This window comes from Pelobates fuscus, chromosome 5 (genome assembly GCF_036172605.1).
Source record: "Pelobates fuscus isolate aPelFus1 chromosome 5, aPelFus1.pri, whole genome shotgun sequence".
Taxonomy (NCBI): domain Eukaryota; kingdom Metazoa; phylum Chordata; class Amphibia; order Anura; family Pelobatidae; genus Pelobates; species Pelobates fuscus.
The window spans coordinates 50,942,316-51,014,404 of NC_086321.1; the positions used below are offsets into that span (position 1 = coordinate 50,942,316).

At 39.1% G+C, this 72,089-nt stretch overlaps 1 protein-coding gene across 1 annotated transcript; it reads left to right on the forward strand.

The window, feature by feature from the left end:
• Nucleotides 1–38,171: 38,171 nt before the first annotated feature.
• On the forward strand, nucleotides 38,172–48,734 carry LOC134612004 (uncharacterized). Its single transcript, XM_063456388.1, has 5 exons — nucleotides 38,172–40,067; nucleotides 40,817–40,907; nucleotides 41,191–41,477; nucleotides 41,747–41,908; nucleotides 48,723–48,734. The coding sequence occupies exons 1-5, from the start codon at nucleotides 38,604–38,606 to the stop codon at nucleotides 48,732–48,734; spliced, it is 2,016 nt and encodes a 671-aa protein (XP_063312458.1). The 5' UTR covers nucleotides 38,172–38,603.
• The last annotated feature ends 23,355 nt before the right edge of the window (nucleotides 48,735–72,089 follow it).

Consider the following 72,089-nt stretch of genomic DNA (forward strand, 5'->3'; position numbering starts at 1 on the left):
AGATAACCCAATACGGAACTGGTTACGTAGAGTTATGTCATTCCACTGAGTTTCAGGTGCCCATCGTTTAAATTCAGCAATGTAATCTTCAACAGGCCGGTTTCTTTGCTGCAGTGTTCTAATGGTTAAATCTGCAGTCGCTTGTTTGTTTGGGTCTTCGTAAAGGAGAGACATGGCTTCAAAGAATTCATCCAGAGAATCCAATATGGGATCATCATTCTCAAGAAAGGAATGGGCCCAGGCCATGGGTTCACCTCTCAAAAATGAAATAACAGAACAGACTTTAGATCTTTCTGTGGGATATGATCGGGGTTTTAATGCAATCAACAACTTGCAAGAATTGATGAACTCTCGGTATTGGGACCTGTCTCCAGAGAATTTTTCGGGGTTGGAGACAGCAGGGTCACTAGCCGAGTGTGTAACTGTGTGAGGAGTATGGGTTTGCAAGTCCCTTACATAAGTAAGGATTCTTTCATTGGTGATCTGTAGATCTTGCATGCCTTGAGTGAGAGTATCCACCCTTTGGTTTAATCTGGTGATTTCAGAAGTGAGATCTGCTGTATCCATTAATTAGGCTGGATCAATCTGTAACGCTCAATTGTTGATAAGATGGAAACAACTGCAGATTTCTGAGTTTGATAATGTTTATTACTTTAAATAAAAAAGATGATCAATTTGAACTGTCTCTTTAATTCCTGGCAGGTTATAACCAGCAGCGGTGTTTGAAGTTGTTTTTAGGATAAGGTAAATTTAACACAACCAGCGAGAAGTTCCAAATTAGGATGCAGATAATTAATACGTAGGTGTTGGAAACAAGATTATGAGTTGATGTGGAGCAGATAGCGAACCACTTAGATTTAGGATGGTTATATATTAAGTTGAGCCAATCTGGTTTACTTAACTTATGAAGGCGTGATAATCCAAATTGGTGATAGAGATTCCACAGAGAATCGAGGTTGCAGCAGGCAAGAGAATATCCAAAAACAGTCCGAGGTCGTAGGAGAGGAGAAGGAGGGTAAATGATTAAACAGTCCGGGTCCGATACACAGTAGAAGTAAATATTCAGTTTGAAGTTCGCGGGAGCTTTCGAGTTGATCCAGCACTGTGGTGTTGACGCGGACTCTCTATGAACCCTGGGAACGACCACGTCATAGGAGGGGGAGTGGCCGCGCTCCGAGAACCCGGAAGTCCACGGTTAGCGAATGCCGGAAGGTCTGACAGTTATCAGCCCCTATGTTTAGCAAGTGTGACCTGGATATCACTCAGGGACAAACCTAATTACCGCTATCATTTTGTAGTTTTTCTCTCCAAAAAGTGCTATAATCTTTGGCTTTCAAGTCTTTGCCATGAAACTTATCTAGTTGGGATTCCATCCCCAGTTGGAACTTTACTTGAGATAGAAGTTTATCTACAGAGAAGGGAAGTGAGTTTTTCCAATTCCTAGCTATTATAATTTTTACAGCTATCATAAAATGAATGTAGACAGTAGAATCTTTCTGAGATAGAGAATCAATATTTAAGTGTAGAATAGCATTTTCTGGACATTTGGGTATAGGCTTAAGAATCAATTTTTCAATAATAACAAAAGTTTCCTGCCAAAAGTTTCTTACATTCTCACAGTCCCACCAAATATGTAAGTAAGAGCCCACTTGTCGGTTACATCTCCAACATAGGGGTGAGGTCGAGCTATACATATTAGCTAATCTGGTGGGGACAAAATACCATCTGTTTATTACTTTATATAGTGTTTCCAGTAAATTTAAGCAATGAATATTTTTGGCTGTTTTAGATATAATCGTACACCAATCTTCCCTTTTAATTCTTATTTTTAGTTCTTTCTCCCATTTTTGAACTGAGGTAATAACAGGAGGTGCATCAAGTTTTAGAATAGCTTTCATTGCTAAAGCAGAGACTCTATTAACTCTTTTGTTGTTTAAAAATAGACATATCATCTTAGCCCCAGCTTGTAAATTATGTTCAATTCTTTGATTTAAAAAATGTTTTAATCTCAAGTATGTAAATAGTTCTTTATTAGGGAGCTTGAATTCCTGCTTCAATTGTGGGAAAGGTTTAATTTTATCATTTACAAACAACTGATCTGTCTGGGCAATACCACTCATAACCCAGCACTTTAAATTCAGATCTGTTACATAATATGGAATTAATTCAATTTTAAGAGTTATGGGAATTTTGATTTCCAAATTGCATTTCCTTTTTATAATATGCCAAATTTCTAATATTGAGTCTATACATATATTTAATTTTCTTATAGATCGAACTTTGGGATCAACAGAGCTATACCATAACAAAGAACTTAGATCTTGGACCTGGCAGATCTCTCTTTCTAAATTATACCAACCCTCATTCTTAACACATTCCAGCTGGGTTCGGTATACATGAAAAAACCCGTTTGCCAGATATATATCATTAATGGTTGGGAAGCCCAGGCCTCCTTCTTTGATTTTTTGTGCCAAAAGTAACTTGTTTAGTCTGGGTCTCTTATTTTTCCATATAAAATTGGTGACCGAATTCTGCACCAGTTCAAGCCATGGTCTAGGTATCTTTATGGGAAGCATTCGAAACATATATGCCCATTTAGGGAAAAGATATGCCTTTATTAAGTTCATTCTACCCCACCAAGAAATTTCTATTTTTTTCCATCTATTTAGGGCTTTTGTCATGTCTCTAAAATTACTCAAGAAATTAATCTGCATTAAATCTATAAGATCTCTTGTCAAAAGTATCCCTAAATATGGGATATTATTTTTAGCCCATTTGAAGTTGTATAAATCTTGTAGGTGGTTCCTGGTGGCTATATTTAAATTAATATCTAATATAATAGTTTTGTCTTCGTTTAGTTTATAGTTTGAAATTTCGCTATACTCCTTTGCTATCTCCATAAAGGTCCTGATAGAATTAATAGGATCGGTCAAGGTCAAAATTAGGTCATCCGCATAGAGTTTCAGTTTCCATTCTCTTTGTTTTATGGTTATCCCACTTATATGTTTATTGGATCTTATTTTATTGGCCAAAATTTCCATAGTGATTATATAAAGAATGGGGGATAGTGGGCAGCCTTGTCTCGTTCCATTATACAAATTGAACCAGTCCGCGCAGATATTAGAGCCCACTGTCCTCGCAGAAGGACCACTATATAGGGACATTATGGCTCGGTGTATCCAACCTTGGATTCCAAATTTTTCCAAGGTTTTACTCATAAAAACCCATTCCACTCTATCAAACGCTTTCTCAGCGTCCACCGTTATTATAGCAAGATTTTTGCCTGTTCTATTAGCCAGGTCTATAATGTCAATAATACATCTTGTGTTATCAGAAGAGACTCTATTTGGTACAAAGCCTATTTGGTCTGGATCTATTATATCAGGTAGTATGGTTTTCATCCTATTTGCTAATATTGTGGCAAAGATCTTAACGTCAGTATTTATGAGGGAAATAGGTCTGTAGTTGTCCACCAGAGTTGGATCTTTATTCTGCTTCAATATTGGTGTTATATTAGCTCTTAGCATTTCTTTGGGGAATTGCCCTGTTTCTACTATATTGTTAAATAAAAATGCTAAAGGTTGTTTGAGAAGATCACAAAAAGACTTATAGAATATATTAGAAAATCCATCAGGACCTGGGGTTTTGTTGTTCATCAATTTTCTAATAGCCTCCTCAACCTCTTGGGACGTAATCTGAACGTTAAGAGATGTTCTTTGAGAATCTGATATTATTGGAAGATCCATGTCCTCTAGGTATTTGTCTATGTCTTTTTCTTTTTTTGAGAGAGAATATAAGTTACTATAATATGTATTAAAGCATTGCCCTATGGACGTAGGGGTAATATGAATCTTATCGTTCATATTTATCTTAGTTATTTTACTTGATACCCTTTTGTCTCTAAGTTTCTTAGTTAATAGTTTATCAGCTCTATTCCCTGTGCTATATTCTTTAAGCTTTAGCTTTGCCAGGATTTTTGCATTCTTTTCTATATTAATTTGATTGATTTGGTCTTTAATCACCTTGATCCCCTCTGATTTAAGTCTAGAGGGATTCGTCTTGTTTTTTTTCACTTGTTCAGCCAAATTATTGTAGAGAGGAATTAAATCCATACTTTTATTTCTATTTAAATGTGCTTCTAAACTTATTAAATTACCCCTCATTGTAGCTTTAAAAGAGCACCAGTTGTTAGCATGTGAGGTATCATTAGGCCTATTAGTTTCAAAAAAGCATTCCATCTGTGTTCTAAGCAAGTCTAGATTTAATTTGTTATAAAGTAAATGATCTTTTAATCTCCATGTAGCTTTATTGGTTTTATTCCACTGGTCTCTCATTGTCCAGATATTAATGCTGTGATCGGACCAGGTATTGTCCCTAATTTCAATCTTCTCTAGATTTTCTAAGGCTATTGCATTACCCCATACCATATCGATCCGCGAATATGAATAGTGTACTCTAGAAAAAAAAGTATAATCTTGTCTCTCTGGAAAAGTAGATCTCCATAGATCAAAATAATCAAATTCATTCATTACTCTATTTAACGATTTGGCCATTTTTGTTACGGAACCATTCACTTTTAAATCGTTAGCTAGCTTCTTATCCAAGCTTGGGTCCAAAACGCAATTAAAGTCTCCTGCGATAATACACACCCCAGTTTTTATAGATTCAACTTGTTCTAATATATCTCTTAGTGTAGTAACTGGAAGGGCATTAGGCAGGTATATATTGACTAACGTATATTTAATTTCGTTTAGCTTACAGACAAGAATCAAAAATCTAGCTTCGATGTCAACATATTGATAAATTAATTCGAATTTCACGGAGCTTGCCACTATTATGGCCACCCCCCTTTTCTTCCTGTCGTTAAGGGAAGCTTGGAATACATATGGAAATTTAGTCCCTCCCCATTTTACCTTGTCTATCAGCCTCCAGTGTGTCTCTTGTAAGAACCCTACCTCTACGTTTTGATTCTTAAAAAAGTCATATACCAGAGTTTTTTTCACTCGTAAGTTTAAGCCCTGAGTGTTTACTGAAATCATTTTAACCATATTCTTTACCAGAATCTCCCAGTGCTCTCATCGGCATGCTTACATACTTCTCAACATTTACCCTAACAATAATTATACAGTCATACTCTTCTGTTCTGGTAATGAACCAGAAAAAACAGATTGGCCTCGCAACCCGCCCAAGAACCTTGGTGGGTGGAGCCATTCTCTCGAAAGTGGGTTAGAGACGAAAAAACCCTCCTAACGGTATTAGTGTCTCAACATGGACACATGGCCGGGGTGAGGAACCCTGGCCTGAGGGGAAAAACTGCTTCCTCTTTTCTCCCTCTCCCTTATATTCTCTGAAAAACCATGTATTTTGACGTTAGAGAGAAGAGAGAGGGAGGGGAGAGGGAGACGGAGAGAAGAGAGAAAAAAAAAAAAAAAAAACAAACAAAAAAAAAAAAAACATATATGTATATTAATCCCTATTCTTTCTTTTTAAATTATGAGTTGTGCTTGTGTCTACTGTTACACATAATAGTTTAAGAATCCTTCACTATCCTATACCATCAAAAAGTATTAATCCCTGTTCTTTCTTTTTCAAATCGTGAGTTGTGCTTGTATCTATTGTTACACATAATATTTTAGAAAATCCTTCCTTATCCTATATTTCTTAATACCCCAAAAAAAAAAAAAAAAAAAAACAAACCATATGTATTAATCCCTTATCTTTCTTGTCCGAATTGTGAGCTATACTTGTGTCTACTAATACCCAAAATGTTACAAAGATCCTTCCTTATCCTGAGTTTATTAACCCTGTCATAAGTTTATTACGATGGATCCCCTTCTCCCCCCCTCCTACCCTCCTCTTAGCTTACTATTACCAGTCAAGTGATGCTATAGGCATTGAGTGATACAAACAAAGGAAAAATATATATATTTATATATATATTAATCCCGGTGCTTTCATTTTCCGATTGTGAGTTATTCCAGTGTCTACTACTACACCTAATGTTTCAGAAATCCTTCCTTATTCTATGTGTCTTAATATCATCGAAAATATTTACATACATAATTCCCCAATCCCGCCCCTCCCCCCAACCCTCCTCTTGGCCTTTCTATTACCAATCAAGTAATACTATAGGCTTTAGATGGTACAGGAGTCTATGAAGGAGAAGAAAGAGAAAAAAAAAAAAAAAAAAAGGGAAAAAGTCCTTGTTTTATTATGGGCTTCTTTCCAAACCTCTTCATGGGTTAGTTATGGGTATTTCAAGTATATTTAGTTGTTCCATCCAGACCTTCAGTGCTTCTTTTGAGGCAAAATTAACCATTTTTCCATTCCAAGACACTCTTAATAGAGAGGGAAATCCCCATCTGTAGCCTATGTTCTTCTGTCTTAAAATAGGCAGCAATTCTTGGAAGCTTTTCCTCCACATTCTTGTTGGGTATGATAAGTCTTGGAATATCGATAAATTCTTGAATTTGTCTTCTAATATAGGATTATTCCTCATCGCCATCATAACTTTTTCTTTTGTTTGGTATGAATGAAATTTAACCAATACATCTCTTATAAATGTCTCCGGAGCATTATGGGGTCTAGGTAGTCGATGTCGGCGATCCATTAAATAATCGTGTGAAATTACGCCTGGAATTAAATTTTGAAAAAATTCCATCAGGAAGTTGTCCAAATTCTCATTGGAGATTTCTTCTGGGATGTGTCGGATTCTAATATTTGATCTTCTGGATCTGTCTTCCATGTCGCTAACTTTAGCTTCCAATGTTCCTATTTTATTTTTCATCATAATAATCTCTTCTTGACAGAGTTTATATTTGTTGTCTAACTTAGTAAAGTTATCCTCCATAGTTACTAATTTAGCTTGTATCGTTTTAAATTCTTGTTTTAGTTCTTTCGTATTTGCGGCCATATCATCAGCTAATGTTCTGGAGAATTTTTCCAAGTTTTTGGTGAGAATATCTTCCGTCATAGTGGTAGACGTTTGTGTCTCTTTAATTAGACTAAAATTCATTTCTGCATTTTCATCTGTATTTTCTTGTGTAATTTTTGTCTTATGTTGAGATGGGGAAAAGTACCCTGATAGTCTTTTGTCAGGTGGTAAGTCTCTTTTATCTTTTTTCCTCCGCTCATCCTGAGCTTTTTTAGAAGCCATGCTGGAGAGAAAAAAAAAAAAAAAAAAAAAACAACCTTTGCTTTCTTCTTAATTTTCTCCCTCTGATTCCTTGATTTCTGTTTCCTTGATTTCTGTTTCTGTAACTGTAAATCTTCCTTTGGAACAGAATCAATCCTTATTGTATAGAGTAAACCATACATATATTGCATATATTGTTCTCTGGGATTCCTCAAGGCTTTCTCTAAATCATGATCTTAGGGCCTCAGTTTATATATTGCTTTCTTTGGACTGTATCCTTGTCAACCCCATTAAAGTTCTTTGGATTATGTTGTCTTCTGCCCCTTTAACAAATCCGTCCACCCATCCGCTGTGTCTGGGCTTTCTCCGGGCATTATCTGAATTGTACCCTATCTGCCCCTTTAACGTTTTTCAATTATTTGGCGTTTTCCGCCGTTTATTGTTTTCTGGGGAGTCTAGGGAGTCTCTGAATGCCCACACATCCCTCCATTAATCTCCTCTTCCGCCGTTTATTGTTTTCTGGGGAGTCTAGGGAGTCTCTGAATGCCCACACATCCCTCCATTAATCTCCTCTGCACTCGCAGGGTCTTCACAATCCTAGTATCTCCCTTTCTTGCCCTTTTCCCCTTCTGTCTCCTTCCTCCACCTTCCTCCCGTCTCTCTCCTCTCCCCCTCTGGTCTCCCTCCTCTTCCTTCTGTTCTCCAGTCCCACGTTCAATTTTTCTTTAGTACATAAATTATATAAATTTTTCTTTGCTGTTGTTCCTACCTTCGCCCCCGGAGTCAAGCTCTGAACCCAGACCTCGTCCAGCCCCTCTTCACTGCTTTGGCTTCGCGCCAAAAATCTCCCGCTTTTCAATATCTGGCCGGCCTTCCGAGCGGTCCGAGACACCCGGAGGGGAAAAAAGGTAAGGAGTCTGCTTGTATTGCGGAATAGGGTGGACGTGGAGTAGATGGTGGGTATGCTGGAGGGCAGAGAGCAGGGAGTATGGAGTAGGGAGAAGGCTGCTTCCGTCGTGGCTGCTACTGCTTCAGACGCTTCCGAAGCTCCCCTCGGTCAGGCATTCCGACCCCGCCTCCTGACGTCAACGTATTACGTCATACGTCTCCCCTAGAAACATCTATTATCCATGTTTTGCTCTTTTTAATATACATTGTTGCTGTGTATCCACCATAAAGGAACACTGTCATCACATTTGTGTTAACAATTTAATGTAATATCTACGTTTTCATATACGGTATCATTATGTTCTCTAATTCATGTATGTGCTTTACGCAATTTCAATTAGATTGTCAGTGATCTTATCCGTAGCTTTTCATGATCGTCGTCTCTTCCTGCCTGCAGCAGGTTCAGCCAGGTAATTTCAAAAATCATCAGACTCTTGGAAAATAGTGAGCATATCATTTATTAACCGGCAATCTGAAAGACTCTGATAACGTGTGTTATTTTTTTTTTCACCATGAGATGCTCCACAGTCCAGTTTAGTGAAGGCAGAGTCAGGGCACACAATGTAAATGAGGAGGAGAAATAGAAACTGCTTTATTTCTACTGTTTGTGTATGTTTTCCCTATGCTGACTGTCAGATGGAAAGAACAGAGCTTATAAGAATGACAGACAGATTTCTAAGAAGGAGGGGAACCGTTGCTTGATAAAAAGTGTGTATTTCTACATTTATTTTTTATTTTTTTACATATTCATTTATTTATTTATAAAATATTTTACCAGGAAAGATACATTGAGATTTCTCCTGTTTTCAAGTATGTCCTGGGTAACCAGTTGTAGCGGACCCCCTGGTAATCCGTCTGGTTTCCTCCGCTAATTCCCTTCTTTCAGCCGTTCAGGAACCCTTACAACAAGCAGGCTTCCATTCACCCCCCCCCCCCCTCCCCAGTAACTGGGTGCCACACAGTTCTGGACATAAAACCACTGATAACACATATCACAAATACACATTTGTTAAACATAGCAATAAGGAACAAAAGTAATACAGAATTGGTGGTTCAGACTTGTAGTAGTAAGATAGCACTAGATTATATCACCTCCTGCTTGCATTACAATGTAGCATGACCTTAATGGTGGAACGAAAGAAAACAGACCCCTGGTGCAAGAATTTTTTGAGCCCCTTTATCGCAAGAATGGCCAAAAGGTAGATTCCTATCTGTTGTACAACTCTCAAAATGCTTTGTCTGCTGGAGATTTGCCATTTGCCCATCCTTGCAGGGTTGTATTTAGCACTGGGCAGTTGTTTGTGTGTTTGAATGTAAGCATGTGTTTGTATGGAGTATGTGTGTGTGTGAATGTAGGCATGAATTTGTGTGTAGTGTTGTGTGTTTTTATGTACTGTTGTACAAATGTAATAAAAGATATACAGATGCACAGATTCCCACACTAATGCCCATGCAAATACACAGATATACACACTAACACACATACAGATATACACATACAGATACACAAACACACAGATACACACATTGACACACCTGCAGATACACACTGACACACATGCAGATACATACTAACACACATACAGATACACAGACGCACAGATACACACAAATGACAATGCAAATATATGGTCACTACTGCCACCCAGGAGTAGTGGGAGTTTCAGCTCAGAGCTTAATTTTGTATGTTTGTATTTGCTTTTGTATTACACAGCCATGTAACAGTTAGTTATATCTAATACTGCGTAGGTGTACTCTATTATACAGTGTTACATTATTATTTGCTCCATATTTTTTTGTAGATCCACAGCTGTATCCTCATTTTTTTGTATACCTATTCTATATTGGAGGGATTATTGCTGGGATATCCCTGGAGGAAGCTGTAACCAGGGCCGGCCTTAGGCATTTAGACGCCCTGTGCGAAAAATCTTAACAGCGCCCCCCCCCGTCATCCATGTATGCTGTTATGTTTGTGTTGTCTGTGTATGTAATAGTACGTGTGATGACTGTGTGTGATATGTATGCTATGTGTGATATTTGTAATGGGTATATTAACAGTGTGTGATATGCGTGTATTGGTTGTATGTGACACACACACACACACACAGAGTCAGACGGCCATACACACACAGGAAGACATCCACACACACACAAGCAGACAGTCATACACACAGACACACAAAGGCAGACAGTCATACACACAGACACACACAGGCAGACAGTCAGTCATACACACAGACACACACAGACAGTAATACACACAGACACACACAGAGGCAGACAGTAATACACACAGACACACACACACAGTCATACACACAGAGGCAGACAGTCATACACACACACACGCAGACAGTCATACACACAGACACACACAGGCAGACAGTCATACACACAGACACACAGAGGCAGACAGTCATACACACAGAGGCAGACAGTCATACACACAGAGGCAGTCATACACAGTCACACACACAGAGGCAGACAGTAATACACACAGACAAACACACAGAGGCAGACAGTAATACACACAGACACACAGTGGCAGACAGTCATATACACACACACACACGCAGACAGTCATACACACACACACACGCAGACAGTCATACACACACACAAACACACAGGCAGATAGTCACACACACAGAGGCAGACAGTAATACACACAGACAAACACACAGAGGCAGACAGTAATACACACAGACACACAGTGGCAGACAGTCATATACACACACACACACACACGCAGACAGTCATACACACACACACACACACACAGACACACACAGGCAGATAGTCATACACACAGACACACACACAGAGGCAGACAGTCATACACACAGACACACAGAGGCAGACAGTCATACACACACACACACACAGACAGTAACACACACACACACACACACACACACACACAGAGGCAGACAGTCATACACACACACACAGACACACACAGGCAGACAGTCATAAACACACACACAGAGGCAGACAGTCATACACACACAGACAGTAATACACACAGGCAGAGAGTCACACTCACATGACAAGCACACAGTTACCTGTGGAGTTCATTGTGGAGGCAGTGCAGCTCCTGGTGACTGTTTGGTGGGGAAGCAGGGACTCCTTCCTGCTTCCCCTGCAGCAGTTTTCCGGCGCTTTTAGCTCCGCCCCGCCGCACGGTAAGCTCCGCCCCCGCTGCAAATTTAAAAAATTTTTTTTTTTTTTAAATCGGCTGTGCGGCCGCACGGCGCCCCCTGCTCCATGGCGCCCTGTGCGGCCGCACAGCTCGCACACCCCTAAGGCCGGCCCTGGCTGTAACCACTGTCTAATAAGATAAGTGTTTTTCACCTCTTTGTTTTATGTGCAAGCTCTATATATATGTAACAGTGCTGCCTGCCACTCCATGTTTAAGGGTTAATAGAAGTGTAGGGCTTTAGAAAAATACCCATCTCTCATTAGAGATTGTACCTTTCTCCTTAAAAAAGCAAGGTCAATTGTTAGTGTAGGACTCACCTAAGAGATTTTGCCCTGACGTCGCAAATTAGCTTACCCTTTAATGGCCATTGGAGTGATATTAAAAAAAAAATATTAAAATTTGGGATCTGTTGTGATGGAGTGATGGAGTGTCATAGATATGTATATGTATTGATTAGCAATTTACTCTATCTATTAATTATGATTTGTTGTAATTAAATGATCTCATGACTATTTGGGAGGTTTATGACTCTAGACGTACCTGTCTAGTGTATATAAATAAATGCATTAAGTAGATAGACAGACAGATGAACAGATGGACGGACAGATAAAAAAATAGCCATAAAGAGCCTTGTTTACTAAAAATAAAGCGTAATTCCAATTGTTATTGTGAAGATTTAAGTTCTAAGACCTAATTACATTTTATAGAAGATGATTTTCAATTTTAGGTTGTAATGCCAGGAGGGGGTTACTGCTCATCACAAAGAACCACCTGGCACAAATTTTAAAGAAAATTGAAAATGCTGGGTATATGAAACATTGGCTAGTGTCCATCATGCTGGATGTGACAGCTCCTTACTTTGAAGGCATTTTAAGGTAAGTAATTCCTACTTTCTTCTTTTTTTTCCCTTTTGGGCTTTTTACGTGAGAAGGACCAAGCAAACACTGGCTAAGGTAATTTATCTAGTGACCTTTTAGTTCTTTCAAAGCAAAGTGATTTAATAGCACTTAATCTGTCAAGGGCCTGAAGCTTTGCAGTAACGTTTTATTAAGACGTTTTTCATTGAGCATTAGTAGATCTCTTCAATACCAAAAAAAATTTTTACACAATGACTCTCAAGTCGTTTTCCCTCTCTTCAGACAGAAATAATGTGGATAACAGCAGTTATTTACTGTAACTAGGTGTCACTTGTTTAATTACCTTGGTACAGGAAGTTAATGGACATAGGCAAATTATCTTGCAGGGAAAGGTATTTGCTAGATACGTGTAAATTATGAGGAGTCTTGGCAGCTATTGATTAGATTCACATGTGTACGCACTTTTCATGCAGATAGGATACTAATGGATGCTTTAGAGATCATGTGAGTTTACTTATTTTTATTAGAAATAGAAGAGAGAAATATATTGGATTTGCCTCAAAATATGTTAACATGTGAAAAGTGTAAACAACATTGATAATTATACTGATAAAATTACAAATTTCTGTCAAGTTTTACCAAACTGTAGCCCATGAAGCAGCGCAGCTAAGGGGAATGGGCCTTGACATTGCTAGGAGACAGGCATAGAAGGGGTGCATTGTGGAGGATTGGCTAGAGGAATTGGAGGTGGGGGGCTTTCTACATGAGTATAAATAGTGGCCATTTTAGATCAGGGGCCATCGTAATTAATCCTCACTTACCTGTTTTTGTACTACCCTCCCCCCTTTTTGTTTTGGCTCCCGTTTGGTCATGGCAGCGGGGGCTGGATAGACAAGCTTTGGTATAGGTAGTTTGTCCTAATATAAGATAGTTTAGTTCACTAAGAACAGATAGTTTTGGAAGGGCATTGGTAGGTTCGAGTTCATTGGTACCTCCGAACCTGGTGTGTGTAGGGTGTATCTTGGTATACCCAGGGGCGTATTAGCCACGAGGCAAACAAGGCATTTGCCTTGGGCGGCATTTTCCAGGGGGCGGCAAAAAAAGCCGCCCCCCAAATGCCCAAGGCAAATGTCTTGTTAGCCTTGCGGCTAACAGATATGCTGGGCTGCTGCTGGGCGGTCGGGCGGCGCTGCTGGGCGGGCGGCGAGGGAGCCCTTCCCCTGAGCTGTCTGCTCAGCTCCCTCGCGCACCGCAGAGTGAGGCTGGGAGCCGGAATATGACGTCATATTCCGGCTCCGCCTCCCAGCCTCACTGTGCGGTGCGCGAGGGAGCTGAGCAGACAGCTCAGAGGAAGTGCTCCCTCGCCGCCCGCACAGCAGCGCCGGCCGACCGCCCAGCAGCCACTGGACCACCAGGGAGAAAGATGACCCCCCCCCCCCCCCAGCATTCCCAAAGGTAAGGAGGCTGGGGGGGGTTAAAGTGAAAAAAAAAGTGTTAATGTGAGTGTGAGTGTCTGTTAGTGAGTGTGAGTGAGTGTGTGTGTGTCTGCTAGTGAGTGTGAGTGTGTCTGTTAGTGAGTGTGAGTGTGTGTGTGTGTCTGTTAGTGAGTGTGTGTATGTCTGTTAGTGAGTGTGAGTGAGTGTATGTCTGTTAGTGAGTGTGTGTCTGTTAGTGAGTGTGTGTCTGTTAGTGAGTGTGTGAGTGTGTGTCTGTTAGTGAGTGTGTGTGTGTCTGTTAGTGTGTGTGTGTCTGTTAGTGGGTGTGTGTGTCTGTTAGAGTGTGTGTGTGTGTGTGTATGTTAGTGTGTGTGTGTCTGTTAGTGTGTGTGTGTGTGTGTGTGTGTGTCTGTTAGTGTGTCTGTTAGTGTGTCTGTTAGTGTGGATGTCTGTTAGAGTGGGTGTCTGTTAGTGTGGGTGTCTGTTAGTGTGTGTGTGTCTGTTAGTGTGTTTCTGTTAGTGTGTTTGCCTGTGAGTGTGTGTGTGTGTGTCTGACTGTGTGTGTCTTTTAGTGTGTGTCTGACTGTGTGTGTCTGTTAGTGTGTGTGTTTGCCTGTGAGTGTGTGTGTGTGTATGTTAGTGAGTGTGTGTGTCTGCTAGTTTGTGTCTGCTAGTGAGTGAGTGTGTGTCTGTTAGTGTGTCTGTTAGTGTGTCTGTTAGTGTGTCTGTTAGTGTGTGTCTGTTAGTGTGTGTCTGTTAGTGTGTGTGTTTGTCTGTTACTGAGTGTGAGTTTGTCTGTTAGTGTGTGTGTTTCTGTTAGCGAGTGTGTGTTTCTGTTAGCTAGTGTATGCGTTTCTGTCAGTGAATGTGTGTGTGTATTTAGAATGCGGGGCGGGGTAAAGGTTGGGTGGGGGTGGCGCGCGGGGGGGGGGGTGGCGCCTGAGTTTTGTGCTGCTGAGTTTTGTGCTGCCTAGGGCTACACCACTGGGTATAGGATACACCACTGGGTATACCCCCACATGGTAAAAACCTGGAAAATCATGCCCTCGTGGCAATGGTTTATGTTTATAGGTTAAAATGCAGTATTATTTATTGTGATGTGGGTCATTGTCTGGGGTAGTGTTGTAAAAGGAGTTGGGGTTGATATGTTATGTTTAATATGTTGACAATGACCTTAAATATTTTTTGTGTTTAAGTGTTTATTTATATTATTAAAGCTAAGATAATTTTTAAAGATATGTATTCCTGACACCATAGTTCTAAAAACATATTTTAGGTACCTCCATGTAAAAGTTATTAAAGTTATATTTTAAGCTTAACTACATTAAGCTGTAGTTGTTCTGGTGTCTATAGGGTTCATTTAAATAACTTTGTTTATTGAGCCTTTGTCACACTTCCTCTGGCTATGATTCACACACTCTCCATGAAAAAAAGTTTCCATTCTCAACATAGTATGTTTACTTTAGAAAGTCTTATTTTATTCTATGTAAATTGAAATTTAAAGGAAAACTATAGTCACCCAAACCACTTCATCTCAATGAAGTGGTTCAGGTGCAGTGGTTCTTTACTTTTAACAATGCAATGTTTTTTGTTTTTATTTTTTGTTTTTTGCCGTTTACAGCACTTGCACCTGCAAAGCAAGTAAAAATTGGTCTGGGGATCTATGAAAACAAGCACTGGATTGGATGAGATCACGAGTAATGTCAGCATGCTTGTTGACATCATTGGATTCAAAGCTGGCGTAATACAATGTGCATAATATTTATTTATTTTACTTAATCTTTACAATGCAAAGTGGGACGGACAAAGGGGTAAACGATAGTCCCTAAATAATGATTGTTAGCTTTTACCTTTAATTACCTTTTATTACAAACAGTAGTAGGTAATTAAAGGTAAACAATAACAATCTAGCAGGTAATTAGGAGAACAGGAGATAAGAGATTCTAAATTAAACACACTGTGTAAAAAGGGAAGCTAAAAAATATAAGCTCTTTTTCAGGAAGTGTGTTGAGATGCTGTGAAAGTCACAGCAAAGGGAGATGTACACAGGGCTGCAAAAAACAAAACAATATAACTACTAACTGGCAGAGAATTGTGAAGTGAGACTTCAGTTGCATAATCTGTACACCAAAAGCACTGCATTAAAGAAACACTAAAATAACTATAACACCTACAATTTGCTGTAGTGGTAATTTTAGAATTGTTTGACTTCCTTCCTTGGGTCCGCCGGGCATCACTCCCCATCTTCACTACTATGCAATGCAAGGCTCAGTGAGTTTAAGATGGAGTGGCATCAGGAAGGGCCATAATATGAATAATAAAGAGAGACCTATTTTCCTCTCCCCCAGCCCCACCCTTGGGTGGAGGGTAGGTGCACTAATTAAAAATAAAAAAGGAGTGTGGATATGCCATTTTCCACCCTCCAATAACATGCAAATCTCCCAGTTGGCTAGTGGTCCAAAATCCACTAGCCACCTTCTTGAAATAAACTTACTACCCCTCCCCCTCACCCTAATAAAAGGGAGGAGGGTACCTATAAATTTAAAACCTTAAAAAAAACCTTCTTTTAAGCATTCCTACACTATGATAGCTATCACAAAGCGTGGAAAAATGCCCTATTCTTTGCAACATGACTAAGACCTGTCAGGGCACCGCGGGCGGCTGTAAGGGGAGGCTGCAATCCACTTGCAGCACTCACCCTCAGTCCCTCACCGCCCGTGGTCTCCCCTTCCCCTACCTGTCAGCGAGTGGTGTCCTCTCAGCTCCAGGCGCCGCTCGCGTCCTCCTCCACGCCTCCCAGCAGCAGCATGTATAACGCTGCACGCTGGGAGCCCGCACGTTTTTACGAACGTCAGGGTCGGTCACGTGACCCGGCGTTAAAGTCACAGTACCATAATCACAGTAGGAGGTGTAAATATCTCCCACGTGTGATTGTTAATTCTGATTGGAAGTTATCCAATCAGAATTAACCATAGGATTTATATACTTACCTTTCCTGTCTCTAAGTGCCCTGTTGTGGTCTTGTGATACCTGTATTGCAGTCTGTTCGTGCGTCTCTCTGGTTACCGATTATTTGGCTTGTTATTCCGATTTTCCTGTATTCTCCATTCCTTTGACCTCGGCTTGTTTCTCGTTCTCCTGTTTTCTGGCTCCCTTTACTTGGCTTGTCTCCTGACTATTCTTAGTGTGCTTAACCCGGCCATTCTAAGGAGCGGTATTGCACCCTTTACTTTCTGTGACCTGTTAGCGTGACAAGACCTCTCTAAGAGTCAAAGTGCTCTGACAGCCAAGTCTCAAGATAAGTTAGATTTTAGTGAATAACCCTGTAAATAAATTATTCTAACCTTATTAATTAATAACTGCTGATTTGATTACTTATATACCATAGATAAATGCAAAATGTTGAATAATTGACCTGCAATAACTGTCCAATCTTCCAGTAGTTTAGTTAAGTAAATAAGTCCCTAACTTGGTATCCTTTTGTGGCATTGTCATATTTAAGGGTACCAAATTAAGTAGCAAGCTATGTTTAGTAGATAGATAAATGTTGTGTATGTTATTTATCTAAACATGCCAATAATGACAGTGCAGCAATAATACTTCTAATACAATTACCAAACAACTATAGACAATCCAAGAGAGTCATATCACTACCAGAAGATAATTTGTGACTTTAACAACTCACTACTGAACATTAAATGCTTGGCCCAGATGTTGATTGTGTATTATAATGTAAGCAAAAGTTAGAAGGAAGGATGCCATGACATTGCTATGTGTATATTGCATGATAATATAACAATGGAGATTCTATAGGAGTTTATCTGCTCTGTGGCTATCTTAGATCTTATAAAGTGATGCCCCAAGAAATTAATCCCATTTGTCAGTCATCTTTTTGTATGAAAGGATCACAATAGGATCCGAGCAGTTACTAGACTCTGACTTAAAATTTTGACTTCTCTACGTAAAACATAGTATAGTATAGTATAGCGTGCTCAAAAAAAAAAAAAGCTTACTATGTCAACTCTGGAACTCTGTAGGAGGCTGTTGCATACTTTAGCAGGCTATTAAGAGAACAGGGCATAAAATATTCTAAATTAAACACATTGTGAAATAAGGGAAGCTAAAATATGTAGTCTCTTTTTCAGGAAGTGTATAGGAAGGCTGCATGAGTTTCAACCAGCCGAGGTGTGGCTAGTTAAGAAAATTAAGTAACTTCTAAACAGCAAGAAATTGAGCAGTGACAGTAAAGTCGTAATCTATACACCAAAACCACTTTATTTTTGGTGCTTTGAGTGTCCCTTTAAAGAAAAATGTTACAGTTATCAAATCACCTGTTTTTGTTTCTTGTTTTTTCCCTTCCATATCTACTTGAACCATGACCCAAGATGAAAAACAAGAGTCAATTAATCATTTCCAGCAAATGTATTCCTTAGGGAACAGGTTTGTTTATAAAGGAGATGTAAGAACACATAAAACTTAAGTGAATCAAGCCCTCAGCTGGCATTTAATTGATAAGAACTAAAGCTAATATTAGATAGCAAATAAATGGTCTGTTGCACAGGCATTTAATTAAACACCAAATTAATGCAGTAATGACCCTACTAGAACTAACAGCCAGAAACACTTACTGCCGGCAAGCATCTGGATGACTTCAACTTTTTCCATGCTGAAATACATTATAGAGAGAGATCTATTTATTTGTAATCAATTCTCCTTACATTTTCCCCTCGAAAAAGAGTCATTAAATAGTGATGAGAAAACTAGTTTGGAAGAAGTCCAAATATCTTCAATCCGCTACTTAGAGTAACAATCCTGATTTTGACTGACTCGGTTCCAAGTTTTATAATGAAGGATCTCTCTTTTCTGGTAGTTGATAGAACACACATAAGTCAAAGTTTTGTGCTAGATGTTTAGGAGTAAAATGGCCATTGGTCACAGTTAGCATTGGCCAATGCAGAAGAAGACATCTTTATAGAATAGTTCATTCCTATCTATTGCACTCTTTTGCAAATGACACCTTTTTCTTTTTCTTTAAATATGTAGTGTAGATTACAACAATTATAGATAGGAAAGCAGTTTTCAGCAAGTTCTTGGTTTGAGGACACTGAAATTAGTTTCACATACTGTGTGGTTTTATATGTGATATGTCTAGGTATTATAAGCATTTAGAGAACAGGAAAAAAAACTTAAGTCTAAAGTACTCCTCTCCCATTGAGTTTGGACAAACCAAGTAATTAATTTAATTTAGCTACATTTTATTTTGCACTCAAATCACAGCTCTATTGGTTTTATTTATGGGGGGAAAAAACATGAAATACCAGAAATCATGTTACAATATGCCGTTAAGCCAAATATTTAATCGTGAAATGATAAAGTGGGAACACAATTATATTATTTTAGATGAGATATAAATTACCTAGACTCTTAGTAATCATATTGCTTTTCAAATGTATTTTTCATTTAATTCATTATTAGAAGTTTGAGGTTAGCACGCAGCCACTTTAGAGACTTTTTAAAACAACATTACCAAATAGCATGTGGTTCATCAGAACACAGTATGGCTTTCCATCTTACCCTCCTATATATATAAATTTATATATAATTTTTTGTAACCAGTGTCTGATTTAATTAATTGTCCACAGCAATTATCAGTCTAAAGGTTACTCTAAAAGAAAAAAAACAGTACTTTGGTTAGAGTATCCCTTACTGCAGTGGCATAACAAGAAGCCACATGTCCCCAGTACTAAGATTGCCCCAGGGCCCCCCATGTGTCTCATTCCACCACCCCAGCCACTCCATGTTTCTCATTCCCTCCCCCTCAATCCCTCCATGTGTCTCATCTTACCACCCCCTCCATGTGTTTCATTACCTCACCCAAAGACCCTCCTTGTGTCTCAATCACTCCCTCCAGGCCTCTCCATGTGTCTCATTCCCCCGACCAAGCACCTCCGTGTGTCTCAGCCCCTCCCCCCAAGCCCTTCCATATGTCTCAGTCCCTCCCTGCTAGCCCCTCCACATGTCTCTGTCCCTCCCCAGCTCCTCTATGTGTCTCATTTCCCCCCAGCACCTTATGTGTCTTAGTCCCTCAACCCCCAGCCTCTCCATGTGTCTCAGTCCTTACACCCCTACATGCGTCTCAGTCCTTACACACCAGCCCCCTCTATATGTATAATTTCCCCCTCAGCCCCTCCATATAGCTCAGTCCCTCACCCCAGTCCCTACATGTGTATCTATACCTCCAACAGCTCCTCCATGTGTTTCATTCTCTATCACCTGCCCCTCCATGTGTTTCATTTAATTTCCCCAGCATCTCCATGTGTCTCATTCCATCCTCCAAACCCCTCCATGTTTCTCATTCTCTCCCCCAAGCCTCTTCATTTGTCTCATTCCCTCCCCAAGACCTCCATGTGCCTCTTTCCTTCACCCAGCCCCTCCATGGGTCTCATTCTTTTCCCCAAGCCCCTCCATTTTTCCAATTCCCTCCCCCCAGCCCCTCCATGTGTCTCATTTCCTCCAACACATCCATGTGTCTTACGCCCCCCTAGTTCCCCACCCCTCTACTCCATATATCTTAGTCCCTCCCCTCTAGTCCCTCCATGTGTCTCATTCACTCTCCCCCAGCCTCTCCATGTGTCTAATCCTCTCCACTTAGCTTCCCCATGTGTCTCATTCCCTTTTTATTATTATTTTATTATTTATGTAGTGCCAGCAAGTTCTGCAGCACTGTACCATGGGTGGACTGACAGACACGTAGTTGTAACTACACAGACATGTTAGACACTTAGGAACAGAGGGGTTGAGAGCCCTGCTCAATGAGCTTACATGCTAGCACTACTGGGGTATTGTGACACAAAGGGTAAAAGCAGGGGTATCAAAGTAGATTGCTAGAAAAGTATTCACTGAGGGTTATTTTTGACAGTTACAGGAGAGGAATCAGGGTGCGGGGCTGAAAAGCTGTTTACAGTTTAATTGATATGCATTCCTGAAGATGTGGGTTTTCAATGATTTTTTTAAGGAATGGAGACTGGGTGAAATTCTAATGGAGAAGGGAGAAGTTCCACAGAAAAGGTGCCGCCCTGGAGAAGTCTTGAAGGTGAGCATCAGAGGTGGGAGAACAGACAGAGGATAGATGTATGTCTTCAGCAGAGTTCAGGGGCTTAGATGTGACAAATTTGTGTATTAGGGTGGACAGGTAAGTTGTAGCAGCATTATGTAGAGACTTGAGCAAGCAGCAGCATCTTAAATTGTGCCCTATATCTTACTGGAGGCCAATGTACAGAGGGGGAGGCATGGAAGGTGCGGATGGATAGGAAGATGAGCCTTGCCGTCGCATTCATTATAGATTGCAATGCTGCAAGCTGGGAACATGTAAGACCACTGATAAGAGGATTGCCGTGGCAAAGGCGAGAGAGAAAAATGGCATGAACCAGCACCTTAGCCGTGGCTACCGCTAAATAGGTACAAATGCATGCTATGTTTTCTAAATGAAGCAGCAGGATTTAGCAATCGACTTGGCATGAGGGGTGTAGGAGAGGTTGGGGTCAAAGAGAACACCTAGGCAGTGAGGCATGTGAGGTAGAGGTCATGGTAGCACCATTGACTTGGAGGGAGAAAGACACAGGAGCAGCAACACTTGAGGGATTAAAGGCTAGAAGTTCCCCCTAGTCCTTTCTGCCACCCAGCACCTCCATGTGTCTCATTCTCTCCATCTAGCCCCTCCATGTGTATCAGTCCTTCTACCCCAGCCCATCCATGTGTGTCATCCCCTCCGACCTGGTTGTAACTAACACAGCCTTCATTAAAAAAAGGTTTTAATTTCAATCAGATGTTAACTAAGTTGAACTTAAATAACACACATGAGTCTCCTGCAAGCTGTCTAGCAAGCTGTTAACAGTGCTGGAGATAATACATTATAAATTAAACAGAAGGTGCAAGGAGGTTTAACTAGTAATAAGTCACATGCAAGGAGGTGTAACAAGGGTTGCATAAGCAGAGCGATAAACAAAAATATGAAATATAGGGTAGTATAAATATATTAAAAGGCTGGGCTGCTTCACACTAAGATGAGCAACTTAAATCTCTAAATAGTAAACAAGCAATATAGTGTGAGTGCTCCTATAAAATCAACAAAACAGATATGTCCATATATAAAATATTTACTTTATTAAATACTCCCAAGTCACAGTAAAGCAAGCATGTCAAACACGCGGCCCGGGGGCCACATGCAGCCCACAATGGACCTCCATGTGGCCCGGTGAGCCGCGAGTACATGCCTCGTGTAAAAGCAGAGTAGGCACCTGCTCGACCCACATTGCAGGCGCCTACTCTGCTATAATTTACCAGGCCGGAGGAGAGGAAGCAGGACAGAGGCGCAGCGAGGGAGCCCCCAACTATCATATTCCAGCGCCCGGCATCACTAAACTGTGCGGGAGGGAGCAGTGAGGAGCAGGAACACCAAGCTCCAGATAGAAGATCCCACTGGACCCCAGGGAATGATGTGAGTGAGTAAGTGTGTTTGTCTGTCTGTGTGTGTGTGTGTGTGTGTGTATGTCTGTCAGTGAGTGTCTGTCAGTGTGTGTATGTGTCTGTCAGTGTGTGTGTGTGTATGTCAGTGTGTGTGTGTCTGTCAGTGAGTGTATGTCTGTCAGTAAGTGTGTCTGTCACTGTGTGTGCCTGTCAGTTTGTGTGTCTGTCAGTGTGTGTGTATGTCTGTCAGTGAGTGTGTGTGTGTGTGTGTGTGTGTAGTTCTGTCAGTGAGTGTGTCTGTCAGTAAGTGTGTCTGTCAGTGAGTGTGTATATCTGTGTGTCTGTCAGTGTGTGTGTATGTCTGTCAGTGTGTGTATGTCTGTCTGTGTGTTTGTCAGTGAGTGTATGTCTGTCCTGGGACCCTAAACATTGCATTGTTACAATAGGGTACAGCACGTTATTAAAAATACAAAGTAATATTAAAATACACATATACATTTAACACAGAACAGATAATGAATATAATTAACCAGGATTACAGGTGCATTATGTACTGAGATATTAGCTCCTAATTACCTGCATGACTTTTAGTCAGATATGCTTGGTTTCTGACCAAAATGTACTCAAAGATGGCCTCCCACATAGAGCGATAGCAACCCAACAGATGAGCTGAAAATGATTTGCTTATATGTATGCATTATCTAATCACACATTTAATTTTCCATATTGATCAAATATAAAGACAATTTTATTTTAAGATCACCATGTCTTGGGGCTAGTGCAAAATTCATCTCCAACATAGAAACTTCATACATAAAAGATATCTATAAAATTTGGGTAAAATACAGGAAAATAAATCACATTTTAAATAAAAATTTTAAGTATAGTCCAATTAAGACAATGGAATATAATATTAATGACCTAAATTTAGGTAATTGGATCAAATTTGGTTCAACTAAAATAGATGATTTATTCGAATTGAATAAAATAAGGTCTTTTTCATATCTTCAGTTAAGTCTTGACCTTAATTCAAGAGAGTTATTCTCATACCTAAGAATCAAAAATTATTTGGATAACCATCTGCTTTATGACAACACTAGGATAAATAAAAAAAATTAAATGATCTATTTAAAAATAATACTAATCGTACATCGATATCTTGTTGGTATGAAATATTGAGATAGGAAGAAAAATAGTCTAAACCAAAAGCCTGGAAAAACTGGGAACAAGAAAGTGGGTCTCCAATCGAGTTAGAGCAGTGGTATAGATCAATTCAAGAAGTTAAAAAATTGTTGCATTGTTTAAATATCATAGAGCTCCATTATAAAATTCTTCATCAATGGCATAGGGTACCAAAAATTCTAAATAGAATCAACCCTGATAATTCCAAACTTTGTTGGAGGTGTACTTCTGCTGAAGGTAGCTCTAAACATATTTGGTGGGGATGTAAGCTTTTAAGACCTATATGGAATAAAGCATTTAGAGTTATATCAAATTTAGTGGGAGAAGATTTGGATGATAACTCAATGGTTGCTCTTTTTCATTTCAATTTAAGAAGATTCTCAACTCAAAATAGATATCTAATAATCCAACTTATGATGGCCATAAAAATAGAAATATCAACATATTGGCTACAGAAAAAGACTCCATCTTGGACCCAAGTGCTAACTCAGCTTAAATACCAACACTATATGGAAAGGGGAATATCGTTTCAATATGATAGCCACTTAAAATTTGATGAGAAATGATTATATTGGCTAGGTAATCTGATATAACTATATACCTTGTTGCGTTCTCTGTTATGAATATCTAAGGTAACATTTACTATAAATGTTGTATTATTGTAAGTATCTAAAAATATTTCAGTAAAATGGGATTCACAGAATATTGAATAAACTCTTAATTTAAAACTTCAAAGCAAAACAGGTTTTCCAAATATTTTTTATCAACCTATACAACCAACTGTACAAACGTAAAAGCCCAGTAAGGCAAAAAACATGTTTTGAAAGTAAACTTGTTTACAATGAGCAGACATTTTCCATTTTACGGTGTAATATATACAGTATCACTGGGTTACTTCTACACGCTGTGCATTAAAAGCAATTGACAATCTAATTTGCCTTTGAATGAAGCAAACAAGGTGATTACAATATGTTATGTATATATCAGCCACCAGGAATCTACTTCTCAAACATTTACAGGAATAAGTGTAACCACTGACTACAAAGTTAACAAAAAAAGGTTAAAAAATATATCTTTTTTTTTTTTTATATATTTCCAGTGTCCTTGCCATTTAGAAAAGTCAATGTAACATGATGAAGTCATTGTTAAAAAATACAGCAGATAATAAAATCCAGAAGTCTGAAACAGATAGTGAATGACACTGCATAAAAAGTCATCACGCTCTTTAGCTCAAGGTTGACCTTTACATTTGTTTTCTTTCTTTCTTTCATTTTTTTTTCTTCAACAAACAGGATTATACGTCTGTGTTTATAAAAAGAAAAGAAAAAAAGAAACCTGTGTTGTTGGCAAGTTCTGTTTTGTGTTTTCTTACAGCTGCAATAACAATATACAGTATTTTGTTAAGCAGAAAAGTGGTTGTGGAGTATCACTAGTTGCCGTGGAAACAAGATCAAATGGCTTATGTAACCTACCTCCGAATGACAGAAAAGCAGATTGCTCACATCATGGAAATAGGACTCTATGTTGAATGTGCCTGAATGCAGAGCAGATTCAAGACATTGAAATATGGTACAGAGCTCATTAGTAGCTGATGAGAACAAGCCTGTAAATGTAATCTGTTAATGTAATCAATGATCAGTTTAGGCACAGCCAAAGTGTTAGGTGAGAGATCACAAGGTCATGATCAATCAAAAAAAGTATAATCACTGTGATATTTTTTTTATGTCATTGTGGTCCCTAAGGAAGTTCCTCCAGGAACTAAACGCATAGGAGGGCTTCTTCTCCGCTGGTTAGCAGGGCTTCTCCGCTGGTTAGCAGGGCTTCTTAACATAGTAAAAGAAAGTAGCAGGGCTTCTTCTCCGCTGGTTAGCAGGGCTTCTTCTCCGCTGGTTACAGCTACTCAGGAACAAACATTTTTAGCCCTCATCCATTTGGAGTCCAGTACTATTATCCGCTGTTTGTGGAGTGGCAAGTGGGACCATCAGCCCCCCAGCAATTTTGGGGGAGGCACCCTATGAGCGCTGTAATTGTAAACATTTTGTGAGTGCATTTAATGTGGCGCATTATTCACTGTTTTTACTGTATTGCACTATTTTTGTTTTATTTCCTTTTGTTTTAGATTAAGCCCAGATATTAGTTTTTGGTTTTCTATGTACTACTTAGAGGTGGTCTTTGGGTAGCGACCTTGGGAGGCTGTTCCTTGATTTTTAAGCTAACACTTTTGCTGTAAATTCACTACTTTTACCACTGTGGTGATATTGTGTTTTGTAACACAGATTTGTAACAAGTGCAAATAACAGACAAAGTGCGTTTGCACTGGGAATGTGGATGACTGTGTTTTTATGTTGTACTGAGTATGAGACAGAGGCGGCTCTCTAATTAGGCGGTTTAGGCGGCCGCCTAAGGCCTCGCGCTGGCTGGGGCCTCGTGGCCGCCTAAACCGCCTGTGGGCAAACTGTCACTGACCGAGGACCTGACACCAGGAGGGGGCCCGGCGGCTTGCCCGGTATGCCGCCGGGTGCAAGGCCCCTCCTGGCTGCCCGGCCAGCCACCGCAGACACCGGTCTGCAGCTCTGCAGTGAGCAGAGCTGCAGACCATGTGTCTCGCGAAAACCGGCCAATCAGAACATTGCTGCGGGTTACCACGGCAACGCTCTGATGGTCTCGCAAGATTATATGCTCTGCAGCTCTGCGGAGCTGCAGACCGGGAGCAGTGGCCACCGGACCACCAGGGAGCCCACTGGACCACCAGGGACTAAAGGTAGGCTCTTTCACCCCCACCACACTCAGCCTCCCTACCACCCTCCCCACCACCCTCAGCCTCATCACCCTCCCTACCACCCTCAGCCAGCCTCACCACCCTCCCCACCACCCTCAATCTCACCACCCTCCCCACCACCCTCAGCCTCATCACCCTCCCTACCACCTTCAGCCTCCTCACCCTCCATACCACCCTCAGCCTCACCACCCTCCCCACCACCCTCAGCCTCCCTACCACCCTCAGCCTCACCACCCTCAGCCTCCCTACCACCTTCAGCCTCACCACCCTCCCCGCCACCCTCAGCTTCACAACCCTCCCCACCACCCCCACCACCCTCAGCACCCCACAACCCTCAGCCTCAGCACCCCCACCACCCTCAGCCTCAGCACTCCCCACCACCCTCAGCCTCACCACCCCCACCACCCTCAGCCTCCCCACCCTCCCCAATACCCTCAGCCTTACCACCCTCCCCACCACCCTCAGCCTCACCCCCTCACCACCCTCAGCCTCACCACCCCACCAGCCTCAGCACCCCCCACCACCCTAAGCCTCAGCACCCTCAGCCTCACAACCCCCCACCACCCTCAGCCTCACCACCCCACCACCCTCAGCATCACCCTCCCTCACCACCCTCAGCATCACCCTCCCTCACCCCCCTCAGCATAACCTCCCTCACCACCCTCAGCATCACCCCCCCACCCCAACCCCCCTCAGCATCACCCCCTCACCATCCTTAGCATCACCCCCCACCCCTCTCAGCCTCACCCCTCACCACCCTCAGCCTCACCCCCTCCCCCCTCAGCCTCCCCCCCCTCAGCCTCACCCCCCTCAGCCTCACCCCTCACCACCCTCAGCCTCACCCCCTCACCACCCTCACCATCAACCCCCCTCCTTCTCACATCACAGCACCCCCCCACTCTCACATCACCCCCTCACTCTCACATCACCCCCTCACTCTCATATCACCCCCCTCACTCTCACATCACCCCCCCTCACTCTCACATCAACACCCCCTCACTCTCACATCAACCCCCATCCTTCTCACATGAAGTGCAATTTATAAATTAGGTTGCTGTTTTATCTTACATTAATGTGCTAGCTACGTCTCCAATATTTTAAATAAATGTTATAGTGATGATTTCCTTTTATATCATTAGATCTTTAAAAAAATGAAGAATAAATTTAAGAATAATTAAAATCTTTAAATTCATTTGTTATTTCATAAATATGACTTTATCTGTACATAATTTTACCTATACAAGAATTACGTAGGAACAATGGAAAAATATTTTCTTTCGGGATTACTATTTCCGAATTATTTACATGATGCTCTGTAAAATGGATTCATTTAAGCTATTTTATATTAGTGGTATATTTCCATTCAAACACGTAGCTAATTTAAATGCATCAAAATCAGATACCACATCTATTCAACAAAGTGAATCTCTGACATTATTCACTGCTAATGAAAGTGGTCCCAATCAAGGCATTTTACGAGAGCACACAATTCTAACATTCCATTATCCTATCACAGGTAAATTATCACATCAAAGGATTTCACGCTTACGCAATTCCAATCATTCTTTATTATCGAAGCTGCAATAAGAAAAAAAAGTTTCATTAGCACTTTTCAAATTTATTGTAATTTGCCAATGTATATCCTAAAATAGAAGAAAAAAAAAAAAGGTAAGAAATCTTGGATAAACAGATTGTTTTCCCTATATTGCAAGCATATGCTTGAAGATGCCTCGCATTTTGCATTGTGTCACAGGGCGTCAGAAGTCTCCAGCAAGGTAATACTGAAGATGAATGAAACTCTATCATCAGACTGCCAAGATGAAAAAGTGACAGCTCATAATGAAAAGAAAAATAGCTCCCATTTTGGGTCACAGTAAGTAAGAAAGAGTCATAGGAGCTAGAAAGCTAGAAAATTGTGCTTTTGACAGACATGCCTGCAAGTGAAAGTGCACAGACTATAATGTTATCCATTATATAGAAGATAATGATTACTTTAGGCTCTGCATGGTTTTGAATAAATCTTCAAATGCCCCATAGGATTGAAAATAAAGTTGAGGACAGCATGCCATTATTAGATGCATTATGAAAAAATGACTTGCTCTATCTTTTCCTACAGACTAAGGTTCATTGCAATCAGAAAAAAAGAAACGCAATTTTGATGCTGTTAACCTTGGCAATAGTGGCGACTAGCAAGGGATGTCTCGTAGCAATGATAATCATACTAATACAGATAGCGATAGTGCTTCGATTGAATAAAGATAATAGTCTATCAAGTTCAGCAGTGGACAGCGTCAACTTTACGATACCGACACCATCATCTCCATATTAAAATAGGATATTAGTCCTCAAAAAGACATTTTTTTTTTTTTTACTTTGCTGTGAGTTTACATATTTCTGGTTACCGCAAATAATATATTATTTTTACATTTAGACTGGTCTAGCTTTTTTTTTTTTATTTTACACTTTACCCTTGTTGGAAAATATTCCTGTAACCCTGCCAGTTCTCTACAGTATTAACATTCTTGAATCCTGACCATAGTGTCGATTTACTAGTACCCATAAAAAACTAGCATAGCAAGATAAAAAAAGAGTTACACTCAAAAGGCAGATATAAACTCTTTTACAATAAATTAGCCACCTCTCGCATAAGTAGGTTCTGTGGGTCAAATCAAATTAAATACACATTCCTAAATGAAAATTAATAGCCATGTTCTTTAAGTTACATCAAAAAGACTTAGGATCAAATGTTATTGGAAAGACAAAAACGAAGATCAAATATTTGAGCACACAAATATACATAAGACACAGTCAGCAATAATATATTTTTTAGTTTTTATACTTTTTTAATACATTTTTGGTTTCATACATACTCATTTATATTTATATTTTAAGGCTAACAAAAAGGCAAATGCGTGTGGTCTATGGAACGCAAACTACTGAGCATTGTGTGGCGAGAGTCTAGTATGGCAGATAGAGCAGAGAAGAGATGAGTGGTAGGGACAGGAGAAGGATAAGGACAAAGATCTAGCAAGTGGTAGAAGGCAAATCGTGAAATTTGGTGAGCCCAAGATAACAAGTCACAAAAGTAAGAAGAAACAGTTTTAGTCGAAACCAAGAGACAATGCATCTACAGAGGGCACAGAGCTTATAGGCAAAACATTGCTGAAGAAAGGAACAAGAGAGGACTACTTTTTCCCCACAATCGTGGGTAAAGCAATTGATACAGGGCTTTTACCACTTGCTTTGCCTAGCCCTGCACCCTAAAGCAAAGGAGCATGAGGCATTTATGTTAGGTGCAGATCTCTTTAAGTGTTCCCTCCTTGTCCTGGCACTTCTTAATGAGTGCTGCAGCCAGCTTTCTGCCTCATTGACTGAGTGTTCTGGACCATTAGAAGCTCTGACTGTGCTCTGTTCCCAATTGAGTTGCAGACCACACACTCCACCACCAGAACATCAGGGACCCCACCTAAAGTTTTCCTCCATGGACCACCAGGTGTTGTGTTGCTTTCTGCAAAAAGTAAAGCAGAAGAGGTTTATAATGTTACAATCTAATTTTCAAATTAAATGTTTTTATGAATAAGGAAAGATGAGTGGGAGGACTCAAGATTGTGCATCGGTAACAGGCCAATCTTCTTTCTAAACAGATATTGAGCTACTTGCAAACATTTTAGCTCAGGGCTAGAAAGAAAAAAAATATGATTTACTTGCTGAACTCAATGCACAGAGACTGTAAACTGTATCTATCCCTTCTTCTCATTACTGGTCCTCTCTGTAACCAGGTGTGGACCTTTATGCAGGGTATCCTTCGATCCTGATGAATGTTCCGCAAAAAGGACTGAAACATCAATCTGCTTTTACTAATTGTTCCTATAAATTATTGAATTTTAAAGGAAACCATGAGTGCATCCAAACATTCTACTTTGTGTATCTGTGGGCTCTGGCCAGGGCGAGCTTGTCCATAAGGTGGCACAAGCAGCTGCCTTAGGGCGCCAGAGCAGGGGGGGGTGGAAAAATCTGAATCCCAGGCATCTGGCTGATTTTTCACCTCACCTCTCTCCCTGCAGCCAGCAGCCATCACACAGCTGGCAGGATGTTCATCCGGCGCTCCTGATAATGTCAGGATGAGGGGGTGTGACTTCCACTGCTCTTCTACGACTCTTCCTCCTGACATCATCAGGAGAGGCCGGACGACTTCCCTGGATGCTCTGTGCTGGCTGAAGGCCAGGCTCCTGCTAACTTCTCCCTGGCTTCAAGGGTGGAGGGATTTTTTTGTCAGCCCATACCCCCTCTACAGCCCCTGTCCTCCACTTCTAAAGCCCATGTGCCCCTTCTCATGGCCCATGGCCCTTTACATCCCCTGTTCCCCTTTCTGTTTTGATTTACAGCTTGAGTGCAAGGATTTCTGTATCTATCAATATATACATATTTATATTTTGTAGTATACTAATTAGCAGATTGTTTTCTCCCTTTTGGTTAGCGTAAACTGATTTTTTATGAAATTCATCCAAATCAGAACACCACATGGATGAAACTAGAATCGACCAAAACAAAATATTTTTTCGGTCTAATTATTTGAATGAACTACATTTTTTCTCTGTGCACAAGCCTACTAAGCAATGTATGTACATGACAAATGTTCATGGGAGATGTATCTATTGGAATATAATTGACTGTATACGTGCAACCTAGAAATGGTTACAGATATTTTTTTATACTTAGAATATGAACTACTGTGCTAACAAAATCCTATTTTCTTCTATAACCATGCTGCTGATGGTCAGAAAAAGTTAAAAAGACAAAGGAAGGCTCCATATACTGTGATTTATTTACACAACCTGTAACATCCCTAGCTGATTTTTTTAAATATTATTTTTAGTGTGATATCCACATTTTGCCAAAATATACTTGATTCATAGTTTTCCTGTCTGTTTGGAAAGGTATAAGGTCAGATTCAGACTTACAATTTAACAAATAGATTTACTAGATCTAAATCACTTTTGGGGTAGATTGGCAGCTCCTGCTGAAAGTTACATTCATCATGGCATACCATTTGCAAAAGAAGACAACCATCCTAGACCATTTCACAAAGGACTTTTAGAATCTCTTCATATGACAGTTTCATCATCGATTTCTGCTAAATTTAGCAATAGTTTTTTGGGGGCTTTCATGTTCTTCGTGTGTCCTTCTACTATATTTACTCCACATGTGCATTCTGCCAGATGTTGGCCATTTCTATGATTTTGGGACATTATACGGGAACTATGTAATAATTATGTTAAGGCATGCAAGCACTTTGATTGGCTCCCACATGTTCATTATCATTAAAACCTATGCCCACTTGCCGATCCTCATAAATTATTCCTCTGATTTCCAAAGATTATTCTTACTTAAGAGTCATTACAAATGTAACCCTAAAAGCCATTTTAACCTTACATATAATAGGAACACTTGCGAATCTTTAATTTTTTTCCCACTGTGGTCTTATTGCCAAGTAGAAAATCAGTGTGTATCATTGAGTAATAAATGCAAAATATATAATCAAACTCATCTTGACTTTTATATAAATTAAATAATCTGCCAGTATTTGCAACAAAAAAAAAGCATTTTGTTTATCACTCTTTAACCTGTAAGCACAATATATGCTGAAATAAAGAATTTAAAAAGGAACAACATACACATTATCAAGTAAGAGATAAAAGCACTTTGTTTCTTTCCGTCTTTTTTTTTTTTTGTACTTACAGATTTCTATAAAAATTGGAATTACTTTTTAGATTAAAAATAATTGCCTGGTGCATTCATCCAAAAAAACTATATGTTCAAAAGATTAAGAGTAATTTCACCAAATATTTAGATACAATAGAAATGCTTGATAAGCCATGTGGACACATCAAATGGATCTCTGACATCAAAAGAGATTTTTCTAAAGTAAAATTCATGAAGTGTAGCAACTTAATGTTGGAACAGACACGCTAGAAGGGCACTCTGCATTGTTATAGTGCTGAACTCATTACACAATACTTACTGAATGCCCTTTTGAACATTAAATTATAATAGTTTCCTATATTAATAAGCAATAAGTAAATGAAGCACTAAAGAATTACAATGTTGCTAGCCATAAAAATTCAGCCTAGTGACAATATAAAAATCCTAATGAACTTCTCTAGCTCATTTAAAGCCAAGTTCATATTATGATGCAGCATTGTTCTGAATATTTCTGTTTTTAAGGACTTATGCTGTACAGCATGTCCATTTTCTTATCTTCTTATGGACACTTTAAAGCGACACTCAAGGCACCAACATGACATAAGTCCATCCAACTTTGGTTCTAGGCTAATGGTTTTTCCTTTAATTAAAATCCTGTGTTGCTTAATTATGAAAAGAAAAAAAAAATAGCTGTTCTGGTTACACAATCTTATGAATTGTGATGTCTTGCGCTGACAACCATATAGCTGACAAAAACAATGGATCATCCCATTTTGTAAATATCACCAGAAACAGATTCAGAGAAAAGAGCATTGAGATGATGACAAGAGGAGAAAGGGAGAAAAGGAGAAAGGGGAAAATCCATTAATCTAAAAGAAAACAAGAGGCACACATGTATCAGTGGTTGTAGATTTGAATATATATATATAGGATTAGGCTGTAAATTCCTGCTTGTTTTTGTATTTTTTATTTTCTCTGGAGACTCTCCATGGAAGTCCCCATGATCCTCCACCTTTTTGCTTCACAAATTTGGTAAAGACACCTCTGAGTCAGGGGAACAGTCCACTCCTAGAACAGTACTCAAGATGCCAAATATTGGAGCCCAGAATGGTCTGATTATGCTGCACCACAATGCATGGAGGTAGGAACCCTCTCCCTCCTTCCCCCAAAACAAAAAACTAAGAGAAAGAAAATACATTTTCTAAGCATAAGATTTCTTGCAATATTTAGGAATGTCGTTTTTGGAGGAGATGCATTTTTAAAATCTCCTTCTTTTTGGTCATTTTTGTTTTCTCCCTGTGACCCACTGGTTTGGGAATAAAAGTGAATATTCTACAGCACATACAGTACTGTTAACATACTAATATTACTGGTTAAAAACTCATTGTTGGCTTAAAAGCATTGTTGGTCTGAATCACACTGGAGTCAAAATGTGTTTGTTTACAGAATATGGATCTAAATTATCTAAATTTAATCATAGTGGTTATGATCTTGCAGAGAAAGTAGCAACATATTTATGTTATTTAAGGAGATAAATAATTAGCGAATTCAGACATTGGTTCCACGTAGTCATCCTATCCCCACATTCTATTAGTTGTTTTTGTTCAAATATTACATCCTATGAATCCTAATTTAAAACATCTTAGCCAATGCTAATGGAATATGGATTAGCAGGGTTTGAAATATTATATAAAATGTAATATGGACATGTTTACTACAAATCCATAAAACCAAGATCTACCATGATCTACCACATCTCAAATAGGGTTTCTATTTCAAAAGAGATATACACCGTGTCTTGGTACCCTCATTGTACTGGACAGGAACAAGAAGTTCTACCATTGCATCAAGTGCTCTATGGCATGATGTCACAATACACTTTATCAGTGTGCTTGCAGGTCCTGCCTGTCCAGTCCAAACAAGCAGAGATCAGGCTCAATGAGACTTACTGAATTACGTCACAGTCAAAATGTTTTACCTACTCAAGACTATAAGACTGGGTTTGATGGAGCTCTTGTACTTTGACTGGTCAGCTTTCTCTCTGCGACCATGTACCCTGGAGTGCCGGAGCTTGACTGAGGTCTTTGAGGACCTTTTCCACCAAACCAGGCTGCAGTAAATATATTTCTGGAGACCCTTTCTTATGTAGAACAGTGATTATAGCTTTACTATAGCCTTTTCCCACACATTAGTCAAGTTTGAATGTAAAGGGTAGGATGACCTTTATTGTACAGAACACAGCTATTTTTATGGAACAGTGTTGATGACAGGGTATCCTCTATACAATGCAATGTATAATAAATGTGTCCCTCCCCAGAGCAACTCTGTCTAGAGACTTAATCACATTATCTCCAGCTAGAAAAATCTGCTTCCTGCTGTGCCCTCACAATGCTAGAGGCACAGAATACAAAATGTCCAACAGAAGCCTCTTTTCCTGGACTGTACCCTCTCAAAATGTCCCTGGAAAGCTTGTCACTGAGCGCCGTAGCTGTCCAAATTGTGCCCTGATTAGAGAATCCACATCTGAGTTACAGCATGATAAAGTTTTACCAGGTGATTGATATTCTTCAATCCAGTGTTCCAGGCATGTGGTACCTTTTTTTACAGTCTCTAAAAACAGTTCCTTGATCTCTAAATAGGGGAGTGTTCTCAAGTTAGAGGTATCCAACGTCTCCTTTTTTCCATAACGACTGTCCAAATAGCACTCAATTTGGAGGTCAGGGAACTGAGCAGTACCCGTTTAACCCCTTAAGGACACATGACATGTGTGACATGTCATGATTCCCTTTTATTCCAGAAGTTTGGTCCTTAAGGGGTCAAATATTTCCCAGACCTAAGCCCAGTCCTGATCCGAGGAAGAGTTCCACAGTGTTTCAGGGTATCTCCAGGTCATGTGATTGAGGTGTAATATGAGTCCATACAATCCACAGAATTCCTTAAGTCCAGCTGGGGAGCACAATAAGCATCTGTTTACCCTGTACATCACCCCATAGTGACAATAGTCCATTTTAGGGGCTCTTGGTAACAGATCCATAGTTTGTGAGCAGGAGGCTGGCCTTCAAGCCTCTCCAAATTCTGTGGCATGGAGCCAAACAACTATGTGATAATAAATAAACACTAACCTTAGCCCTACCCTAACCCTGCCATACCTCCAGCTGCCGTGCAGGCTTGCAGACTCCAGGAGGCCTCAATGTTACGGATCCTGGGCCGCTCCTGTTCGGCTGAACATGGCTCACTCTATTCTCTCTGACTCGGACGCCACACTGCATTCTATGGCTCTCAATTCAGGACGCTCTTTGCACGTCAAAGGTCATGAAAGGTTGCTGGGTTATTTTGGCAATCTAACGCATACAGTAATAGGCTTTAAAGTTACAGGACTCTGAAATGCTTGTTCTTTTTATAGATAAATTATAATAGGTCATATTTATGGGACATATCAGGCTCACTTCTTAGGTCATACCCCTTTGTGTAATTTCTTTTTCTTTTGTTTCAGGTATTGTACCGGAGGATTGGAGGAAGGCAGATGTTGTTCCTATATTTAAAAAGGGTTCAAAATCCTTGCCTGGAAGTTATAGACCTGTGAGCTTAACTTCTGTGACTGGGAAATTATTTGAACGGCTATTAAGGGATAATATTCAGGAATTCATTGGGAAGAACTGTGTTATTAGCAATAATCCGCATGGTTTTATGAAACATAGGTCATGTCAAACTAACCTAATTGCATTCTACGAAGAAGTAAGTAGAAATATAGATCAGGGTGTTGCAGTGGATGTGATCTACTTGGATTTTGCCAAGGCAATTGATACGGTTCCTCACAATAGGTTAGTCTTCAAACTCAAAGAAATTGGTCTAGATGAATATTCTTGTTCTTGGGTAGAACATTGGCTTAAGGATAGAGTACAATGAGTTGTCATAAATGGTACATTTTCAAGTTGGACAAAAGTGGTAAGTGGTGTCCCTCAGGGTTCTGTTTTGGGACCGCTTCTATTTAACATATTTATAAATGATCTTGAAATGGGCATTGAAAGCCATGTATCATGTATCAGTGTTTACTTTGTAAAGTAATAAAATGTGAGCAGGATATTGCCTTGCTGCAGAGTGATTTGGATAGATTGGGGGACTGGGCACTAAAATGGCAGATGAAATTTAATGTAGAAAAATGCAAAGTTATGCACTTCGGGGTTAAGAATGCACAAGCAATTTACACCCTAAATGGTAGTGAACTAGGGATAACCACACACGAGAAGGATTTGGGAATTGTTATAGACAATAAATTAGGTAGCAATATGCAATGTCAATCTGCCGTTGCTAAGGCCAGTAAGGTTTTGTCATGTATAAATAGGGGCATAAAACCCTCTCAGAGTGAAACCCTCTCAGGGTCTGCAAAGACCTCCCTCAGACAGCGTGTATCCCAGGAATCACTGCAGTTGAGTGCAATCTCTCAGCCACAAGGGTGTAACTAGATTTAAAGAACTGTAGGCAGAGCGCACTTTGAGTGCTGCATAAAGCTAATCTGTTTGTCTGGGGCCCAAAAATATGACAGTGATGAGCTCAGCTATAAATTAATATTTGGGTCTCTTGCAGTGAAACCCTCTCAGGGTCACAACAGAACTTCAAGCAGTGGTAAAGTTTTTGTCTATTTTGAGACCTTAGCAGCGATTTACCAAATGGCAAGCTACTTAGTTTCTCTAAGCTTTTGTCATATTCTAAGAGCTCTCATATGCTCTCTTTTTGTTGCAAAGCATTAACCTGGCTCTCCCCAAGCTAAAAGGATTATCCAGATCTGGACCCCATGCTCACTGTGCCTAGAATGCCAAAACATCTCTTCTGCAGAGAGAACTTGCTGTCATTTCAGGTGAGATGAGTCTGATATGCCTTGGATTAGGTTCTGTCTGTGATGGCAAGTGAGCAAAGACTATTTTGAGACCTAAACAGGGATTTACTGAAGGGCAAGCTACTGAGTTTCTCTAAGCTTTTGCCCTTTCTCAAAGTTCTCATATTCTCTGTTTTTATTGCCTTGGCATTGGACTCCATTAGGAATCACTAACACTGGGACAAAATACCACAGGCTTACATGCAAGTATTGGATTGGTTTTAAATGACTCTTATTATAATGCATTGGATGAGAGTGAAAAAGCATGAGCTTATTATTAGGGACTCAGTTGTTATTCCCAGTATGGGTTTGTCTAGTTACCTGATACGTGAATGTATACTGCAGCGCTAGATCACCGTGCAATGTTAATGTGGAAATTGAAGCTTAAAGCTGGATACAACTGGACCTTAGCCTGATAGTCACCTTGGATCACCTTTGGTTAGCAGAAACAAGATACGAAATTAAACAGAAAGCAGTCATTAAATGTCAGTTAGCGGCACTCATAGAAGAATAATGGAATAATGGAACTACTTAATGACTGAATTTCAATAGCAACTCCCAGTAACCTTTTGCTGCTACTTTGAAAATGTTACTGTTGGTAACCAGCCACTACTCGTTAACACAGAACCAAAAGAATCAGCACTAATTAACCAAACCAAAATAGAAAATTTAAGTGAATAGGCAGCACACCTCAGATGGTTAGGACTCCCTCTTAGCCCTACAGACAAGTGGGAAAATACAAAAAGGGGAATAGAGGTAGCGCCAAAAGAGTAAAAACAGTATATGAGTGAAAATAGCACAAGAGGAAAAAAGCCAGTATAGGTAAAAATAATAATAATAATAAAATACCCAATATAAATAATTTTTTAGCCGCGACCAAGTTTGGACGCATCCTGAACTACATTCCTAAACAAGCCTTGCACACGGTCAAGTCGCGCGGCCCGGAATACCCAAAATGGCCACTTGTCACGTGACCCGCTTTATTCCAAATTTAATTTTGCTTTCCTATTTATAAAAAATTGGACAACAAAATATGTGAAAGGTGACTAAATACTCAATCAAACACTAAAGGGCGCTTGCTACCCAGACGAGGGGTGAAGTTATTGTTGGGGAAAATATTATATATATCTGTTTAATATGTGCTTGATTAAGTCTGTGTGTATGGAAGGTCAGGAATTATCTTCAAAGGGAGTTTCTGTTTAGATAGTTGGAAAGATACAGCACCTGAAAGGCACCTATAGTCTCTATCTAGGAAATCACACATTAGGTTAGAGGAAAAGGGATGGCTGGGAAAGTTAACACTTAAATAAAATAACAGGATAGACAACACTTTGGGCCTTGGGAAAGTAAATCACATTTACATATCAATTGAGCTGAGGAGTTTGCTATTTACAACATGGGAACCAATTCCTTTAAAAATAGAAGATACTGACATCACATTAGATTAGGTTTGGTAAGACACACATGCTGCACACAACATCTCACAGCACATACACAATGTAGCCGATATTATTAGATAGATGGAATGTATGAGTGTTATGAATGTATTTTAACTATAACTCTGTACCATTCTTCTTCTGTAATATTTAATTGGGCAGATTCTAAGTAAAGATTTCTCTCTGGTAAGAACTATGGTGTTGGCTGTTTATTTGTAATATCGGGTAGAATACCTTAGTAGTGCTAGTCATATATTTATCTGGACAAGGGGATAAAGATATATGTTAGTTCTTGGAAGAGGTGACACAGGGATATTACATTCACTATTAAAACACAACGCAGAGTGGATTTCTCTCAAAAGGATACCAATTGGAAGTATTGGTGGTGAGAGAAGGATTATACAACATAATTGGTGCCGTGACCGTGGCCGGAAGATTTCTTTCTTCAGAATCTGCCTAGGATCCAAGTTTTGACATCAACGTATTTGGTTCTGTGACTGTCAGCCAGAAGAGGTTTCCAGTGTCTGCATAAAGCTTGGTGAGTATATTTGCTATTTATTCTATTGCTGCAGTGTATATTTTTAATATGGCATGTAATAAGGTAGATGCAAAAATGGCTTGTTCAGAAAATGTTAAACAGTGGCTTATGAATTATATTAAGAGACATGGTGGTCCTTATGAAATCTCTCAGGACTGTAAACAGTCATGGGAAAAGATGCAGGAGTTTTTAGGAGAAATGTTATTTGATAAAAATGTTTCTGATAAAAAAAGAAAAGGGTGTATTATGCAAGCATTACTATCATGTTGTTTAAAATTAGAGGGAATTGTAAAAATAAAGGAGGATGTAATGGCAGAGCTTAACTCAGTAATGAACATGAAATCTGAGAAATTGAATAATAAGATTGTAGATCTAAGAGTGCATGCAGTTACAACTGGTGAAGCTTTGATTGAAAAGGCCAAAATGTGTGACAAACTTACAGTGGAGAATGAGAGGCTGAATGAGAAAATTTTGGAGATGCAAAAAGAATTGGATGAATGTAGACATGCTACTAATATGGCGTTTAATAAAATGGCAGAAAGCATGGCACCTTCGAGTAGGTCTCCTGTATCTGAAATTCCAGGGTCTATTGCTAACCCAGGGATTGAAGATACAGGATACAAACCTATTTATCCATTGGAGGATTTGAAACAAAAGTCAGTGACAAATCTCCCTGCTGCTCCAACTACAACAACCACAGTGTTGAATCCTGATAATTCTGGAGAGATTCAGCTGGTTACTAAGCAGTTAAAGCCACAAGAAATGGATGCCATAGTTAGAGAAATAGGGCAGGTCCCTCAGCAGGATATCAATCGCTTTTTGCAATGGTTTTGTGGAATTCAAAGAGTGAAAGAGATGTATAGTTTGACAACTAGTGATATGGAGAGAGTGCTGCAGAGAGTTGTTGGAAATGGATTGTGGGTCAGGATTGTACAGACATGTGGTCAGCAGCGTAGAACTAGGGATATGTTGAAAGAGATCTTGAGGGCACTTTATGGAATTACATCAAATGTGTCATTGTCTGGAAAAATTAAACAGCTGAAACAAGAGTCTCCGTATGAATTGTCAGCTAGAATCTCCACAGTGATGGAACAGTTTGGTGTCAGTAATCCTGGTTTTGAACAGGGAGGGATGGTGCATAGATCAATGTTTTTGGATGCATTAGAGGAAGATATTAAGGATGAGATATTATCTGTAACCCCAAACCCATCAGAAATGTGTGATTTACTGTTAAGAGCTGATAATTTGTGGCGAAGAAAGGTTAAAAATGAGAGTTTTGCTGTAGATGCTGCCAGGATTTTCAGAGTAGAGAGGAGAGACAGGTCTACCATGTATCCTCAGAAACCAATCAGGGGAAATAGATTTCAGCATATGGAAAATTTTAGAGGTGAGAATGAATCTGGTAGTGACAAAAGACGTAGAGATCCACAGAGGGACCATAGGAATAGGGATAGTGCTAAAGGGAGCAATGTAATAGGAGACAATTGGAGAAATAGATGGGAGGAGCCTCAGGTAATCAACAATAATTGGAATAATAATAATAACTGGGAGAGGTTAAAATGGAGAGATAATAACTGGGAAAATCACAGTTGGAGAGAAAAACGAAGAAACAACAGAGAGAATATTTGGAGAAGGAACCATAGATGGGATGAGCAGCCCAATAGACGAAATTGGGATAATTGGAGGAATAAAGAAGGGAATAGCGAATACTGGGACCTGAAGAGACAGACTGAGAGATTGGAGGCAGAAGTAAAAGCACTTAGGGAACAGATGAGAGAGGAGGGAAAGACTAATCAATTGAGTGTCCCCACCATTTAACTCCCATAATATTTTGTTTTTTTTTTCTCTACATCTGTATGTATGTTTGTTTTTCTTTTGTTCCTATATATGGTTACCAATAAAAATAGCCTTAAGCTGATGTTTGATCTTTATCTTTGTATGGCAACAGACCGTTGTCAGTTTTCTATAGATTGCATGCTGACAAACATCTTTGATGGTTTGTCATTGTTTTTTATAACCGAGCTTCAGATTGGAAACAGAGTAATGTTGCAAATTTTTTCCCCCTACCATCCATTTCCAAAACCAAAATGGAAAGGTCCATATATTGTGCTTGACAAAATTGGCCCTTCTGTGTATTTGTTAGATGTGGGAGATGAGAACTTTAGATGGACACATGCATGTCAAATAAAAGTCTTTAGAGGAAAAAATGATGTGCCAAGTTAATGTAAATGTTAACATAGTCTCTTAGTTCTCTTTTCCAGATAATAGGAGATGGAGTGGATCCCTGGAAGAGCAGCCCACATAAGGAATATGAAGTGCAAGAAAACAGCAGTCGTGATGTGGTGGTTATGTGTATCGTTTTTTATGTATATACTGTATAGCTTAGGAAAAGGGAATGTCATGATGAAAAATAATAATAAAATGGTACATCAGAGTACTCCAGTAGAGGGTTATCATAGGGAGAAAAGGAATTCGGAAAATTCAGAGAATATCAAAGTAAGATTAAAAGTAAAGGAACAATCACCTGATGTTACATGTAAAGACAATCTTACAGTGGTTGGGCCTATAGGGGGGTGGATAGTGGTACAATGTAATATTTCAATGCCTAAAACTAACTTTCCCTCTGAATTTGCAGGTTGGAAATATCCAGGAGGAAGTGATTTACATAAGAGTACCAGTATATTTTGTGCCAATGCCACAAAGGACGTGAGGATAAAGATGCTGCTGGAGAGAAATTTTACATTTTCCCAGGATGGTGTTGTAACATGCAGCCCCCATCAGACTGGATTACGTAATACAGTTGACCCAGCAATTAACATAAGAATGATAAATTCTCAGGACTGTCCAACTACCACCCTGTGGCCAGAGCATGGCCTTTTCTTCCAACCAACACAAACTGTTGCGTATACTGATGTATCTTATGTAACATTACCATTATTGTTAAATTTTTTATTATTTAATATACCAGAGAGGTGCCCAGAGATGATGAAAGAATGGTTTAAAAATGTATTTCAAGCACATATTAATCTATTCTGGGATGCAACACAAGGGCTCAAGTTTAGAGAAAGAGGAAAAAAAGGGATCTGGGTACTGATATAATCTCAGGACTCAGTTTGGGAACATCAATTTGGAATAGGGCAGACATAGAGGGTCTTAACTCACGAGAACAAAATTATGTTAATGGGTTGCAGCAAATTATGCTTAAAGAGGGACGAGTGGATTTTAACACTCTAGCTGAAACTGATGTCACGATACAGAACATTCACACAGTTGCTGCAGATTTGCAGTGGATTAATATATCGGTGAATGCTCTCAGAGAATCAGTTAATAACAATAATGTATCTAAAGCTATGGTATGTGGTATAGTTGGAAATTTACTAGACGAACATCTAAATTTAGGCCTCCAAGAAATAAAACGAGGGGAATGGCCCAGAATAATTAATTCTACCCTAGTCTTTGATCTGGTTAGGGAATATGGCATAGATTGTCAGAATATAGTCCTTTCCAAAATGAAAGGTCTGCAGAGTTGGTGCAATAAGTGCAAATTAGGAAAAAGGGTAATTCCATTAATAATTGACATTCCAGTTTGGACAGAACAGCCTGTACCTGTTTATAAGATGACTGTTTGGTGAGTTGGAAGTGGCTAATCACACTAATGTTTTAAAACAATTCCTTCCACAAACTCGCTTAGTAATAAAAGAAGACCAGTTCTGGAAAGTTATCAACCCCAGTTGCTGTGACAGACGTGGTAATGCTTGGCTTTGTTCCAGTGTACTTGAACCACTAGTCCAGGCAGATGGGTGCATGGTGGAAAACTCAGGGAGCTGCCCTGTTCACCTTCACAAACCCATAAATGGTTGGAAAAGAGTGGTGCACGGACAGGGTCCCACGATCTGCGCACTGGGAGTATCTTCAGTTCTGTGGCAGCAAACTATACAATGTAGGGTACCCCAAACAGGATGGTGTGTTAATCTTACCTATGGCTCCATGAAAGTGGGCAAGGAGGTCATAAGAGCCAATATCCAACTCACACAAAGATCTATGGACGTGGTACAGGGAGATCTAGGAAATTTGAATAAAATGGCTCCCTCACTTTTTAAGAAAATCCCACCACTTAATGTAGATTTGGATACATTATTTAAAAGAAATAATCAAATGGTTGTGCAATTGCAAGAGCTGGTGAAGGAAAATGTAGCTAGCCTTAATGATTTAACAAATAGTTTTCAAGAGCCCTGGTGGAGCATACCCTATAATACTTACACACACCCAGGATTAAGAACTGCTTCTGTAGTATTTGTTTGTCTACAATTTGTTTTAATCTGCTCTCTATTCATTTTATATTGCTGGTGGAGGAAAGAACTAAAAAAAATCCATACAAAGCAGGAAAAATTAGAGCTCACATCCATTTTAGGGATATAAAATATATGTGTGGGTTCATGTCTTGCCTTGATTTTTTTTTACATACAGAAATCAGAGTGGGTGGCGGGGTTGTATGTGAATAATCTCCTTATTAGATCTTATTCAAGTGGGGGAGTGTTGGGGAAAATATTATATATATCTGTTTAATATGTGCTTGATTAAGTCTGTGTGTATGGAAGGTCAGGAATTATCTTCAAAGGGAGTTTCTGTTTAGATAGTTGGAAAGATACAGCACCTGAAAGGCACCTATAGTCTCTATCTAGGAAATCACACATTAGGTTAGAGGAAAAGGGATGGCTGGGAAAGTTAACACTTAAATAAAATAACAGGATAGACAACACTTTGGGCCTTGGGAAAGTAAATCACATTTACATATCAATTGAGCTGAGGAGTTTGCTATTTACAACATGGGAACCAATTCCTTTAAAAATAGAAGATACTGACATCACATTAGATTAGGTTTGGTAAGACACACATGCTGCACACAACATCTCACAGCACATACACAATGTAGCCGATATTATTAGATAGATGGAATGTATGAGTGTTATGAATGTATTTTAACTATAACTCTGTACCATTCTTCTTCTGTAATATTTAATTGGGCAGATTCTAAGTAAAGATTTCTCTCTGGTAAGAACTATGGTGTTGGCTGTTTATTTGTAATATCGGGTAGAATACCTTAGTAGTGCTAGTCATATATTTATCTGGACAAGGGGATAAAGATATATGTTAGTTCTTGGAAGAGGTGACACAGGGATATTACATTCACTATTAAAACACAACGCAGAGTGGATTTCTCTCAAAAGGATACCAATTGGAAGTATTGGTGGTGAGAGAAGGATTATACAACAGTTATCAGACATATAAAAATAAAATGCTTGTTGGAATAAAACCATAATGTGTAATAAAATAACACAATTTATTCATATAAAGTTAAAAAGTAGACATTTGAAAAGTGCACACTGCAAAAATAAACAGTATATCTGTACTATTTCAAGACCTGGAAAAAGTCCAAAACCAATCAGTGTAGTCTAAAACCCCACTGGTCACGACTCATAGGGGCTGTAGGATACCTTGTGATGCAGACAGACTGGTGGAGAAAGGTCTTTATACAGGGTGTAGATGCTGCTACTGTTGGTGCTGCTCTACGCGTTTTGTCCCATCTCAGCCAGGACTTCCTCAGGAACGGATACAAATCTGAACTTCTCTTTGCTTCATTCTTCTTAAATATAGTGATCTTCGCGCTCAATCAGGTCATAGTACATGCGCGCACGGGCATCCCCTTCCATCACGTCCTATGCCTTGGCGCACAGAATCGCATCATGCAATGCGACTGTTTAGAAGGGGCCCAGTGCTCATGCGCGACCCACATAAAACGCAAACAAGCTTTATCGACATCCAAAACACTGCTGCAAAGTGACGTGGAGTTCTATTTTCACATAAGTCACCTGTAGTTGCGTATTTGTTACATTAGATGTCACAAATGTTATAAATGAAAAAGTTATCTGTAATAAAACATATTTTAAGCCCACAGATTGTAACAGTTTAATCTAGTTTTCCAGTTGTCACAATCCAAAATGGCTCCTCAATATCCCAAAAAGCCAACAAATGAGACTTGTAAGGAATCCTATACTTACCTTAGCGGTCAGCTGATCAGCTGTTCCCCCGATCCTCCTGCAGTCTCCCTGCCCGATCGGCTAGTCTCCTGGACGCCGGCCACTGTGCGCACGCTCCGTTTTATGAAGCGGTGCACGCGTGCCGACATCAGGCGATGGGTAGTACTATAGGCAGGTTTTACAGACACCCTCTTACATTTTGGGGGCATCAGAGCTTGACTCGACCTGCACTATACTGCAGTAATGTGGAGGAGCAGGGGAGGTGGAATGTTGAGACACGCGGAGGCGCGCAACGTCAGGCCGATGTGCACCGCTGTCTGTCCGCCTGTCTTCCTTCACGGATCTACAGCAGCGGAAGGATCCAAGCTGACTTGAGAGTGGCAGTACTGGTGTTTGCCTGAGGCCAGAGCAAAGCAGAGCTCACTTTAAGTCATCCTCAATCGTGAGTAGAGGATATTTATGTGAAGGGGGTCAGGGGTGTAATCATTTTATGTGCAGGGGGGAGTATGAATTTTATGTGAAGGGGTCAGGGGTGTATTCATTTTATGTGAAGGAGGGGGTATGAATTTTATGTGAAGGGTTCAGGGGTGTATTAACTTTATTTGAAGGGGGTGTATGGATTTTATGTGAAGGGGTGTAATAACTTTACGTGAAGGAGGGGGGTATGGATTTTATGTGAAGGGGTGTATTAACTTTATGTGAAGGGGGTATGAATTTGATGTGAAGGGGGTTATTAACTTCATGTGATAGGGGTATGAATTTGATGTGAAGGGGTGTATTAACTTTATGTGAAGGGGGTTATACATTTTATGTGAAGGGGGTGTATTAACTTTATGTAAAGGGGCCATGGTGCAGGGTTTTTATGTGTATGGGGTGCAGGAATTTTATTTGAAGGGGGGAGGTTTTTTATGTGTAGGGTGCATGCAGTGTTTTAATCTGAAAGGGGAATGCAGTGTTTTTATGTGAAGGGGTGCATTCATTTTATGGAAGGGTATACAGGGTTTTTTATGAAGGAGAGATGCAGGGGTTTTGTATAAGGGGACAGGACAACATTTTTGTAGAGTGGGGAAGGGCAGAGGTTTTGTATGAGGGGGCAGGGTTTTTTGTGGAAGGGGGCAGAGGATTTGTGGACAGGGTGCAGGGGGTTTGAATAATGGGGAGGACAATGGTTTTATTTCTAAGTTAATAATTTATTTTACAACTGTTACAACTGTTCTATATTTGTTCGTTTATTGCATAGTTATTATTATTATTATTACTAGTATTTATATAGCGCCAGCATATTCCGTAGAGCTTTATATTATTATCAATGGGAGAGTTAACTTATTTTGTTGTTACAACTGTTCTATATTTATTTGTTTATTGCATGGTTAACTTATTTTGTTGTAACAACTGTTCTATATTTATTCACTTATTGCATAGTTAACTTATTTTGTTGTTACAACTGTTCTATATTTATTTGCTTATTGCATAGTTAACTTATTTTGTTGTTACAACTGTTCTATATTTATTTGCTTATTGCATAGTTAACTTATTTTGTTGTTACATCTGTTCTGTATTTATTTGTTTATTGCATGTGAATTTTGGAGTTGTCTTTGTAAACTGGCACTTTACAATAAATATTGCACTGTATTTTATGAGAAATATATATGTATACAAGCGTATAATTTGTTTTTTGGAGGGGGGGTGGGTCTTGGGTGAGTTCCCACACTTTTTTCCCCAGGACTTGAGCCCTGAGGGGCGTGACTATATCAATCATGCCCCCAAGCATATAAAATCACATTTAGCCAGAGTCAGTGCCCTGTTGTGGTTCCTAGCTTGCTAGTGTCCCAGGAGTGGGTATATATCTGATTTTGTGCTATTTTGTTATTGACTCAGCTTTTTTCCTCACTACTCTGAATTCTCGTTCACTTGACTCGGCTCTTGTTTTTCATTTTGGTTGTTCTCTGGTTCCCTTTGACTTAGGCCTGTTTTTGACTATTCTCTTTATATTACTTTCAGTCCAGCCATTCTAAGGACTGGTTTGGGTATTTTTAGTTTTACCTATTGGAGGGTTATTATTCTGTGTGTTGGGTCACTCCTTTTCGTGACAAGACTATTGTGACGAGACCAATCTCGCCACATTGCATTGGAGAAGCCTGGTTGCCCGCCTGCTGCCTCTGGACTATGGCCCTGGGAGATTTGGCTCTTTCAATTCAGTATGATAGGGGTTATGTATTTTTTTATCCTTTTGTGTTTTACTGGTAACATGTGCTCAATGGAGTCTGCCTCTATCCCTGGATATAATTGGATTATTTTCCCCATCGTCTCCAGGATAGAGGGCTCTGTAAAACCGGTTTGGGCCAGATAGCCATGCTGCCAGCCAGGCCCCAAAAGATACTTTACTAACTTCTGAACCCCTGGTCTGATTCATGCCATTTTTTGATATGTTGTTCTCCTGAATGGATTGATTGTGAATATATAATTTTTATGTGAATGTGATGTATATTTTAGAAGTTATGAATATGCTGTAAAAACTGTATTTTTACTGTCTGTGATAATTATGTTAAACCATTGTGTAACATAATTATATCACAGGCAGAGGGGAGGATGTTGTGTGTAAATGCTGGGAGTGTCTTCTGTAATGTACGTGTATGATTGGTTATTTTGTAACACCCTGTGGGTGGTCATACCTAAGGGACACTGTCATAAAAGAAGGTACTTTTGGTGCCATTAAACAGACCACTGCTTGACCCTCAACACGGAGCCTTGTCTCGTTCTTGGGGGGATTCACTGTATGCTGTTAGAGACTGATTGCCAGGAGTGTAAGCCGCTTGGGAGCTTTTCTTGTTCGTCTGCTAGCAGCTATTGGTGAGGTTCCAGTTCGGGAGTTTGGAGTGCTACTTGGTATCCTGTTCGGGAGTTTGGTGTTCTGCAGTAGCTGTGCCTGTATCTCTGGAAGGGGAAGATCTACTAAACGGCGGTTTAACCCTTTTATGCCTGGGGGTGCCGTTACAACTATATCGTAACTGTTCCAAAGAGGAAGATTTTAAAACTCTGGTTCAAATCTTAAACAAAATGTTTTTGGGTAGAAACTATCCTAAGAATTTGATTCTTAAAACTCAAAGTGAGGTGGAAAGTTGTGACAGGAAAGGAGTTTTAAAAGAAAAACGTAGGAAAACTAATTTTGATAACTTTAAAACAGCATTTTTTTTAAAATCAAAATACAATAGCAAAATAAACAAAATAGAAAGGGCTATTAGAAAACATTGGCCCATCTTGATGCAGGACAATTTTTTTAAAAAAATGTCCTGCCCAGTAAACCTAGAGTATTATATAAAAAAGCGGAAAATCTGATATCAGTTTTAGCTCTGCAAACATTACAAACATCACAAACCCCGCAAACAAATTTTTCACGAAAAAAAACTAATTTTCTTTTTTTTTTTTTAAACGTGGTAACTTGTAATAACCGAGAAAGAAAAACTTTAGGTTTTAAAAGCTTTATAACAGGCGAAAGTTTCAAAATTAAACATTTTATTACTTGTCAAAGCAAAAATTTAGTGTACCTTTAACAATGTAAATGTGGAATTCAATACGTAGGCCGCACCATTAGAAAATTACACAAGAACTAAGAAAAATAGTGTTTAACATAGCGTGCCAAAACATTGCAATAATTGTTTCAGCTTTAATTTGAAAGATTTTATTTGTATAGGTATTGATAAAGTCACACCACATTGGAGAGGTGGAGACACCACAAGCACTTTAGCCCCAAAAGAAACAGAGTGGGTCTATATACTAAAAACATACATCCCCTATAGTTTAAACACTGATTTAGACATTTTGTCTTTTATGTGACATGAGCCCTCTTTGTTTATTTCATTTGTTTGTATTTGAATTGCATATAAATTGGTTTGCATATTTTTAACTTCTTGGATTTTTATTTCCCTTGTCTTTTAAGTCTATAGGTAACAGCTCCTATATCATTGCATCAATTTCCATGACATATTGCCATTATTTTTATCAATGCATTCTATCTTATTGAATGCGTGGCTTTGTGTATATACACTTTAATCTGTTTTTATGATATACCTATTTTTATGATATATGTTTTTATGATATGTGTTTCTATATATGTATCTGCCTTTTCTAGGCTGGTCCTTAGAATGTTTTATATATATTTTAGTGCAATCATCTAATGTCCTGAGAAATCAATTGTTCCCTTTTTTATTTCGGTGAACTCACCACATATATATATATTTTTCTATAGGTGTATGTGGATTTTTTATACAGTTGCATATGTTTTTCAATAGTTGTTCACGTATGTGCCCACATCGATCTTTCAAATATATAGATATGCATCCTTTATATTTTATCCACATGCATTTTTATTGTGTTCATACAGTGGATTGTAAGGTATACCACAAATTGATCCTCACATGCATACATTCTTACGTTTATCTGTAGATTAACTATTTCAATCTATCCTTCATAACATCTATTTGTGGTATAAGCCAAGGTGTTCGCCACATTTTTTACATCTAATGTAACAAATACGCAACTACAGGTGACTTATGTGAAAAAAGAACTCCATGTCACTTTGTAGCGGCGTTTTGGATGTCGATAAAGCTTGTTTGCGTTCCATGTGGGATGCGCATGCACGCTGGGCCCCTTCTAAACCGTGCATGCCGCGATTATGTGCGCGAAGGCATGTGACGTGATGGAAGGGGATGCCCATGCGGGTATGCGCTATGACCTGATTGAGCGAAGATTACCATATTTAAGAAGAATGAAGCGAAGAGAAGTTCAGATTTGTATCCACTCCTGAGGTAGTCCTGACTGAGTTGGGACAAAACACATAGAGCAGCACCACAGTAGCAGCATCTACACCCTGTACAAAGACCATTCTCCACCACTCTGTCTGCATCACAAGGTATCCTACAGCCCCTAGGAGTCGCGACCAGTGGGGCTTTAGACCACACTGATTGATTTTGGACTTTTTCCATGTCTTGAAATAGTGTGGATATACTGTTTATGTTTGCACTGTGCACTTTTCTTTGTCTACCTTTTAACTTTATATGAAATAAATAGTGTTATTTTATTACACATTATGGTTTTATCCCAATAAGCATTTTATTTTACTATATCTGATAACTTCACACCTCGTCTGGGTAGCAAACACCCTTTAGTGTTTGGTTGAGTATTTATTCACCTTTCACGCATTTTTTTTTAGCCAATTAGTTATTAGGCATTTTGGGAGTGTGCCTTTCAAGCGGCAGCTGTTTACACTCATATTCACCTCTGTTGTGTCCACTGTTACATTATATATTTCCTATATATAACACTAGCTCCCATAACTATATATTTATTTATTATATGCTTTATTTAACAATTAATAATTTGTTTAAAAATCCAATTATGTCTGTAGGCACCAAATTTAAAAAGGCAATGCCTGCATTCCCTATAAAAACCCTTACCTAACAGGTTAGACTTTTTTATCTCCACTTGATGAAGCCACTTTGGTGAAATGCATTGTTGATATTTTATACTGTTTATTTTATAATGTTTATCAATAAAGGTATTGTTGCTACTTACAATTGTGAGTGTGCAATTTTACTTTTTTATTTGTTACTATTTTTTTTTTTTTTATCTTCTACCTGGCATCCGTTTTTACTGTTCCAGTGAGGACTACTCCTAAAGAATCCAAGGTGGGGATTATACCACTTACGCCTTATACATTAAGCAGTCTGCCTGCTCAATTAAATGTGAGTAACCATTCATCATGTTATACTCCTGGCATCTTTTATACAGTGATCACTATTGTTGTTAATGGTCTTCACTGATGAAACATCTGTCTATCAACATCTCCTCACATACGCTATAAGTGGGGATTGTACCAATGTACGCCATTCATACTAGAGCTAGTTTTAAGCTCTGTTTAATGTGAGTAAGTCTATAAAATACTTATTTTATTGTTATTCTCTACTTCTGGGATATACTGCACCATTAGTCTTTTCTCTCTGTTTTTACATACGGCTTCAAAGAATAGTAGTAGAATTTCCCTGACAGAACTGAGGCTATATCTTCTGGCAAGTTTATATATTGGACATTTTATTGTTATTATTCTTTTTACCTATACTGGCTTTTATCCTTTTGTGCTATTTTCACTCATATATTGTTTTTACTCTTTTGGGGTTACCTCTATTCCCCTCTTTTGTATTATACTACTCGCTAACAGCAGTGACAGACAATTTAGTGAATAGAGGTTGGCTGGTAAATAGTAGCAACAAGCTGTAAGCAAGCTTCAAGTAAAGAAGCAATCAGATTGGGAGTCATGCTAACATTTTATATATGTAGCTTTTCATGTACAATTTAGTATTTTGCACATATAATTTGTTGACTTGTATAGATGTGTTTATTTTCTTTATTTCCTATTTTTATATTACAAAAAGGAGGATGATAGTAACATTAGATGAATAGCTTAATAATCTCAAGGAATCCTTAAATCCTTTTTTGAAATTAGAAGATTGTAACGATCTTATGATACGATCTTATGTTGAGGGGGGAGGCCTTACACAAGAAAAACAAAATAAAAATATTCTCAACATTCAAAAAATGGTGGAAAGTCTCAAAAGATTTCTACCCAGAGGAAGGAAGTGGTTAATAACCTATTCTTGAATAACATAGGAAATGGTTATGTCGCTGCATATTCAGAAGTAATTTAATATAGTAACAAAAGGAAAAATTGTGGGAAAGGAACTAGTCCTTCAAAAGTCCCCAATCCATATAACAAATTAAATTATCAGAAATCAGTTTTTTATTTCCTCCCAAAAGATCACTGGTACAGCAATGTGAACTATAAGTCCCATTGGGAGTAGACACAGGTGGGTTACATATCTGGTCATCTAGTAGTTTTTTGGTTTTTTTTATCTGCAAGGGGTCAGAGGACCAACTTATAATTTTTAAAAAAAAATATATGAATAAAAACCAGATAAACATCTCCTTTACTTTGAATGATAGTTGTAGTATTTTTTTTTAAAGTAGATGTTAATAGTTTTATCAATTTAAAGAGTTGTCAATACACCCAGTTAACGCTAACCAATGTTTCACCAGCAAATTATAAAGTTAATTTCACAACAAAAACTATAACAAGACTCTATTGGATAAGTTTTAGGAGAAGTTTTTAAATGAAGTTAGGGAAAATCTGTTTCAACCAGAAATTAAGTAATCACATAGTTCTAACAGTATTTAGCCACTTATTTTATTATATAATAGTTACATAGTTAGATGGACTGAAAAGAGATTTGTCCATCAAGTTCAGCCTTCAGCACATTTGTTTTTTGCTGTTGATACAAAAGAAGGCAAAAAAAAAAACATAGTTTGAAGCACTTCCAATTTTGCAACAAACTAGGAAAAAAAATCCCTCTTCACCCCAAAATGGCAGTGAGATTTATCCTTGGATCAAGAAGCTATTACCCTATAGTTGAAAAATTATATGATTGAATATTATGATTTTGCAAGTATTCATCTATTTGCTGCTTAAACATCTGTACAGACACTGATAAAACCACTTCTTCCCACTGGGTCAATGTATAGTCTTGTGGTGCTAGGTATAAAGCCTACCAGCTGCTATCTTACTCCCAATCCGTGTTGTCCTATGCCTCTATGTATTGGATGCTTGTTCTTTTCAAGTCTCATTTCTGGTGAGGAGCCTGACCCTTTTCTCCCTCTGTGATAGTGGAATGGATACAAATTAAACAATCATTTGGATACAAGGCCAAATACATTTATTTAGAGCAGAACACTACAAGAGACTGTACATAAGGAGTTGTCGATTTCTATTTATTTTTTATATTTTTTTCACACAGTTTATAGTGACTCTTTGCCATTTTTACAGTGACTCTTGAATAGTGTTTTTATGCTGAATATCTTATTAGATCTGCAGTGCACAATGCAAGACCTGAAGTCCACATCATATATGGTTCATTCAACGTCTGAAGGATATCTACCCAGGAATAAATAATATCATAGACTTGTATGAAAGTATATACAGTAACAAGTGGGAATAAGTGTGGTAGCACTAAGTGCCATGGACCACCTGAGTGGAAACCCCTTACACCACTCAAAGAAATGCAGACATATAATACATACAGTACAATAGGTGGATCACACTTCTGGATACATCTGTAAAATACACAAAACAATATAGTGTAATATTATCAGTACAATTAATATATAGACGGGAGCTGAAGTCAGGTACTCACAAGCCCAGAGCCAAATCTCAACATATGGCTCTCCTGGAGAGTGCTGTGGGACTTTTCTTAAGGATGTCCCCTTCCTATTTCCAGACGACCTTATGGTTGTTCCTGATGAGCAGAAGTAAAAACTCTACAGGTAAGATATGGTATCTCTTCAAAAATAAAACTTTATTGCTCCACAGTTTGGAGTTAAAAAAATCATCAAATGAACTAAAAAAAAAAAATATATGCCAGTTATAGCATAATATTTCTGCATACGTTTTTTTAACCATTTACTATTTTTAGGATAACATTTAAAATGATTCAATATTTGTAAAAATATTTTAACATTGGGATATTTTTTTATACATAGACTGATACATTTTATATTTTAATATTTTTAAAAAATAATTTTAAAAAGGTTAATGCTAACATATTAAATTATTTAAAAACTTTATACAAAAATATTAAATTGGGGCTAAAGTAACAAACTTTACTTCCTTCCTGAATAACTTTCCTTTCACTTGCAAATTCCTCCTGCTTGTTACCTGGTTATGCTCCTGTAAAATATGTGAAAGAGCCTGTACTATGTACCTGTACTATGGCCCATCAAGATCAATGTTGAAGTTTACAGACGAGCAGGGAAGTGGGAAACTGCAAGATAGGGTACAAAAGGCCACCAAAACATGTGTGATGCTATGTAGGTAGATTTACAACCTAGTTTGTAATGGGACTTGAACACAAACAATATGTCTGCATAAGATTCAGAAAGAGTTAACTTGGTAAGAGTCAATTGAATGACCAAAATTATTCATGATCACAAACAGTATAACTAAAACAGATAGGGTTTGCTCTAAAAGTATATTTGATCTTGTTTGTTATGTACACTTTACAGAATGACAATATTTATCTGTATATTTATTTACATAGTTATTTACTTTACAAAATGCTGTCTTTGCAAACACAGCCCATATGTCCATAATGCAGGTCACTCTAAGTCATCAAACTGTAGCATGCATTATCAGTGGAACAAATATTACAATAAAAAAGAAGATGAAGACATTATGATCGAGTCTAAGCATTGGCCATGACACAATAATGAAAGGATGTCCAAAAGAAGGCTGTGGCTGCATCTTAGAAAGCAATGTGGGTTACAAAGGTGAAAAGAAATTGATGGGCATTTACGAATGAGGGCTAACACGTGTGGTTTATAAAATCAGAATTTAAAAGCAGAAAGCTAAAATATGTAACAATAAATGCAAGGAGAAAAGGTCAGGGAGGTAGACAGCATATGATTCATGGAATGTTTTTATTTATTAAAATGTCATGTTTTCAAGGAGTTGAGACACATTATGAGAACATAATCTGTTTTCTGCACAGTACTTTTCTAATCTGCTGTCACCGATCCCGTTGCTTTCTTCTGTGAAAACGTTTCTAATATGCATGTGTGGTGCAAGAGATGTGATAGCTTTATATTATCTTTGGTTATAGCTGATGCATTAGGAAATGCTTTTTTTTTTTTTGTTACACAGCTAAATTTAGAATTTCCATACTGTTTTTTTTTTTAATTATTATTATTTTTAACAATTTAGTAGCTATAACGCCAAAGAAAATATGCATGAATTTATTTTTTACTGCATGTTTTCCTTAGTGGTATATATTAACAAAAAAAACAGCCTTTACAAGCTTTCCACTCTTTCTCCTTTTGCCCGTCAGAGCTTCCTGGCTGTGTGAGTAACTCCAAATGTCAAAATGCTGATTTCTATTAAAATCAGTACTTTCATAAACAGTAACAAATATGACAGACTTCAGACATTTAAAGCACTTTAGCAATCTGGAGGCTTCCTTTAACCACACTTTAGTATGCCTATACTGAGACGCACAGGACCTTTCACAATTAGGACAGAAGATGTGTTTGGGAACAAATCTAAAAAAATAATGGATGTGCTGAAAATTTTAAAATCAGGTTTGTCTAAATCTTCCCCTAAATCGTAGTTTAGATAGAGCTCTGAGGGAGGACCAGCAAAAATCTATAGGTAAAATGATTGCAAATTGCAAGTGAATGCATAATCACTGGGCCAACATAAACCCAGCTGGTGATTATGATATTTCTCCCATGCTATCGATATTTTCACATAATAGAATCAGGATTTGCCGAAGGGCAAGCTATTGAGTTTACTCTCAGCTTTTCTCTTTTCTCAGAGTTCTAATTCTTTCTTTTTGCTTTAATGCATTAACTTGGCTCACCCCACATTAAAGGGGTAATTCAGATGTGGACCCCGTGCTCACTGTGCCTAGAGGGATATCAGCTGCACCTCACCGACGAAGCTCAAAAGAAGGCCAAAACGATTGTCTGGCATTGATGTATCTCTTGTGCAGAGGGAACTTTCTGATCTGGGCTGCCCCTAAGGGTGGGACCAGTCTGATATGCTTCAGATATGTTCTCTCTATAATGGCACAAGTGAGCAAAAACTGTTTTAAAACCTGAGCAGTGATGTACCGAAAGGCAAGCTATTGAGTTTACTCTAAGCTTTTGTCCGTTCTTGGAGTTCTCATTCTTTCTTTTTTGCTTTGCCAATCAGCAGCAAACACAATTAGGGTACATAGTTATATTATTGTATTATTTGTGGAAAATAATTAGCTTTAAAATTAAGAATGTAATTAAATAACGAGCACAACACAGGAGGGAACATTGACATTAATCGTGTGCAATTAATGCTCAAATTGCAACTTTTGTTATTGTGAAAACCCTCTTTATGTATTTCCTTTTGATAATCAGTGGATAATTATAAACTGAATATATGTATTTATTTATTTATTTATTTATTTATTTGTTCACTTATTTATTTGGATGTACACTGATCAGCCAAAACATTAAATACATTCATTGGTGAAGTCAATAACATTGATTATATTGTTATAATGGCAGCAAGTAAATAGTCAGTTCTTGACTTTCATATATATGAAACAGGAAAAATTGTCAAGTGAAAAAAGATCCAAGTGACTTTGACAAGGTGATGTCTAGATGACTGTGTAAGAGCATATCAAAAGCAGCAAGTTTTGTGGGGTGTCCCAGGTATCAAATGGTTATTACCTACCAAAAGTGGTGCATGGAAGGACAACATGTAAACCAGCTTTAGGGTCATGAGTGCCCAAGACATATTGATGCACATAGGGAGCACATAGGGAGCAAAAGCTAGTCCATCTGAAGGATCACACATCCAATCACACAGAAGAGCTATTGTAGCTCAAAATGCTGAATAACATAATGCTGGCCCTGATAGAAAGGTGTCAGAACACAAAATGCATTACAGTTTGCTGCATATGAAGGTGCATAAGGAAGACCCCTGTCCATAGCCTCCAGTGGGGACTTGAACATCAAAACTGGACAATGGAGCAATGGAAGAAGTTTACCTGGTCTGATGAGTCATGTTTTTCTCTAGATGAGGTAGATGGACAGGTACCTGTGAATCATTTACCTGGGGAAGAGATGGCAGCAAGATGCACTATGGGAAGGCAGGCCGGGTGAGGTAATGTTATGCTCTGGCAATGTTCTGTTGGGAAGCATTGGGTTCTAGCATTCAAGTGGATGTTATTTTGACATGTACCACCTACCCAAAGATTGTTGCAGACCACGTACACGCCTTTATGGCAATGGTGTTTCCTGATGGCAGTGGCCTCTTTCAGCAGGGTAATGCACCCTGCCACATTGCAAAAATTGTTCAGGACTGGTTTTGAGGAAAATGCCAACAATTTTAAGGTGTTGCCTTGGTCTCGACATTCCCCAGATCTCGAGAATCTGATTGTGCATATGTGAGATGTTCTGGAACAAAAATTCAATACATGGAGACTCATCTCGCAACTTGCAGGAGTTAAAAGATCTGTAAGTTAAAATAGTTTTAATCTAGACCTATTTATATGAGTTTTAACATTTACCTATTATGTGTTAATTATAAAGAATGCCTTGGCAAAATCAAAGTTGGTGATTTCTACTGCAACACACTGATCTATACTTCTACTTACTAGAATGCAAGAATGCAATTTATGTTCTAGCCAATGATTTCCTGAATATTATCCTTTAATAACCCTTCAAATACTTCCCCAGTCACAGAAGTTAAGCTCACATATAGTTTACAGGTAAAGATGGTGAACCCTTTTTGAATATAGGAACCACAGCTGCATTTTTTTCCAATCCTCCAGTAAAATTCCTGAAAGAAAAGCATTCTAAATTATAAAAAATAGACAGGTTGTTTATTTTCTCACTTAGCTCCTAAAGTACTTGTGTTGAATACCATTAGGCCCTTGGGCTTTGTTTATATTAACTTTCTTAATTGCTGCAGCCCCATCTCAAGTCATACAATCACAATTTTTCTGCAACTTTTTTGCAACAATCATTTTATATCACGTGCCATTGGTTCCTCCTAGGGAAGAAAAATAATTATTTAAAATGTCTGCCTTTTCCTTATCTTCATTAATTAACAGGTTAATAGGTTGACTACCCCTGCACTAAGTTAACAAACTGGTTAGTTAATTAAAAAAAGGTCAGCTAAAATAAGGCTCTCTCCCATAATCTTATGTTATTTACAGTGCAAATATTTTCCATAGTAAAAAATCCAGGGTATGGAACACTCCTACAACTAAAGATTTGGATTACTAATTGTTACTACTTAATAACTGTCTATTTTTATTTATTTGTTTTTCAAGTAATTTAGGTGTCTACCATTTAGGTGGCTTTTCCCCCTTAGCCCCCTTAGAAGGAGTTACAACTTATCTTATTTATAGCCTCCTTGGTGACATTTTAAGAATTGCCGATTTTTAGCCAATCCAAAACTTTCCCATAGGGAAATAATTGGATTGGCTAAAATTGTCAAGCAGGCGAGACGGGGCCAAACACCATTTTGGCCAATCAGCACCTCCTCATAGAGATGCATTGAATCAATGCATCTCTATGAGGTAAATTCAGCGTCTCCATCCAATGCATTAAAGGGACACTCCAGGCACCCAGACCACTTCTGCCCATTGGAGTGGTCAGGTGCCAACTCCCACTACCCTTAACCCTGCAACTGTAAATATTGCAGTGTTCATAAACTGCAATATTTACATTGCAGGGTTATATACTCCTCTAGTGGCTGTCTATTAGACAGCTACTAAAGGGCACCTCCTGGTTTATAGCACAGATTTTCTGTGCTATAGCATCGCTGGACATCCTCACGCTATGTGAGGACCTCCAGCATCAATGAAATCCCCATAGGAAAGCATTGAAAGCATCTGCGAGGGAGGAGCGTGGGCGGACCCTGAACCAGCGCCGAGGGACATCGGCGCTGGATAAAGGTAAGTCACTGAAGGGGTTTTAACGGATTGTTTTCCTGGCACTGGAGTGTCCCTTTAAGCTGTAGTTGTTCTGGTGACTATAGTGTCCCTTTTAGTCTAACTATGCGAAAAACACAATATATTTTATTATTATTATTTTTATTATTATTACTATTATCATTATGAGACAGCTAACAAGATATTAATACAATAAATGACAGATAGACTTCAGAAATAAGTAAAAATAAAACAGACAAGAAAATAATTTGCAAAAAATATTTTAATACAAATCTTGTGTGAATGCCATTTGTTGTATAGAGGCTCACTTGTATAATTGATAAATGTATACTCCCTCTTTCCACTCAATTTGATGAATGCGCTCTATCTAATGTACAAATAATCTTTATGACCCATGTAAGCAGATCTGATGATATGCAGCTGAGCAATGTTCCAGAACTGAAATATCTGTCTCTTTGATGTTTTGCACAGGGTGTTTGATGAACTCAGTATCACCAGCTATTAAGTTAATATCTAGTGTTAATAATGTCCTTTACTTTCTATCTTCACACTGCTGGGGCTCAAATTAATTTCTTAAAATTAATGTCGCTGCATGTATACCTAATCTTCTTAAGAGGATAAAAGTTTCCGTGGAGAGTGAAGAAGTGCACTAACATAATTAGTTGGCTATTTTGCATTAAAGGCAAAAACTATGGGTTGAAAAAAAAAATGTTATTTCAGTCCAGCATATTATAACTTCTTATTTGGCGCATTCTATGGGGGAATTTACTCATCTAAAACTAAAATATACGTTTATTGTGATGAATCACCAAATGTTTTAAAGTAGAGTCACTTTGACTATCATTCTTTAAAGCATAATAATAAATGCATTAACCCCTTAGGACAGGGGTTCTCAACCCAGTCCTCAGGACCCCCTACCAGTCCAGGATTTGGGGATTACCTGAGTGTGTCTAAGGTGTTTAGAAAAAGGGAAAAAAAACACACCTTTGACTCTTAGGTGTTTTTTTTTTCTTTTTCTAAACACCTTAGACACACCCAGGTAATCCCTAAACCCTGGACAGGTAGGGGGTCCCTGAGGACAAGGTTGAGAACCCCTGCCTTAGGATGTCCTTAGGATGTTCAATACACAGCACAGGGTAAAATAGCATGTACTTAAAGGGATACTTAATTCAAGGAAGCGTCAGGACACTCTGTAGGCTGCAGGGATAACCTGGTAATATTATCACTAGGGATACCCTGCTTATATGACATCCATTAGGTCTAAAAATACATCCTACTGGAAAAGAAAGAAAGAACAAAAACTCTACTAGAGTGCATTTGATTTACTTAGCTGGGCGGTTTCCTGGGCATGCTCACTAACCTATAGGGAAGGAGTGGATCAGCTGAGAACATCATCGTAATAATCTCAGCCAGGGAGGCAAAGCATCTTTACAGCTTAATCTTCATTAAGCTGAAGTGGTCTGGGTGCCTATAGTGGCCCTTTAAGTAAAAAAATATGGGTGTTTAGTCAGAACATACAGCCATATTATGTTAAACCCCCATCTTGTACAAAGTACCCCAATCTAAGTTGTTAGAACATTATTCATAATGTGGGAGAATAGCATGCCAACTGGAAGATGAATGGAGGCAATTGTCTGAACCAAAAAAACAGTTGGACTCTGTTCTCTGGAGAAGACAGAGACTGTCACTGACTGACTTATTCCTACAGAAAGTGAATCAAAACAAAACCTAGAATTTGTGCTATGTGTTCAACTGTAATATAACATATTTTCTTTAAGTGCCCTATGGCGAACCGCCAAGATCGCCGCCATGGACTCCCTTTTCCAGTGTGAAGTAGCTCTATCAAGTAGTGAAAGTGAATATAGCTGGTGTAGTCAAGACTAAATGCTGGGAGTAGATCTGTTTATTCCATGTAAGCACATAGACACATAGAATATGACTGCAGATAAGAACCATTCAGTCCATCTAGTCTGCCTAATTTTCTAAATACTTTTAATTAGTCCCTGGCCTTATCTTAAGTCTAGGATAGCCTAATGTCTATCCCACACATGCTTAACCCCTTAAGGACCAAACTGGAATAAAAGGGAATCATAGCATGTCACACATGTCATGTGTCCTTAAGGGGTTAAACTCCCTCACTGTGGTAACCTCTACCACTTCAGTTGGAAGGCTATTCCATACAACTCTGTAAAGTAATACTTCCTGAAATTATTTTTAAACCTCTGCCCCTCTAATTTAAGACTGTCCTCTTGTCCTCTTTATGTCCTCTTGTTGTGGTAGTTTTTCTTCTTTTAAATATAGTCTCATCCTGTACTGTGTTGATTCCCTTTATGTATTGAAATGTTTCTATCATATCCCTGTCTCGTCTTTCCTCAAAGCTATACTTCCAAGCACACTCAATTTATACACAATTTCTCCATACAGAAATACAGCAAGCTTCTCCCAGTGCCTGAGAGATAATTGAGTCAGGAAACTATAACTCAATTATCTCCCAGGTACAGAAAAAAATAACAAATCATACAACATCCCAAACGGTCTCCAAAAATACATGGGAATCCCACAAGAGAGTCACATCCCCAGATAGCCCTAATCTGAGAGCCCAAGTTGTCCAAAAAGCGATCAGATCAGTTCGGTGGTATGGAATCGCCACCGGGGTAAAGTTTTGACTGGCCTACCACAAGTTAGAAGCCCAAAATAGTTCCAGGGAAATTGTGGCAATGTCTAGTCTCTGTTCAGGGGTTCCTGTACAAAAACCAACCAATATAGCTGATTGCTTTCAAGTAGCGAATGCTAACCCTTACATTAGTTCCTATCTCCCAAATGCCATTCGTACAGCTGGTCGGGAACAGGGATGGGCAGCAGCTTGATCTTCACTGGTGTTCACATGAGTGCCTAGTAGGAAAGAGTTCGAGGCACTCGATCATCATGTACCACTGCCTGTGTTCGAGAGACAAAATGGCCGCCATCCATTCTGTCGACCACGTGCGTTCGGTTGCACAAAATAGCGACCACCCAGGGGAGTATTTATTAATTTTTTCCTTTGCGGTTTCGCACTTGATAATTGGTAATCCACAATCTAATGGGGTGCTGGGGTGGTACTTGTTCAATAACCGAACTAGGGGGTTCGAACGAAAATTCGAAAAGGGTAGTTTTTTGATGCTGATATCAGTGATTGAGTATTCCTTCACATGCCCCTCTACAAATATTATATATTTTTTAAAAGGACAGAAAAAGCTTTCTATTAATATCCTATATGTATAAGTAACACAACATTAAGTGTGAATAAAATATTAAAAATATTTTTTTTTAAATGGGAAAAAGACAAATGTTTCATAATTTCACTTTTACAAACTTTTACACATTCAGTGTAACTAAATAAAAAGAGCTCATAACAGATTCCCATAACAGTGCCAATTGTTAGATGCTTAATATGTCTATATCAGGGATAGGCAACCTTCGGCACTCCAGATGTTTTGGACTACATCTCTCATAATGCTCTTACACCGATAATGCTGGCAAAGCCTCATGGCAGGTGTAGTCCAAAACATCTGGAGTGCCGAAGGTTGCCAATGCCTGGCCTAGATCTAAATTTATTTTGGTAGTTAATGCTATCTCGATGCCACCTCCCCTCTGATGCTATACCAACCCTACCCATAACACTGTGCTTATACTAACTCTAACCATATACCTGCCCTAGCCTTACCCCTAATCTTTAAGGGACACTATAGGCACCAAGACAACTTTAGCTCATTGAAGTGGTCTTGGTGCAGTGGCCCCCTGCAATAATTAGCTTTGTGGAGTAACTCCACCTCTAGTACCTGCCTGGTAGACAGAGGGATTTCCGGGCAGTTAGGTGACTTTTGGTCACCTAACTAACACTGGACATCCTCCACAATGCATGAGGACATCCAGCGTCACTGGAATCCCCATAGGAAAGCATTGTAGAGTGTGGTTATTGCCACGTATACGCATTAGGTCTCCCCTGCCGGCTGATGGAAGTGAAACTGTGCCAGCGCCAACTTTTTTTTCTTGGCACTATAGTTTCCCTTTAACCCTGCATGGTCCCTAACCCTAAAACAGCATTACATTAACCCAGCAATGAACTTTACTTTACCCTTACATTAACCCTACACAAACCCTAACTCTTCAACTAACGTAACACTAACCCATAACACTAAACTTGGGGGTCTCCTTTGAGAACCTGCAAGCCTAGTTTAGCTGGAGCCAAGTGTGATCTTCTCAGCAGCTGTGCTCTCAATAGATTTAAAGGGCAGCATGCAGCACTCACTTTGAGCACTGCATGCAGCTCTCAAAAATTCAAATTTGGATGAATTTGCACAAAATCTGCAATTCAGAAACGTTTTAATGTCCATATTCCTTATAACATGAAACAAACCAAAACAAACAAATTCGCTGTGAATAAAAAAAAAAAAAAATACTTTCTGATCTATTAATTTTCATAAGGATAAAAAATTAGGATATTATATACTAAGCAACTGAAATAGCAAATTAAGAAAAGTGTCTGTTTCTTAATTTTGTTTTTTTTTTATCTGTTTAGTAGATTGCTTTCTAACATAATGAAGAGTACAAAATTAGGAATTTATAGACTAAGCATTAAGTATAATGGCTTTTGCGTCATTTTGCTGTTTCAGCAGTTTAGTAGAGTGCTGCCCAATTTTGGATTCTTAATTATGGGAATTCCATGTAAAGATAACAACTCAGGGAGTTATCTACTAAACAAATTAAATTTTAAATTTAAGAAAAACCTCTTATATTAATTTTGATATTTCAGCTGTGTTTCGTAGAAACCTCCTTAATTTGGCACTCATTTGTGGGATTAGTATATTTAAGAATACCAAATTAGAGAGCTATCTGATAAACAGCAACCTAGTTTTGTATCATTTGAAGTAATGGAAAAAATTCCACATTTTCATAAACTAGTAACATTTTTCAGAATTGAATTTTTTTGTAAATCGATCATTTCCAAATTTCAAATAAATGGAAATTCTAAAAATACCAAATTGAAATAAAACAAAAAAAATGTTTGGGCTCTACTACATACAGCGCATCTGGGGTTAGTAAAATGGTCCCAGCTGACAGAGGAGAGCCCCATTGATAAGTGGGTCACCAGGTGTGAACAAGGATTTAACAATGACCACACCTCATTGTAGTCAGTGGGGCTATAAGTCCTCCTTTAAATGGCTGTATACAGCGATCACTTTGAGTGCTGCATTCAGCTCATCTGTCATTCTAATTACCCCCAGCTGACTGAGGGGCAGGGCCGTCTTTAACGCGGGGCAAAAGGGGCAGCTGCCCCAGGCCCATTTATTCCTGGGGGGCCAAAAACATCTGCCCCTTGCGCCCCGCGGGCCCTTTAATTTTTCACCGGACCCCTTCCCAGACAAACTGCGGCCAGACTCCTTTAATCATGAGGGCCGCGGCCGGGCCCCTAACAATGTGTTTCCCCGCGGCCGGGCCCCTCTCCCTTGCGGATCATGGCTGGGATCGCATTGCCTGCTGGGAGGAGTGAGTACAGGTCACTTCCTCCCGGCCAGCTAATAGAGAGCCCGGTGGGAAGGAGGAGGAGGTGGCAGACACAAGGTATTCTAAAGAAGGCTGACACCCATCACCTTAGGTCAGCCAGCTCCCCCTGGACCCCAGTGCACTGCAGCAAAAGTAAGAACATAAATTACTATTTATATATGTACATGTGTATGTGAGATTGTGCATATCTGTGTGTGTATGTGTACCTGTGTGTTTGTGTACCCATGTGCCAGAGTGTATGTGTATCTGTCTGTTATAGTGTATGTGTGTTTGTGTGTCTGTGTGTCACAGTGTATGTGTACCTATGTGTCTGTGTTTGTATGTATTTGTGTGTCAGAGTATATGTGTACCTGTGTGTCAAAATGTATGTGTACCTGTGTGTCAAAATGTATGTGTACCTGTGTGTCAAAATGTATGTGTATCTGTGTGTCATAGTGTATGTGTATTTGTATGTAATTGTGTGTCAGAGTACATGTGTACCTGTGTGTCTGTGTTTGTGTACTCGTGTGTCTGTGTTTGTGCGTCTGTGTTTGTGTACCTGGGTGTCTGTGTGTCTGTGTTTGTGTGTCTGTGTCTGTGTTTGTGTATCTGTGTATGTGTTTGTGTATCTGTGTATGTGTGTCTGTGTGTCTGTGTATGTGTATCTGTATGTCTGTGTATGTGTATGTGTATCTGTATGTCTGTGTATGTGTGTCTGTATGTCTGTGTATGTGTATCTGTATGTCTGTGTATGTGTATCTGTATGTCTGTGTATGTGTATCTGTGTGTCTGTGTATGTGTATCTGTGTGTCTGTGTATCTGTGTGTCAGTGTATGTGTATCTGTGTGTCAGAGTGTATGTGTACGTGTGTCATAGTGTATGTTTACCTGTGTGTCAGAGTATATGTGTACCTGTGTTTGTATGCACCTATGTGTCCATGTTTGTATGTACTTGTGTGTCAGTGTGTATATGTATGTCTTTGTATCTGTGTATGTATGTGTACATGTGTGTTTATATACCTGTATGTATGTGTACCTGTGCGTCAGTATATTTGCTTTTGCATGTGTATTTATGTGTCAGTGTTTTTTTGCTCCTGTGTATCTGTGTGTTTCTGAGTGTGTGTGCATACCTGTGCATGTGGCAGTGCATACATCCCAGTATTTTAATGCCAACACTGCACACAAATACACCCCTGCATGTTCAACACTGCACACATACACTCATGTCACCCTCCACACAATGCCACCCCTTTCACTCAACAAAACTCACATTAAAGGGACACTATAGTCACCCAGAGCACTTCAGCTCAATGTCCACTTCAGCTCAGGTTTTAACCCTTCTGATGCAAACATAGCAGTTTCAAAGAAACTGCTATGTTTACATTTGGGGTTAATCCAGCCTCTAGTGGTGTCTTCCGGACAGCCACTAGCGGCGCATCTGCAACACTGGAGGCATATTATGCCTCCATTACGCAGAGCGTCCATAGGAAAGCATTGAGAAATGCTTTACTATGGACACTTTGAATGCGCATGCGCATTTAGCTCCGCTGATGTCGGACATGGGAGCTGACGTCGGTGGGGGAGGAGAGGTCACCAGTAAGTAACTGAAGGGGTTTTAACCCCTTCAGCGCCACGGGAAGGGGACCCTGAGTGTGGGGGCACCCTCAGGGCACTATAGTGTCAGGAAAACCGCTTTGATTTCCTGACACTATAGTGATCCTTTAACTCCCCCAATGCTGTCACACTCACCTTCTCTCGCACTGTCACAAATACCCTTCCATGCTTTCACACTCATCCTCCATCACTCTGTCACACTCACCCCCTTTCACCCTGCCACACTCACCCAATCACATTAACCCCTCCAACTCTGTCACACTCATCCCCCCAATCATGCTGTACACACCCTGTCACATGAATCAATCCCTAATCGTGTCACACTTCCTCCTCGAACCATGCCACATTCACCCCAGCCCTGTAACACTCACCCATCAACCATACCACACCACCGTGTCAATTTAATCCCCCCAAGCCTGTCACACTCACTGCCCAACTTTGTCTCATTCACACCACCCTAGCACAGTAACCCCTTTAAGATGGCGGGGTCCAGGGGGCCCAAGCAAATGCTTGCCCCGGGTCCAATCAATATTAAAGACAGCCCTGCTGAGGGGAGCACCAGGAATCGATTAATACTTGAAACTCCCATATATGAGTGTGAATTTACTCTAAAAATATGGAAAAAGTCAGTGGAAAGCTGACCATTCATTCACCCTTCCTCCTTGAGAAGAACTAATCTTTCCCATACATGCAGTCTGTAACATTATTAAACATCAACCTTCACGAAAATGGCATGGTTACTTTTTTTTCAATGAAGAGTGTCACAGGTGAGTTGGTTATCAATTGCACATTCACTTTTTCCTTTTTCCTTTTTTTTAAGTATACTTTGTCTTTAAATTAAATGATTCCTACTGCAGCTGCTCCCCCTTTTGTGGAATGCCTTTCAATGTAGTGGTTTTACACTGCCTGGCTGAGTCATGCAGTGGCTCCTACCTTTGCAGATACAGTTGGTAAAAGCTGATGATAGGGCACTATTCTTTTCCCACACTGAAAGACGACCAGTCACTCTACAGATTAGATGTGTGGCAAAGCTTTGTTCTTCTTAGGGTGGCAGTCATGAGTGGGTCATCAAATGCCCATGCCCACTCACTTTTTCCTAAGAAAACATAGCGACCTTCCTATATTGTGGAAATAATCAGTGCCTTATCACCTTCTTCCAACTGAATCTGTGAAAGGTTTCAATCATAGTTACACTGCACGGCACGCAAAATCACTACACTTAAAAGCATTTTTTTTAAAGTAGGCAAATGCCCGCTAGCTGCAGGGAAAAATAATGGGCTGTTGCCTGCCCTCTCCACATTCTCCTTTTCTAAATCCTCTGGCTCATCATACTCAAACTTGACTAACTCCTGGGCCAGAGGTAAAAGTACTGTGTCTGCAGTGGTAGAGGAGATAAACGTGTTACCATTGGATTCATCCCAGCTGCCACCAACAAAAACAGACATTGGGGACACTGTTTTGGTACTCTGGACTAAGACCTCACTGAAGAGTGACTCTGCTGCACTCTTCCTTTGTTGCTCTGAGACACCAAGAAGGTAAAACACATGAATAATCTGTGGTAGGAGGATCTGCAGTGTCAGTGGAAGCAGTAGAACAAGTTGTTGCACAATGAAATGAATGGAAAAAAAAATTGCCTTCTGGGTGTTGAATCACAAGTAACGAATATGCTGCTTATCCCACTATCTTGAGTTTGAATAGTGTTGATGGGAATGGAGGTGGTGGTAGCGGTGGCAGAGGTGTCATCAGTCATCATGGCCAATGTGTTGCAACTTGGAAGCCATGGCATGAAGGCTAATGGTGGATTGGGGAACAGGACATTTCCCTACACTTCCTTAATTTTTGTCTTGGGATTAGCACTTGACATTAATGATTGTATTTTAATAAACTAACACAACTTTATTCAGCAAACATATTGTAGTGTTACTTACCCAGTCCTTGAGACAGCTGGGGTTCTCTGTACAGGCGGATGCCAAACATCTCAGATATTTGCACAGTGCAGGGAAAGGATCTCTGATGGGTAAACGCTGCTCACAGTCCAAGCGCCATCTTAAAGAGGGAATGGGCGCATCAGGACTATAATTGGTCCATGTCAGTCCAGTGCTCCCATTCACATACGTTGTGGGGTCACAGGCATGACGTGGACCAATCAAAAAGCACCACATAGTATTTAAACCTATCTCATCTTATTTCCTCTGCCCTATTGTGGTTTTGTTCCCAATACCCTTTAGTACGTTCCTTGATTCATCTTGTTATATCTTGGTATCGACCTATGCTTTGTTCCTGACTCTGAGTTTGTCTTTAACCCTTGCCTGTCTTGTTTGCCTGTTTGACTATTAACGTGTATCAGACTTTGGTTAGTTCTTGTACAAACAGAGATAGAGGAGTGCAAAAAATAGTATACTTATTCACACTTGGTCATCATTTGACTTTCACCTACATAAAAGAGTGAATATATAGTAATACTGTTTGACCAAATAATATCAAAAATAGATGTAATTTTTCCACTCACCCTTTGCAGAGCCACATATAGTAGGCTCTGACTATTCTGGTTCTTAAAGAAATCCCTTTCTTATTGTCTCCACTCCACCACTCCTCCGGATAGCTCCACTGGTGCCAGGATACAGCAGATAAAAATAACGCCAGGAAAGTGGGGATATATTCAAAGATTTAATAACATCCAAAATAAAAACAGGGATATAAAGTGCATAAGAGTGAAAAAAACAAACACTGACGCGTTTCGACTCTTTATGTCTTTTTCAAAGTGCATAAAACATTGGTCAGACTTCCTTGTATATATACCAGTTCAATCTTCGAATTTGGTGCCTAATTTCTCATTTCCGTTCCGGTCCTCTACTTCCTGCTTCCGCTGGATGGCTTTTCTTATCTCCGCCCACTTTTGCGTCCATTTGCTTCTGACGTCAGACGCATTCTTCCGATACCGGAAGTAATGTGTGAGGTACTTCCAAAGTAACAATCGCCATATTGAGAAGTCTCTGCCTATATATAACATATGTGGGACCATCCTGGCATATTTCATATTGCAAAAAGATTAAACATATATTTGTACTTTAGAACTACACATCATCATTTCATATATTAATTACCATATACTTTTGTTAAATACCAATAAATAAATAAAAGGAAAAAGATCTGAAAAAGAGGGGGGGAGACCATTAGTAAAGTACAATACTCTCCACTAAAAACGTCATAATGAATATAGTTTAATATAGTTTAATAATATATATATATATATATATATATATTTTTTTTTTTATTTTATTTTTTTTTTTAAAACAGCTGAATAAAACATATTATTAAATTAACACTCTCATCTCAAACTCCATATTAAGACCCTTGGGGGATAATGTGTCTAAGTTAAAAATCCAACCCATTTCACATCTGCTCAGGGTTGAATTAATATCACCCCCTCTCCAATGTTTAGTTATAGTTTGAATCCCATAAAATTTGATCCCACTTGGATCTTGATTATGGTGTTCTAAAAAGTGCAAAGAGACGCTATGGGTTTTAAACCCTCTTTTAATGTTGTATATGTGCTCTCGTACCCTCGTGACCACACATCTAGATGTTTTGCCCACATATTGTAGGCCACAAGGGCACTCCAGCACATATACAACATTTTTAGTTTGCATGTAATAAATTTCTCTATTTTATATTCTTTCAAGTTGGCATTAGAATGAAACAAAAAGATCTTTTTCTCTTTTATTATACATTTTACGGGAGCGAGATCCATGACTGAGAGAGCAAAACGCAGTTATTTAGAAAGAAAATAGTTGCTTTCTGTCTTCTAACTTGCAGAAGGCTTTGTGCAAATAGAAGGAAAAAGAAAAGCCCTCGCTTCAGACCAATCTTGAAACAATGTATCCATTTTTTGGATTTGAAAAAGCTGAAAGGTGTTGAATATTCAGAAGAGTTGAAAATTAGTAGGTAATATTGTAAGGATTCCCATAAATTGTCCACATTAGGGTTTCACCCCTAATTCTCCATTGGTATTATTGGTAATTGCAGAGAAAGTTTCAATAGTGGCCTTCTGAAAAGAGCATATATGTCCGAATGCACAGAGAAAGGGTTATCTTAACCTCATATTCCTTGATCAATGATGTAATGACTGAAAGAGTAATTGACTAAGGTTGAGATAATCATATATTGCTTATTTAAACCTTGCTCTTACCTTTTTTAATTGCTTCATTATTAAGTCCCCTGGCTTACCTTGCCTTGTGTAAACAAGTTTGTTTGTAGCCCCAAATCCCTGTGGTAACCCATTGATTTACTGTACTGATCAATGGCTTCAGACCTCAAATCTTACTTCTACATACTCTCAGTGTCCTGGCACTTTGCTACAAAACAAGTAACATACCCCAACTTACAAGCCCCAGCCACGCTCTTGGATCAGCCTTGCAACCATTGCTTCAGTCATAAGGACCTTTGTTCCCAAGTGTTCAACTCATAGCAAACCCCATAATTGCCTTGTTTTTATATGCACTGTTTCCAAAGACCATACTCCCACTCATGGAATTCATGTCAAGTTACCATTGCCTCATTACAGTTCCCTCTACTAAGAACTCTTTTTTACCTCCACTGTTCACCGGGTGACATCCTCCCCAGATCTTCCAAGCTGTGCCAGTCAACCCAACATGACCTCCTATTTACTGTTATAACATGTAGGTCTCCGGGTTCCTTATTGTTGCTTTGTTGCCAAACCCTTCCAATCGTATAAAAGCAGATTTTACCTCCCTTTGCCATCATCAATATGATTATTATGGAGGTCATTTTGTGCGCCTCCATTATTTTTATTTGCCATTATTATTCAGTTAATATTGCCCAGGTTGATTCCATTGTGTATGGGCTCAAATGTTGTCACAGTCTATGGAAAGAGTGATTAGGTATATGGATTTTATTTACTGCTTAAATTATTGGGTGCTTCAATAATATTACAATATTATGCCAGCACTGCCAGGAATTATGACAATATGTATTCTCTCCTACTGGAGTTTCTTTGGAGCTGTTCTTCCCCTCAAAAGGCTGCATCTAAAGAGCTCAACAACTTTTTAACAACTCCTAAACTTCTCAATTTTCCTTTACAGACACAGTTTGTGTGATCTTGAGAACATGCTACACATATGGCCAATCCAAGCCCGAGGTCAGAGAATGTGATAATCCTTCTCACTAGTGATGTCCCGAACTGTTCGCTGGCAAATAGTTCCTGGCGAACATCGCTTGTTCGCGTTCGCCACGGATGGCGAACACATGCGCTGTTCGGTCCGCCCCTATTCATCATCATTGAGTAAACTTTGACCCTGTACCTCACAGTCAGCAGACACATTCCAGCCAATCAGCAGCAGACCCTCGCTCCCAGACCCTCTCACCTCCTGGACAGCATCCATTTTAAATTCATTGTGAAGCTGCATTCTTAGTGAGAGTAGGGACAGTGTAGCTGCTGCTGATTTTATAGGAAAATTGATAGCTAGGCTAGTGTATTCAGTGTCCACTACAGTCCTGAAGGACTCATCTGATCTCTGCTGTAAGGACAGCACCCCAAAAAGCCCTTTTTAGGGCTAGAACATCAGTCTGCTTTTTTTTTTCTGTGTAATGTAATTGCAGTTGCCTGCCTGCCAGCCTGTGTGTCAGGCTCACTGCATATACTGTGCCTACTTGCCCAGTGCCACCACTCACTCACTGGTGCCAAGATAGCTTGCATTTAAAAAAAACAAAACTTTTTGGACTGTAATATAATAGCAGTCAGTTTCCTTCACTAGTGTGCATTTCAGGGCCTGCCCAGTGCCACCACTCACTCACTGGTGTCACAATAGCTTGCATTTAACAAAACAAAACTTTTTGGACTGTAATATAATAGCAGTCAGTTTCCTTCACGAGTGTGCGTTTCAGGGCCTGCCAGGGCACAGTGCCACACCAGTGCAACTCATATCTGGTGTAACAGTAGTGTACATTTAAAAAAAATAAAAGAAATAAAATTTTGACTGTAATAGTTTGAATAGCAGTTAGTTGTCTGCCAGCGTGTGTGTCAGGCTCACAGCATATACTGTGCCCACTTGCCCAGTGCCTCCGCTCATATCTGGTGTCACAATAGCTTGCATTTAAAAAAAACTAAACTTGTGTGACTGTAATATAATAGCAGTCAGTTTTCTTCACTAGTGTGCGTTTCAGGGCCTGTCCAGTGCCACCACTCACTCACTGGTGTCACAATAGCTTGCATTTAAAAAAAACAAAACTTTTTGGACTGTAATATAATGGCAGTCAGTTTCCTTCATGAGTGTGCGTGTTAGGGCCTGCCAGGGCACAGTGTCACACCAGTGCAACTCATATCTGGTGTAACAGTAGTGTACATTTTTAATAAAAAAATAAAATTTTGACTGTAATAGATTGAATAGCAGTTAGTTGTCTGCCAGCGTGTGTGTCAGGCTCACAGCGTATACTGTGCCCACTTGCCCAGTGCCACCACTCATATCTGGTGTCACAATAGCTTGCATTTAACAAAAAAAACTTTTGGACTGTAATATAATAGCAGTCAGTTTCCTTCACGAGTGTGCGTTTCAGGGCCTGCCAGGGCACAATGTCACACCAGTGCAACTCATATCTGTTGTCACAGTAGCTTTCATGCATAGTACCACTGATCGAAAAAAAAATGACAGGCAGAGGCAGGCCACCCCGCAGGGGCCGTCATGGTCGTGGTGCTATGATTCCCTTTGGCCCTAGAATAATGCCCAGTGTTCAGAGGCTACGTACCCTGAACTTGAAAAGTTCTGAGGACATAGTTGACTGGCTAACACAGGACACCCAATC

What these genes read in the sequence shown, in the direction of transcription:
- LOC134612004 (XM_063456388.1), top strand. Translation starts at nt 38,604, where the DNA reads ATGGCATGTAATAAGGTAGATGCAAAAATGGCTTGTTCAGAAAATGTT. An exon ending in TCGTGATGTGGTGGTTATGT is followed by an intron (nt 40,908 to 41,190) that starts GTATCGTTTTTT and finishes CTGAATTTGCAG; the next exon opens with GTTGGAAATATCCAGGAGGA. An exon ending in CGTATACTGATGTATCTTAT is followed by an intron (nt 41,478 to 41,746) that starts GTAACATTACCA and finishes AATGGGTTGCAG; the next exon opens with CAAATTATGCTTAAAGAGGG.